Here is a 66,101-nt window from a genome sequence, read left to right on the forward strand (position 1 = left end):
GTTTTGGATGAAATGACCAAAGGGGTTGGCATGTGTGTTTTGGTAAATTTACCAAAGGGGTTAGCATGTGTGTTTTGGATGAAATGACCAAAGGGGTTAGTATGTGTGTTTTGGAGGAAATGACCAAAGGGGTTGGCATGTGTGTTTTGGTAAATTTACCCAAGGGGTTGGCATGTGTGTTTTGGATGGAAAACGACCGGAAAATGACCAAAGGGGTTAGCATGTGTGTTTTGGAGGAAATGACCAAAGGGGTTGGCATGTGTGTTTTGGATGAAATGACCAAAGGGGTTGGCATGTGTGTTTTGGTAAATTTACCAAAGGGGTTGGCATGTGTGTTTTGGAGGAAATGACCAAAGGGGTTAGTATGTGTGTTTTGGATGAAATGACAAAAGGGGTTGGCATGTGTGTTTTGGATGAAATGACCAAAGGGGTTGGCATGTGTGTTTTGGTAAATTTACCAAAGGGGTTAGCATGTGTGTTTTGGATGAAATGACCAAAGGGGTTAGCATGTGTGTTTTGGAGGAAATGACCAAAGGGGTTAGTATGTGTGTTTTGGATGAAATGACCAAAGGGGTTGGCATGTGTGTTTTGGTAAATTTACCAAATGGGTTAGCATGTGTGTTTTGGAGGAAATGACCAAAGGGGTTAGCATGTGTGTTTTGGATGAAATGACCAAAGGGGTTAGCATGTGTGATTTGGAGGAAATGACCAAAGGGGTCCCCCGAGGGGGCTTCTGTGAGCGGAGGCTCAGCCAGACTCCCACCACAGGCTGGGAGTTTGGACACGTGGGAGGTGTTCAGCCCCGGGGTGTGGAGAGAGCTTCTGTCAATAACTGTTTTTTTTTATACAATATCATGGACTGTGTTTTGGAGCCTTCTCAGGAAGTTGTGTGAGGGGTTTGTGTTGGGTTGTCCCGTTTGTGATTTATACAGCTCCCAGATTTTTAAGTGATTGGCCTTTGTATTACAGTACCATGTATTACAGTACCATAAATGTACTGATGTGTGGCAGAGGTAAACAGCTGGACCTTCAGCTAATTAAAGCATATAACACTGGTTTGTGGGTTTTATTTTGGTGGTATATATGATTGGATGTATTACGGACACAATATCACAAACGCTTGTGCGATTAAATTCCTTTATTTATAACAAATCCTGGGTTATGGTACAGTCTCTAGATAGTCAAATCATATTTGATTTCAGGTGGTGCGACAGTTTCCTCTGTTCTGTGACAGCAGATTGAGCAGGACTTCAGTAGACAGTGGAGGAGACTGGAGGAGAGGGAGCACTGGGTTACACCTCAGGTTGCACAGGAACACAAATACACACACATCTTACAACACGGCTTGCATCAGATGACCCTAACACATAGCAACATGATTTGTATATTCCTAGTTACACAAGGATGGCTACATGTTGCGTAATACCAATGTTGGTTATCATACTCATACAGGTTTACTGTGCAACCCTGCTCCTGGAGATCAACCTCTTATTAGGTTTATACCTACAGGAGGGTATCTCTCCAGTGTCTCCCTACAGGAGCATGATCTACAGCACAGGAGGTGTGGCTGTACTTACGTGCGCTACTGCTCAGGCTTGACATGTAGCTGCTCCCTCCGAACGAGCTGGCTCCACCTCCAAGTCCCCCTCCGAACGAGCTGGCTCCACCTCCAAGTCCCCCTCCGAACCCACCACCCCCTCCTAACCCTCCTCCGAACCCACCACCCCCTCCTAACCCACCGCCCCCTCCTCCAAACCCACCACCACTACCCAAGCTTCCTCCAAACCCACCACCACCCAAGCCTCCTAGCCCCCCTCCCAGACCACCGTAACCCCCGCCAAAACCTCCTCCCAATCCGTACCCTCCACCACCTCCTCCTCCACCCCCTCCTCCTCCAAGGGCTAGACCTCCACCGGTCGCTGTCTTGGACATGTGCACTGTCACGCCTCCACCTGACTTGATCCTGGAACACAGAAGCACAGAAAGGGAAATCACTTGTTGGACCTGGTTGTCAGGTGGGCTGTGATGCTGTCTACTGTCTGTCCTGTCATGCTGATCCCACCTGCCTGTCTGTCCTGTCATGCTGATCCCACGCTTCCCAGCCATGCACTGACACGCAGCAGTCTGACACGCACCCCTCACACTCATCTGGTACTCAAAATATTTGTGTCTCAACATCAGTTTGCATGTATAGGGGCAGGTATATGGGTCTCTGTGAAGTTGCTTGTAAAACTATAAAAATAAATTAGATTTGAGTTCATGTCTGTTATTACATTACTTTTACATTACATTACTGTTATCTTGTGTAAATGACCAAAGGGGAAATGACAAAAGGATGTGATAAGTGGGGTCTATCGGCCCAGCAAAGACAATTAAGCGCTGATTGGCACACCTGGGGGTGATTGGAGGAGCGTGTATATAAAGGGAGAAAAGGACTGTGTGTGGGCCAGAGAAAGAGGAGGTTGCATGCTGCTGAGCGGGTTGACCAGACCAGACGCTGATGCGAGCGGGAGCCAGGGGTGCGCCGAGTCGGGGTGACCAGAAGCAGACAACGATGTGTAGCATGTGTGTTTGGTAAATTTACCAAAGGGGTTGGCATGTGTGTTTTGGAGGAAATGACCAAAGGGGTTGGCATGTGTGTTTTGGTAAATTTACCAAAGGGGTTGGCATGTGTGTTTTGGATGGAAAACGACCGGAAAATGACCAAAGGGGTTAGCATGTGTGTTTTGGAGGAAATGACCAAAGGGGTTAGTATGTGTGTTTTGGATGAAATTACCAAAGGGGTTGGCATGTGTGTTTTGAATGAAATGACCAAAGGGGTTGGCATGTGTGTTTTGGTAAATTTACCAAAGGGGTTAGCATGTGTGTTTTGGATGAAATGACCAAAGGGGTTAGTATGTGTGTTTTGGAGGAAATGACCAAAGGGGTTAGCATGTGTGTTTTGGATGAAATGACCAAAGGGGTTAGTATGTGTGTTTTGGAGGAAATGACCAAAGGGGTTAGCATGTGTGTTTTGGATGAAATGACCAAAGGGGTTGGCATGTGTGTTTTGGATGAAATGACCAAAGGGGTTGGCATGTGTGTTTTGGTAAATTTACCAAAGGGGTTAGCATGTGTGTTTTGGATGAAATGACCAAAGGGGTTGGCATGTGTGTTTTGGATGGAAAACGACTGGAAAATGACCAAAGGGGTTAGCATGTGTGTTTTGGAGGAAATGACCAAAGGGGTTGGCGTGTGTGTTTTGGTAAATTTATCAAAGGGGTTAGTATGTGTGTTTTGGATGAAATGACCAAAGGGGTTGGCATGTGTGTTTTGGTAAATTTACCAAAGGGGTTGGCATGTGTGTTTTGGATGGAAAGCGACCGGAAAATGACCAAAGGGGTTAGCATGTGTGTTTTGGAGGAAATGACCAAAGGGGTTAGTATGTGTGTTTTGGATGAAATGACCAAAGGGGTTGGCATGTGTGTTTTGGATGAAATGACCAAAGGGGTTGGCATGTGTGTTTTGGTAAATTTACCAAAGGGGTTAGCATGTGTGTTTTGGATGAAATGACCAAAGGGGTTAGTATGTGTGTTTTGGAGGAAATGACCAAAGGGGTTGGCATGTGTGTTTTGGTAAATTTACCAAAGGGGTTAGCATGTGTGTTTTGGATGGAAAACGACCGGAAAATGACCAAAGGGGTTAGCATGTGTGTTTTGGATGAAATGACCAAAGGGGTTGGCATGTGTGTTTTGGTAAATTTACCAAAGGGGTTAGCATGTGTGTTTTGGATGAAATGACCAAAGGGGTTGGCATGTGTGTTTTGGATGGAAAACGACTGGAAAATGACCAAAGGGGTTAGCATGTGTGTTTTGGAGGAAATGACCAAAGGGGTTGGCATGTGTGTTTTGGTAAATTTATCAAAGGGGTTAGTATGTGTGTTTTGGATGAAATGACCAAAGGGGTTGGCATGTGTGTTTTGGTAAATTTACCAAAGGGGTTGGCATGTGTGTTTTGGATGGAAAGCGACCGGAAAATGACCAAAGGGGTTAGCATGTGTGTTTTGGAGGAAATGACCAAAGGGGTTAGTATGTGTGTTTTGGATGAAATGACCAAAGGGGTTGGCATGAGTGTTTTGGATGAAATGACCAAAGGGGTTGGCATGTGTGTTTTGGTAAATTTACCAAAGGGGTTAGCATGTGTGTTTTGGATGAAATGACCAAAGGGGTTAGTATGTGTGTTTTGGAGGAAATGACCAAAGGGGTTGGCATGTGTGTTTTGGTAAATTTACCAAAGGGGTTAGCATGTGTGTTTTGGATGGAAAACGACCGGAAAATGACCAAAGGGGTTAGCATGTGTGTTTTGGAGGAAATGACCAAAGGGGTTGGCATGTGTGTTTTGGTAAATTTACCAAAGGGGTTAGCATGTGTGTTTTGGAGGAAATGACCAAAGGGGTTGGCATGTGTGTTTTGGTAAATTTACCAAAGGGGTTAGCATGTGTGTTTTGGAGGAAATGACCAAAGGGGTCAGCATGTGTGTTTTGGATGGAAAACGTCCGAAAAAGGTTAGCATGTGCCGTTGTCCTGTTTTTTCCCTTACATTCCAAACCGTGACCAATGCCAGTCTCCCTTTTCTTAGTCTATTGCACAAACTAGCCCCCCCCCCCCCCCCCCCCCCCCGCATTAATCTATCACACAAACTAGGGTACAGGGGTGTGTGTGTGTGTGTTGGGGGTCTACTCTGTCACCAGCTGCAGGTTAACAGGTCACCACTCACCTTCTCTCTTCGCTGTCTAGAAGTTTCTTGTACGCTGTGATCTCCACATCCAGGGACATTTTACTGGCCAGCAGCTCCTGGTACTCTTGTCCGTAATGGGTGATTTGCTTTGTGGAAATACAGAAACGAACGTCCCAGTCATTCAGGAGACTTGATGTGTCCAGTGACTATACGTCAGAAGACATGAACAGATGTTAAAGAGCGTGTGACGCGTGGTGTGCTACCTTGCGGATGTCGTCCAGCTGGGACCTGAGGGTGAGAAGCTGCTCGTGGTAGGTCTCTGTGTGGGAGGAGGAGTGAGACTCGGCCTCCTCCACTTGGGACTCCATCTGGATGTTCTGCAATAAAGTCAGGAGGTGCTTACATTTACATTTAGTCATTTAGCAGACGCTCTTATCCAGAGCGACTTACAGTGAATACAGGTACATTCCCCCCGAGGCAAGTAGGGTGAAGTGCCTTGCCCAAGGACACAACGTCAGTTGGCATGACCGGGAATCGAACTGGCAACCTTCGGATTACTAGCCCGACTCCCTCACCGCTCAGCCAACTGACTCTGCTTACTAACTACACACCAGCTAGAACACTGCGATCATCAAATGCAGGCCTATTAGAGGTCACCAGAAGCAGTCATAAGAAGATTGGTGATTCGGCCTTTGTCAATTACGCCCCAAAACTATGGAACAAATTACCCATAAATATTAGGGAAGCAAACACTCTAGACATTTTTAAAAGACAGCTTAAAACCTACCTTTTTACCGAAGCATTTAAGTAATTTTATCTCAAAGGGGTTTTCCTACTTTTTAAAGTTGTTTTCTCTCTTGAACAGAGATCTTATTGGGATTTTTATTTTTGTTTGAATTATTTATCACTTGTATTATTGTTTTTATTGATTTTATGTAAAGCACCTTGAGCTACAATTCTTGTATGAAATGTGCTATATAAATAAAGTCTTACTTACTTACTGACGTCACCTTGGGCGAGCGGCGAACCAACGTGAAAATAAAGATTCCGATTTATCGCCGAAGGATTTTTGTTTCCTTTAGGAAATTGTCGTTTGGCTCGTTGAGCTCAATAATCGTACGTAAATATTTCATATCATTTTAACAGTTGTGAGAATCAGAGGGGTGAGGGGGGGTCCTTACCAGGGATTTGAGCCTGTCGATCTCTCTCTGAACTGAATCGATCTGGAGCTTGTAGACTCGCAGCTCCTCCTTGGACTGAGTGAGGCTCTGGGTGCTGGGCTGGGACGAAAGCGACATCATGGAAATCTGAGAGAGATTCGGAGATGGAGGGGAAGTTAGCCAGCGTAAATTAGCTCATTATGAAGTTGGTGTTTCTGAGAGAGCCTGAGAGAATTAACAGATCGATTACACATTTGTTTCTCTTCTCATTTATCTAATTTGGGTAAATGATTACGTGTTTGCCCCCCTTCATGGGAGTTTGGCTGCTGTACTTCAAGCAGCCACTAGGAGGCGACAGACACACAGGATTGTGTGGACCTGAAATGATCCTCAGAGAGGATGGATCATCCACTGTGGGTTCCATGACAAAGGGTGGACATTGTGACGTCTAATTTTGGCTCTGAATCAATATTTGCTAGAGGCAGGTATACCAGTATGAATGACTGTAGCGGTGAAGGCGATGCTAAGACCTAAACAGGTCTGGCTGCTGGACACTTAAGGGAGCGTTAATGGGATCCTTGACGACTGCATGTCGACAGTGGAAAAATCTATTTATCCCTGGGGATGAATAATCCATTCCTCCATCCATCAATCCATCCCTCCATTTATCCCTCCCTCCCTCCCCCCCCCCCTCCCTCCCTCCCTCCCTCTCCCTCCCTCTCCCACGTACGCTGTCCTGTACAGAGAGCAGGGCGTCCTGCTTGCTGCGCTGGGCCAGGGCCTCGTAGTGGGACTTGACGTCTGCGAGGGCTGAGGTCAGGTCCTGGGCCTGCGCCGTGTTGTCCACGGAGATGGAGAAGGCCGACTTCACACTGCCAGTCACAATGTTCCTCACCTCCTTCACTTTCTGACAGACCACAGCCAACAGGACGCGTGTTAACACAGGAAACACACTGTCATCTCAGCAAACCAGGAAAGCAATGATTTCTTTGGGGCTACTTTGAGACTTAAAATTAACTTGTGCTTTCTCAAGTCATTTCACTGTTTATACACAGTTATGGTAGCCTTATCATCATGCAAGGTATGTGCCCTTTCAATCCCACTCTGACTACTTACGGAAAATATTGATGCTGGTCACAGAGTAAACAAAACTACCACAGCTGTTTTAGAATGAGTCACAGACCTAGGGAACTGAATTGCTAATTGTGGTGAAAACTGTAAAATGTTTGCAGCTTTTCCACTGATCATCGTTGTGTGTGTGTGTGAGGTGACTGGTGCCTAGCGGTGAGAGCTGCCTGTCAGAATCTCCATAATTGATGGGGAGACATTTTAATGTAGCGCAGAAGGGAGGAGGAGGTGGGGGGGGGGTCTGAAGGGACGAACAGAGTGGAAAAAAATGTCCTGATCTGCAACTGCAGTGAAGACTACAAACCACACATACAGAAACATAACTGACACCACAAAACCTGACTGAAATACTCTACGTAATATTAGAACAGATGGTGACACAGTGTTGAGACTCACAGCATCGTACACCTGCTTGGAGAGAGAGATCTGGTCCTCCAGTCCGCCGATGCTGGTCTGCAGCTCGAAGATGCTCAGGTACAGGTGGTCCACCTCCTGGGAGCAGCCAGGTGAGAACAGCAGCCAGGTGAGAACAGCAGCCAGGTGAGAACAGCAGCCAGGTGAGAACAGCAGCCAGGTGAGAACAGCAGCCAGGTGAGAACAGCAGCCAGGTGAGAACAGCAGCCAGGTGAGAACAGCAGCCAAGTGAGAACAGCAGCCAGGTGAGAACAGCAGCCAGGTGAGAACAGCAGCCAAGTGAGAACAGCAGCCAGGTGAGAACAGCAGCCAGGTGAGAACAGCAGCCAGGTGAGAACAGCAGCCAGGTGAGAACAGCAGCCAGGTGAGAACAGCAGCCAGGTGAGAACAGCAGCCAGGTGAGAACAGCAGCCAGGTGAGAACAGCAGCCAGGTGAGAACAGCAGCCAGGTGAGAACAGCAGCCAGGTGAGAACAGCAGCCAGGTGAGAACAGCAGCCAGGTGAGAACAGCAGCCAGGTGAGAACAGCAGCCAGGTGAGAACAGCAGCCAGGTGAGAACAGCAGCCAGGTGAGAACAGCAGCCAAGTGAGAACAGCAGCCAGGTGAGAACAGCAGCCAGGTGAGAACAGCAGCCAGGTGAGAACAGCAGCCAGGTGAGAACAGCAGCCAGGTGAGAACAGCAGCCAGGTGAGCCTGCTGGCCCCCAGACAGGACTGTTCCCTAGTTAGGAGGTTAGACAAGCACACCCCCTCGAGAAAACTCTGCTGACTTTTACTCTAAACTCGACTGTAAAGACGTTGAGACGTCAATCAAAATAACAGGTCATGTTAACTATTTATTTTGTTTTCAACACAATGACAATTCAGTAATGCTGATTCTTATTTCCCCCCTCGACAGATGCATACCTCCTTCAGGGTGGTCCAGTCCATCTCCAGGGACTTGGTCTGTGCCGACTCCTCTTCATACCTGCCGGTGTCAAGTCATGTTACAGCAGCATTCATGTGTTCAGTACCAAAGGGGTTAGTATGTGTGTTTTGGATGAAATTACCAAATGTTAGTATGTGTGTTTTGGATGAAATTACCAAAGGGGTTAGTGTAATGTTCATGATTTATAACATGTGATGTTAGAATTGTTAGAATATCTCCACATGTGATGTCTCAGTTCGTCCAGAAGAGGGCGTTTTAGTTTGGTTTGTGGTGTTGAGACTGCAGAAGCAGCGGGAAAAAATAAATAAATATGGCGGTGTTAGCATGAGACGCAAACGATTGTAGCCGAGACATATACATTTACTAAAGTATATAAAAGCAATTTTACCGTGCCTGAGATTTATTGAAACATTACAGTTAGTATGTTTTTTGGATTAAATTACCAAAAGGGTTAGTATGTGTTTTGGATGAAATTACCAAAGGGGTTAGTATGTGTGTGTTGAATGAAATTACCAAAGGGGATAGCATGTGTGTTTTGGTAAATTTACCAAAAGGTTTAGTATGTGTGTTTTGGGAAATTTACCAAAGGGGTTAGTATGTGTGTTTTGGAAATTTACCAAAGGGGTTAGTATGTGTGTTTTGGATGAAATTACCAAAAGGGTTAGTATGTGTTTTGGATGAAATTACCAAAGGGGTTAGTATGTGTGTTTTTAATGAAATTACCAAAGGGGTAAGTATGTGTGTTTTGGTGGGAATCACCCCCCAACATGTATTCACTTTGTGTCGCAAAGTTACAGTGATATGCTTTGACCTTGTTTGGTATCTGTGGTATTATTGGATTATTATTAGTAGTAGAGCATTTGACTGCAGATCAAGGTTCAACACCCCCCCCCCCCCCTCCCGCGCCCCACCTGCTCTGGACGTCATCGATCACGCTCCTGTAGTGCTCGATCTCAGCGATGATAGACTCCTTGGTGGCCGACAGGCTGTCGATTTGGGTCTTGTAGGTGCCGATGGCGGAGGTGAGGAGGATGGAGGTGCTAGCCGGCCCACCTTGGTCTGGGTTAGTGAACATCGAGATCTTGGCCTTCAGAATGGCGTTCTGTTGCTCCAGTGACCGCGCCTGAAGGGGGGAGAGAAGAAGAAGAATCGATGAATAGGTTGGCCTAACAGACTTTTTTGGGAACGTAAACAATAACAGATCTGTTTAGAACGTAAGGCCCTTAACTACATTAGTCGCTAGCTACGCTACCATCGAGTTACCATGACGAGCGCATATTACCATCAATTAACTGGCTGCGAAAAGCAGCGACATTGAATTGTGTACCCTGCCCGACCAACTGGATCAGAATTTTATTTATTGTAGGCTATAATCCCTTGCCTGTTGCCCAAATTTATTTCAGTGGCCTAAACCAGGACACATCGCCACTGATGCTGTCAACATCAAAACAATCTTTCGCGCGTCTGAAACCGGAAACTTTCAAGGGCCCGATTTAACAAACGAAAATTCTAGAATGTTGATCAAAAAAGGTCTAGCGCATTGATCCGGTGAAGTGAAAGTGGATTTTTCAACCTTTAACGATGTTAAACCTGTGGGATTTGAATGAGGCTGGTTGTCTTTATTGGATATTGACTCACTCGTGAATCACACAGCTAGTCTGTTGGAACCTACAAACACGGTAGTGATTTGAGCAACAAGCCGCCGCAATAAATAAAAAGCTAAAGACAACGTTTCCTGGATATTGCGGTCTTCACTGGGGTTAGATTAATGGAGGGACGGGGACGGGGGTGCATAAATTATGCATGGATCAATCAGCATATTAAATACAGTACCTTTACAAGTTAGAGTTTCCTAGATCAGATCCAGATGAGACCGGAATCAGAGTGTGAGAACCATAGAAATAATCCACAACATAATGTGGATTCTTCTTGTGTGAGCAGATGTCCCTTTGTGTGAGAATTGTTTTTATGATAGCGCACGTACAAATATTGAAACGCTTGCTTGTTGAAGACTGCTATGTTAGGTATGGAATCTTGGCTTTACTTTGTGTGCGCACTATTAGTAAGTTCAACATGGAGAAAAGCGTCGGCTAAATGATTACTTAAAACTGTCACAGAGCTAGCCACGGTGGTGCGGAGGCGTACCTTGTCGATGAAGGTGGCGAACTTGTCGTTGAGGACCTGCAGCTCCTCCTTCTCCTTCAGTCGGGTGACCTGGACGGTGTCGAGCGAGGGCAGCGAGGGGTCCACACTGGGCACGGGGCTGACGCCAGCGTCCACCGTGGTGCTGGAGCCCAGGAAGGAGGGGTTGAAGCCGTAGCCGCCGATCTTGAAGACCCGGCCGCCGAGACGAGCCCTGAGAGGGGCGACCCCAGCCCTGAAGGCTCTGCTGCCCCCGCCCCCGCCACCTCCGCCCAGACCCCCACCTCCACCCATGCCCAGACCAAGACCCCCTCCTCCACCCATGCCCAGACCAAGACCCCCTCCTCCACCCATGCCCAGACCAAAACCCCCTCCTCCTCCCATGCCCAGACCAAAACCCCCTCCTCCTCCCATGCCCAGACCAAGGCCCCCTCCACCTCCGCCACCACCCAGCCCCAGTCCGAGGCCTCCTCCCAGCCCACCTCCTGCTCTCATCCCCAGCCCCGCGCCTCCTCCCAGGCCAAAGGACCTAGAGAGGGCAGCTCCTGCGCCACCTCCTCCTCCTCCACCCAGACTCCTCCCGGAGAAGAGCCGGTTGCCTCCGTACGTGGCTCCGAACCTCACTGCCCCTCCACTGATCTTCAGGTTAGTCTCCGCCATGTCAGCCTGCTGGTGCTCTCCTCACAGGCAGACCCACTGCAGGCCCGCGCTGGATTATATACCCTCACCCAGGTGTCCCTGGAGGGGAGGGAGGGGGGAGGGAGGGAGGAGAGAGCCTGCTCACTACCTGAGGGCTAACCACATTCTGCCCACATCCAGCAGGCGTTGCAGGGCACCAGCAGGACGGCGTCTGCCTGACAGGCTGACAGCTCCACACTCGGCCCACATGTCCTGGAGGGGTTTAGAATGTGTTTTTACAACCCTGTGCATTCCTTTAGAATGCTTGTGGGCTCAGATAAGAGTCGGTGCTGGAGGTGGGTGGGGTTGGGGTGGGGTTGGGTGGGGGCCTATATGGAAGTCTCTTCTTCCAAGGTTTACTTGACAAAGCTTTATTTTTTTGCTGAAGTTGATTGACAGGGGCTGGTTTTAATGTTATCTCATGGCGCCGTGCAATCGAACGCTCCTCTCAGAGATTGCGAAGCTTGGTTTGACAGATTAGCTCATCAATCATTCCCCGTTGCTTCGCCAGTGGCGGGCAGGTGAATATTATATTCTTACTGCTGCAATCCCTCTAGGCAGCAAGGCTTCGGACAGAAGCATATGGAAGGTACTGCCTTGCTGCAACGGAACACAAGCTCACAGGACGGCTCACGAGAACATCCTCTGATCTCTCCTGCCGGGCTCGTCTCCCTCCCATCCAGGCTTCTCCATACCTACACTGCACACCCCAGGGACTACAGTCTTAACACGTTAGCTTGTGTGACCTTTCCAGAGTCAATACTGAAGCTTTATTGGTGTGTGTCCCCCCACCCGCCCCCCCCCCCCCCCCCCCCCCCCGAGGTCCCTGGGGGGACAGCGGACTGTGTTCTGAGAGCCCCACTAGCAGTTAGCTGGACGCCAGCCAGCCGCAAGCGCCCAGTCCCCGTGGCTGTTTGAGGAGACAGTTAGGGACACTCTCCTGGCTCCTGGCCAACACTGAGAGACTTGCTAGGGAGCAAGAGGACAGTCTCCCAGCCGTGGAGTTCTGCCTGACTGGATGCCGTGGAGCCACAGCGAGAGGAGGGGGCGTGGCCTAGCCCCGTGGAGGAGGAGTCACCGTCCAGTCCTTTGATGTGATTTAACCTGGGCTGAGACTAGATTAGTCCTAATATCATCCAGGCTTTCGAGGGACATTCTAATCTTCTTAGAGTTATGTTACTGAAAGCACCAGGAAAACATGGACGACCAACATAAAAACTATAAATATACATATATCCTTATCTATATAAACACACAACTGAAATAATAAGGTATTATCACATTAAAGTAACCAAAACTGCCCACAGTGATTAAAAACAAGACTATTCTGTTAGATGCAAAATAGCACAAGATAGGCCTATTATTGACCAAATTCCATAGGATCAACTGAACAATAAATAATAAGAAAATACTTTTTTTTTTTTTTTCAATGATTCCTCGTTTATTACATTTCAGAGGATACATCATAAATATTTAAAATGCTTAGGGCTCAATTTGACCGTAACCCAGAAGGTCCCAATGGGAGATAACGACCTATAGAGGAAGTAACACGTGCTACCTTGCGGTCTTAACAGGCGTTAGGGAGAAGACAAGGGTGTACTTTCAACTACTACCAAAAATAAGCAATTTGAAGAAAAATATCGGAACTTCCAGTAATGAGTCAGTCCTCTATGCAGCAGCACTACCTTAAAAGACCACACAGTACGATTTAAACCTTGCTATAGGGTGCCAGCACTTTCACCACATTTTACATTAAATGTACTGCCACCCATTAGAAGCATGATAAAAGGCAAATGATTAATACATAAAGCAAAGCTGTAGTGTTTGGGGACGGGTGGTGTGAAGGGGATGTTCACAGGTTCTTTAAGGAATTATCATCAGAAGAAAAAAAGAAAACTTTCGTAAATATAAAGTCATTGGTTGGTTACTGGAAGGCTACTAGTTTACATAGGCCGTGGAAATACTTAAAGACGAGTTGCAATAAACATCAACACAAAGTATTGTGTAAGAGGCACATTAATAAGCGGGAGGAAAATGGATCTACATTTCAGCACCTCGGAGAGCATGCACCGCTGTCCAACCCTCGCGCCAGGTCTAGAAATGTCAACCTTTCGTTCATTTACATCATAACAAATTGTCAGTTGCTGAAGTCATTCCACGACGGTATACTAATAGACTGACGTACTCTACTTTTATACAACATTTACAGATTTGACACGGATCGATTCCCTCGAAATGTTCGTGAACGTTTCAGCAGGTTGTCTGTTCCTGGAGGTCACGGGGTCTTCAGTGTGCCATATTGCTTTTCTTAATTCCAAGTGGATGACAGAGAGCTTCTTTCAGTCAGTTTCCCCTGAAATAAAACGTGAATATTTGGTGTATCTACAGTTCCGTTTCCCGGTTCCAACTGCAGACTTATCAAGACGAGGTGACAGCTTCCAGTGGTCCGTCTCCTTTGATTTGTGGGATATCTATTTTTGCTGCGTTCTTTGCTGTTGGCGGGTTTCCAGACTCTTCAATGAGACAACTGGTATTTTGATCACATTTCTGGATGACCGGGAAGAGCGGCCGGTGCACCTTATCTCTAGCCGCGGGCCGGACAATGATACACGGTCTCGTTGTCTCCCGCTTACCCATGGAGGACACTGGGCTGCGGCTGTCGCGCTCGTATTCCTCTTGGGCACGTTGAATCTTCCTCTTCCTCATCCTCCTCTTGTGGAAGTGGAATGTAGCCAGAGAGACAAATATGATCCCTACAATCATGGTCACGAGCACGATGAGCGCAAACGTCGAGGAAAAAGGTGGGAAGAATCGCTCCATCTGGTCCATGCAGGTGCCGTTAGTTTGGGAAGCCCCGCTGTAGGAGCACAGCGGTACGGAGAACCCGTCACCCTCGGAGGTCTCGGCCGTCATTTTGATTTGACTTGTTTTCTCTTCGGGTGAATCTGTGTCCTTTTCCAAGAAATTCAGTGAGAAGGGGGGAAAGGTTCCAAACACCTCGGTTGTCCCATTAGTTTGCCTATAAGAAAAATGTTGACAGACCTCGATGTGATTAGCAAAATGCTACATTTAGATATTCCAATTGTGTGAGAATACTAGGCTATGTCCTTGCCCGTAGGGTATAACCAACCATTCAAGGCACGCCCGATTGAATGATTTAAATAATTGAATTCGCTATTAGGAGCGGGTAATTGCGCGTCGTTTAGAGAGATAACAACAAACTCATGACTCTAATGAACACATACATTGACCACGTCTAGCTGTACAGCAGAAATACTTATTAACGTTTGTTAGTTGTATAGGTTTTATAAATACATAGCCTATTTGCTACCGGCAAATTATCGAGAATAAACGCAACGGACTTTTGGAGACTCGATGAGTAGGCTATGTGAACAATACGTGCATCCAAACAAAGGGTTTACAGGGAGGCAAAGACAGAGGAACAGTCCTAATGTTGAATGTCAATGGATTCATTTGGGCAAGAAATAACATGCATCTATTTCGTATCCAATGTTCAAACTTACCTGCTGAAATTGTCAGCGCAAGTCGCTTCTGTAGAAGGTCCGGCCGGACTAGAGAGAGACAGGACCGAGGAGAATTCTCCTGGATTGCAATGACGTATTACACACTGCGAAAGCTTTCCCCTGTCCAAACACAGACACACACACACACACACTATAGAAGCAGCAAGTCTGTGTGTCCAACACTCACCACCTTTTCCTGCTTTCACACGAATAACAAAACAAATATATATATTTATAAAGAAAATATACGCAAATATAACACTAATGACAGTGGCCCATACTAGAAGTGAAACGGAGGTCTTTTATAGCTATAGAATATATAGCTATATGCACATCGTTTCCCACGTAAAAAAGCCAAGTAACTGCGCGCGCACATCGCCCCAGCACGCGGAGGAAAGGAGCTGTTCCAGCACCGGTGCTGAATACAAACCGTCTGTTCCACTACGTGCGTTTGAGTGCAGGCTTGCTGCCGTGCATACACAAGCAATGAGATCCATTTAAAGGAAAGGATTCAGTTAAGTGGCCCTTTCTAAATGCGCCTGGATCTCAAAAGAACGCAGTTAGTTCAAACGTAAAATGAAACGTTTCGGTCTGATGATGTGATGAATGCGTGGACAGCTTTGTGAGTGTCTTTTACTGAACCATGAAAGCTATATGTTTTTTGTTTTGGGCGCAGTAATTATAGTAAACAGGTTTGATGTTTAATGGCAACCTAAAACAAAAACACCATAACAAGCCCTTCTACCCATGCCCAAAGCAGAGACGACCGACTTCACCGGCTGCAGTCAGGTCTGGGAACGTGGCTGTAACCCCTAAACGATGTTCCGGCTCTCAGCTCCGCCAGTGGAACATGCAATGCAAGAGTGTCGAGGGTAAGAGGGCCTCATCAAAAATGAATCATTTTCTCCTCCGCTCAGAAGCTCTTCAGACGGAACAGGTTGAATTCTCCCTTTCACCTGAGATGAGTAATCCAGGCGAGAGCGAGCACACGTTCTGCTCAGTTCAACATCATGTACTTTAGTTTGTATATGAGCCGTTAGTCCGGCGCCTTGTAGTCTCCCCGGCGCGAGGAGGGCCGCCTCAGATACTACACGTTAAGAGTTCCCGTGTTAAATCAGTCAGAAGGACTCGTTGGAGCAGGAGAAATATGTTCGCTAAAAAGTCGCTTCTAGCAACTTCTAAAGTGTTACCATCACAAACTTGAATAAACTACAAAAGTTTTTTGTTTGATCACTTCTCTGTGTGTGTGTCTTCTAAAGGTCAGCTTCCCCATACATATATGAGCTTCCCACCCACAGCAGATACGTCATCGACTGGGGTCCTCAAATGACCCCCGCAGGCTGAACACAGAGCCTTACAGAAAGATGTTTATATCACAGACCAATACACATGGATCTGTTCCACTTGAGGCTTGAATCCTTCTTCTCAACTCAGCAGATGAAAACAAACCCCAACATGATCACAGCTAGTCTACTCCAGGCCCCAGTCAAGTCATCCTGTTATTAATCAGAGGACAGACGCACCTCTGTCCAGTCGATAGAAGTGCCAGTTGACTCGTTAACAGCCGATGGCTCCACCCTGGAGGAGATGAGACAGGGACTGCAGCCACTCCAGACCAGAACAACATCGACCCAGAAAACAAACCAAGAAGCAATGTCCTCTTATTGTTGTCTAACGACCTGGGAAAGAACAATAACTACATCTACCATCACAGTTTATTTTTTTGTCCTTCTCCATTCTCTCCTCTAATACAGACACAGACATGAACCATCCTCACTCAGATCGACTCATCAGTCCCGGTGCATTATGGGAAGCAGAAGTCCTGGGGGTGGTGTTCTACAGAGCCATGGGGAACATTACCGGTTCTTACAATGAGACCCCATCAGAACGCCATCATCACGCTGAGAGAACCTTCAGGAAGACGGACTGGCCCTGGTGACGAGGACGTTATGAGGGGGATGAAGCTGGCAGCTCTGCCAGAACGCTACACTCCCAGGAGACCAGGGGAAATACAGATACTCATTTCTACAACAAAGAGACATATATTTCATTGTAGGGAGAGGGAGGGATGCATATATTTACATTTAGTCATTTAGCAGACGCTCTTATCCAGAGCGACTTACAGTAAGTACAGGGACATTCCCCCGAGGCAAGTAGGGTGAAGTGCCTTGCTCATGGACACAACGTCAGTTGGCATGACCAGGAATCGAACTGGCAACCTTCGGATTACTAGCCCGATTCCCTCACCACTCAGCCACCTGACCCCCTATATATATATATATATATATATATATATATATATATATATATATACTTTATTGATCCAGAGGGAAAGAGTATTGTAAGGAAAATATATATTTCAACATAGTTACGTTACAACTATGGCATAAGAAAACAAACTAGAATAGCCCAAGTATTCCTGAGGTTGTTCATGTTTGTGAATTCACATCTGAAACTCCTCCGGTCTCCCTGGCCTGTCTAAGGTGCTTCGTGAACCAACAGCTAGGCCTGATAGATGACTGGAGGTCATCTAGAAATCCACAGAACAAAGGAAGTAACTTAATCTCTTACCCAACCGGGTCCTTCACGCATAAACAACCCTCACCAGCCACATTCATCACAGCCTGAGAAGGGAACTATATCTGTTTGCGAACTTTGATAAGGTCATCGTTAAAGTGCTTTCTACTCCCCTCTCTCTCCCCTCCTCTCCTTTCCCTCCTCTATAATTATGTAGATTTAGTTGGAGGACAGACAGAGGACACTCTAATCCAGCGTTTCCCAGAATCCCTCCCTCACACCAGACCAGGAGGAAGGAGGTGTCCTTTCCAAGTTTGTCTTCGGCTCGGAGATGAAGCTCTGTGCTTTAGCACAGGGCACCAAGAGGACACAACTCAAAATCATTATGCAAAGCATCCCAACCACATATTACCGTCTTCCATAACAGCAATCTCTGGAGAGAACTTAACTGAAATGAGGTTGGGTGGAAATGTAGTCATTATTATTATGTTTTAATATTTTGTTTGCTATTTTCCAAAGGGTGCCAGAATCGTTCTTCACATCATCGCACGACTAGACATTTCCATACATCTCTGAACGGCCCTGCGACTGAAATGATACGATTACAATGACAAAAAATCCATTTCGTCAGCAGGGCAACAATAGTGCTTCCACACCTTCTATTTAGAGAGTGCATTACCGTAAAATGGCTGTGTGGATGACGGCACTGATGCTGTCGGCTTAACAGAGACGCCACAGACTGCATATGTGCTGCAGGGCGAGGAGAGAGAGAACGAGGAAGGTAATGTAGTGATTTAGGGTTTGTTTCTAGGTTAGTTTAAGGATGAGAAACTTAAAATAGCTTTTGGGTTGCTTCAATCCCAACATAACAGATCACAAATGTAGTCGGAATAATTTACTTATTCCAATGCAGGTTCCAATTCGATGTCGTTGTAGATAAACCGGGAAAAAATAAGTATGATACAAATACAAAGTACTCCAGGGAAGAGGGTAATACACTTCCAAGTTACATTTTCTTAAGTGAGTTGGGATGCAGGGAGACCGGATAATGGAGAGCAGCTTTCCCTGTCACCCTGCTGGCATCACAGCTCCTTTAAATTAAGTTACGCCCATCAGAGGCACGGCCTCCGCCTGTGTAATCTCACAACATGAAGTGTCCGAGGATCAGGAGGGCTGGAGGCTGCTGTTCCCCTGGCCTCCAGCCAGCCCCGGCCTTCCACCAGCCAGGCCTCAGACGACTTCAAACCCACTTCCTCCCCGGTGAGATACACACAGAGGAGAGCAACACAGATGCCAATAAGCCTAATGGAACTTCTGGATACATCCTGTCACCAACTGGGGCCCTCCTCCCTTGAGGCAGGGAGAGGAAGAGAGAGAGATGACAACATGAAAGAAATCCTTCTGAGGTTAAAGTCTCCTTGTTTAGTTTGTGTTTGTTGATACACATCGTTTAGGAAATGGAGCACTCTTCTAGTTTGAGTGAGATGACAGCCAGATTTGAAAATGGCAAGCAAAAACAAATACACACACAAACACAGGAAGGAGATGTAGTTGTATCCAGATGGTGCCTGGGAGTATTACATTGACATTCCTGGCATCAAGGATGCAGTTTCTCTTTTTCAACCATCAGACAGAAGAGAAAGTTGTTTGAAGCGGTCCGAGGCTGGACTGGCCCGGAGCCAGAGGAGAGGGTCCGACGAAGACAGAAATCTCGTCAAACAGAGAGGGCAAGTGAGAGAAAGAGAGAGCGGGCGAGGAAGCAGTGCTAGTGGGGAAACTGTGATGGACAAGGGAGAGAGAGAGGAAGAAAGAGAGGGAGGGAGAGAGAGAGGAAGAAAGAGAGCAAGGAAGAGGGAAGGAGAGAGGGAAAGAGAGAGAGAGGGAAAGAGAGAGAAACAGAGAGCGTGAGGAAAATAGAGAGAATGCCCCTGATTCTGCAAGCAGGAATAAACCACATAAACAAAAAAACTGACAGAAGACAGATTTTGGGAGCAGAGAAAAGAAGAGCTGTTCATCCTGCCAGTCTCTCTCTGGTCTCTCCCGTGAGGAGCAGAGACCACCCCCCCCCCCCCCAACCCCTCTAGAGGCACAGCAGGGGGGCAGAGAATCAAGATGTTCACTTCCTGTCTAGAGCTCGCCAGAAGTCATTTACAATCTCTGAAATGAAAAAGCTTCAAATGAGTTGAGGGCTTTGCAGAAGTGCAGATCCTGCAGAGAAAGAGAGGAGGTCGTTTAACTCGGAGCCATTATATAACAGTAAGCGTGACTTGGAACAAGGTGGGGAATAGAGCCAATGCTGATAGATAGGGAAGAAATGTGCCTTCCAGTCTTCAAATAAAAGGGTCGTTACTAGCAGAGCAGAGCACAGAACCAGAAACAACCGTGGTTGCAAACTATTAACAACTTTGAGACTAATTCAAGGAACCCTGGGGTGCGAATGCACACAGACGACCCGGCCACTGCAACACTGTTTCAGCATGAAAAATACTTGTTTACTTTGAGACAATCATAGTAAAAACCACTCACTTGCAACTATGATAATAACAGTTTATTTGAAATATGATAGGGTTCTCTTCACGGGGGATGAAACATCTTGGATCAACACAAGACGACATGACTTTGGGGGAAAACACTAAAAACTAACTGAAGCTGGTATTAACTGTCTCCTAGCTCCGGTTGCCCAGGAGATGTAAGACCAGCTCCTCGTCCTCAGCCAATGAGAGACCAGTGTCCAGAGGCTGGACAGCTGATCTGCTGCTCTGATCCTTGGCTCTCTTCCTGCTTCCTGTCGGCGGCTCCTCCTCTTCCTCTGCGCTGGAGTCGCTGCGGAGGCGTTTCCGGGTGGCGGTAGCAGGGCTTGAGACAAGACAAGAGGAGGAGGAGGAGGGAGGAGGAGGAGGAGGGAGGAGGGGGAGGAGGAGGGAAGAGGAGGAGGAGGAGGGAGGAGGGAGGAGGAGGAGGAGGGAGGAGGAGGGAAGAGGAGGAGGAGGAGGGAGGAGGGAGGAGGGAAGAGGAGGGACGAGGGAAGAGGAGGAGGAGGGAAGAGGAGGAGGGAGGAGGGAAGAGGAGGGAGGAGGGAAGAGGGAAGAGGAGGAGGAGGGAGGAGGGAAGAGGAGGAGGGAAGAGGAGGAGGGTTAACTAGTTCCTGAAGCTGTCGGGAGTTAAGGCCCGTTCACAGCAAGGACGAGAGAACTATGACTGTAACGATTTTTGCGTCCACACCAACCTCGACCTCGCAATGTTCAACTCGGCGTAAAGAGAACATATTTCAACCCAAAACAACAAACAAGGCATTAAGCGCCCCCAAGCCCTCATAAGAACATACATCGATCTGAACCTCACAGACAGTGTGGACGTGGACCATGTAGGTACCAGACGGATGCGCTAAAATATTTGTATTTTAACAGCAGATATACATGTCCAAGACAAATTTCCTTCGGGACAATAAAGTCCATCTCATCTTATACGGTCAAATGTCTAACGGCAGAAATGGATTGCTTCCAGACGGTTTCATACCTGCTTTGTTGTTCCTCTTCAGAATCAGAGGGAACCTTGTCAGGATCAGGCAGCGTACTGGGGTCAAACTCCTCTCCACCTGACAGGTACGCCACCACTTCCTCCTCTTCCTCCTCCTCCTCCTCTTCCTCCTCATCCCCAGACTTCTGGAGAGAGAAACAAACAGGAGCAGAAACAACCATGATAAGATGTTGGGATCTGTCAGACAGGAGTGAGGTCATGTCCACGTTTAACTGTATCAGATGAGTGGTTATTACTGGGGAAGATAACCCCTTGGGTTGCAGGCTAACTGCTGCGGCTTCACAGAGGAAGTGTTGAGCTGCCAAACGTCTTGCACCCGTTTTGGCAACACGGTCACTAACTGAATCACAACAGAAGGGGTTGAAACTGCCGGCAAGTAACGTATGGCTTCTGATGTTCCCCGTCCCAAATACTGGATGATATCTTTCAAAGAAAAACATCTAGCGAGCTTGCCAAGCTACAGTGAATTAAACCCTCAAATGAATAGAGATGAAATACCATCGCCCCTGGGCTGGGAGCACTGCAGCTCCGGTCTAAACAAAAGGCACGCAAGATTTATTTGCAAAGAAAGCGAGCAGGAAAACCCCCAAAAATAAGGAAATATGTGATGAAGCGAATTTCCAAGCAAGTCTGGAGTGTGGACCGGGTGAAAACTGCAGAGAGGAAGTGAAAACAGCAGTCTGACAGGTATATAGAGACTACAGGTATATAGAGACTACAGGTATAGAGAGACTACAGGTACAGAGAAACTACAGGTATAGAGAGACTAAAGGTATGGTTGACACACTGTTTTAAATGCCTAAACCTCACACTGCAAAAAAAAAAAACTATACCCTCCAACTCTGTGTTCTGGTCTTAAATCCACAAAGGAGAAGAGAGAATGAGTGGAGGAGGGCTGAGAGAGAGAGCGAGAGAGAGCGAGAAAGCGAGAGAGAAGAGAAATAATTGATCTACTTAAAATGGATGAAACTGCCCAGTGGAACGCTGGTGTAAATGAGCTTTGGAACCTGAGCCGGCGAGCGGTCATCTCCGGCAGGATCTGGGACAGAGGCAGGATCTGGGACAGAGGCAGATCTGGGAAAGAGGCAGGATCTGGGACAGAGACAGGATCTGGGACAGAGGCAGGATCTGGGACAGAGGCAGGATCTGGGACAGAGGCAGATCTGGGAAAGAGGCAGGATCTGGGACAGAGGCAGGATCTGGGACAGAGGCAGGATCTGGGACAGAGGCAGGATCTGGGACAGAAGCAGGATCTGGGACAGAGGTAGGGGATATTTCAGGGGATATTTCTCTGTGGACGTCTTTAATGAGCCGCCTTCCCCTGTTTGTTCCACATCTCTGGGTCCCTCGTATCAAACCTACATGCTAAACTACTTGTTTGCCCTAGTCCAGCCTGGACAGGCAACAAGGATTCAGGAAGGCTGTGGGTAGATTAAAAGGAACATTGCAGGTTTTACTGACAGGTGAAAAAAAACACTTAAACGTGACCAGAAAACCGCCTGTTGAGGGTTGAACTGCAAGTTGCTCGGTTTCAAAGAATTGTAAAGAGACGATAATTCCAGATGAAAAAGTGTTTTGTGTTTTTCTAGGAAGAAACAGCTCCTTCTATTTAATATTTCTAAACGAAAGAGAAGTTCGATGACCCAGATAGCCTGTTCAATACCAAGTGCTTTATTCCAGGGGGATTTGTAGAAATTAAAGCTGGATGTTGCTGAGGAAAGGGCAAGATACACATTAAATCCCAACCGGACATTCGGATTCTCTAAAAGAAAGTAGGTAGACCAATATAGACACAGTCTAGCACTTCTGTTAATTCCAGTGAGATCCATCAGAAATAGAATTAAAGAACAAACTAAAAGCCTAGTTTTATAAGTTTAAAAACATTTACAAGTTTATAACTGATAGTTGTGACCAACATTTCCAACCCCCAGGGAGGGTGGAGAGACTCTGATATAGAAGCTCAGAACAGACACTCACCCACATGCCTTACTGCAAGGGAGGGCATTTCAGTGTTCAGGAGAGTGAGTGTGTGTGTGAGCGAGCATGTGTGTGAGTATGTGTGTGAGCGAGCATATGTGTGTGAGTATGTGTGTGAGCGAGCATATGTGTGTGTGTGTGTGTGTGTGTGTTATAAACCAATCCTGTCTGGACACCCTGCTTTTGTGCAATTCATTTGAAATTCTGCTGACAGAGACTTGCGGTAAGACGGGCTCTGTCCTCGTGAGCAGAATAAAGACAGCGGGGCTGAACCTCCACAGACAGCAGGGCTGAACCTCCACAGACAGCAGGGCTGAACCTCCACAGACAGCAGGGCTGAACCTCCACAGACAGCAGGGCTGAACCTCCACAGACAGCAGGGCTGAACCTCCACAGACAGCAGGGCTGAACCTCCACAGACAGCAGGGCTGAACCTCCACAGACAGCAGGGCTGAACCTCCACAGACAGCAGGGCTGAACCTCCACAGACAGCAGGGCTGAACCTCCACAGACAGCAGGGCTGAACCTCCACAGACAGCAGGCTGAACCTCCACAGACAGCAGGGCTGAACCTCCACAGACAGCAGGCTGAACCTCCACAGACAGCAGGGCTGAACCTCCACAGACAGCAGGCTGAACCTCCACAGACAGCAGGCTGAACCTCCACAGACTGCACAGAGACTTAAAGAAATCTGAACCAAGAGATGAAGACTGGGGACTGGGGAGGGGAAGTCGATGATACCGCTTCAAAACACAACCATGGCAAGTTCCCAACCATGACTACAGAGGACAGTTAGCAGAGCATGTACACCAATTACACCATAAAACAAAATCCACTGTTGTGTAAACACACATCTTCTCACTGATATCCCAGACATTGTTTTACATAGATGGGTCTCATATTGAGATTAAAGTATGGTGTCCTTCCAGGGCTAAAATAGTTTTAGCTTGCGGTCTGTGATTGGTCAGTAGGCAGTAACTGACAGGGTTTAGGAGATGTAAGCTGAGACACAAGCCTCACTAAACAGCTGTGTTTCCGTAGAAACAGAAAACCATCTAGCAAACTAGAGACACGTACGAAAGAAAAACTAACAATACTTTTAATAATCTTACCGGAAAAAAACCTGCAGATCAAGACATGGCAGGTATCAATTCCTCCCTGACCTGCATTACCGACCTGCATTAGTCTGTTAACCGAGCGCATACCTACAGACCTGAGCTCGTCATCTAAATCATGGGCCAAATTATATACCAACAGGCCTTCTCCCTGCACTAGTCAGCTAACCTAATACCTACCCCCCCCCCCCCCCCCCCCCTCCAGTCCATCACTATAGATTAAGATGTCCCAAACTTCCTCACACACACCCGTTCAGTAGCGGAGACACACACACACACACATAACCCTGATGTAAACGAAGGCTGGCGCCGGTCTAGAATGACTCCAGCCAGCACTATACAACCAATGAATATTTAAAATAACTCCTTTAATCACTTAGCATTTAGGAGAGCCGAAGACATGTGTGACGCTTTAAACCACCCAGCATGAATATTTCACCACGCATAGTTCTTCATCCTGGGTCTTTCATTTCCGCCTATTCATATTTCATATGACAGTGAACTGTTTTAACATGTACACCATTACAGAAATAGGGCTGGGTACTCACTAACATTGCATCAAGGTAATCCGAGTATACCAATTAAAACTGGTGCACTTGAACTATGGCAAATTAAGTTCAGATCCTTCGATTAGTTAACATGTTAGCTGAATTTTTGGGGGGAGTGGACTGAATATCCTGGAGGGACTGTTATCGGCTCTGGAGCAGAGTCGTAAAGTCCTGCTCTGTCACGTTGAGGCTTCGCCGTGGCGGCCATGAAAGGGAGAGAGGATTTTGTTAAATGAGCTGAGCGCCTGCATATTCTGGGGAAGGAATTCTGACATTACAATACAGCTCTCTCAAGTACGTTTATCAAATCTCTTCAGGCCTTAAAGTGATGAACTGTCATTTTAGTGCTTCATCTTCTAGCAGTCTGACTGGCGAGTTCACTGGCCCAGACAAGATGAGGACGATATTTATTACGGAGCCGTTAGAATTTTCGAACTGCGCAAATGAGTTACAATAAAGCCTCATTTAATATGGATTAAAGGGTGTTTAATGTTTTGAGGAAAAGTGTTTGGTGACTTTTTGGGGTTTACAGTAAAAGTGCTTGACTTGGCCTTCGCACTTCTGATCCCAGATCTTCTGCCGTAGTACTATATACAAGCACTAATCGTACATCGCTTTGGATAAAAGCGTCGGCCAAATGAATAAAGTGCGACGTAAAACGTACGAGCACCGAAGGAGAACCAGCCCTGTTTGTGGATGCTGGAGACAGGCTGGCGTGTCTTCGGGAGATATGGCCATCTCCTGCAGCCGCGGCAAGGCATCGATCCCGTGATTAATCGCTCCGTCGCCGCCCCTGCATTAGCATACGTTAGCTCTGGAGCGGGTGGCGACAGAACGGCCATGACAGCTGCCATCTTGAAACTGTGGACGGGTACTTCTGGAATGGATGACAGACTAGTCTCTCCATCACTTCAACCCCCCTCCCTGCCAGTGGTGTGACTGTCTGAGACGACTTCTCCAGAGGGACCACATAGAAACACAAGGGATTGGGAATTGGAGCGCTGCCCAAAAAAAAAAAAAAAAAAATCAGCAAACCTGACTTTTAAAGGGCGAGGAAGGTGTTCTGTCCGACTGGTGACAAGCAGAGCTAGGGTGCTCTTCTGGCAGGTAATTACACTAATACAGTTCTAATACAGTTCTACCGAGGCAGGAGTGAGCCTAGTGAAATGCCATCTGCCCAACTGCAAGGGCTTTGTTGAATCCCTCTTGGTCTGGGGAGATCTCTATTTAGAGGAGTGGGTTGAGCAGTATTCCACCTGCTCCCACTGGTTTTATAATCAGCTTCACTCAAATGTCACCCAGCTAAGTAAGCTAGCTGGCCTCCACAGGCCTGGTGAGCAAACACACTGGTCTGTGCTGGAATGATAAGAAGCCATTGTCTCGTACAGCAGTCGCTAATTCTCTAGTTTGGGCATTATGTTGGAAAATGAAAGCGCATGAGATCCGCCTGGTTTAAACCAAACTTCATTCCACATGGAAGGAATGTTTTTATATTTAAATGTTGTGAACATGAAACATTTCTGCTTGAAGAAATCCAACCCAAGAATACCAGAGATTAGGAGGCAAGGTTAGACCAGAAATGCAACAGTTACATGCAGGGAAGACTGCATTAAACAATGGTGTATAATAAAAGTACTAAAATAATCTGTTGCGAAATGCCAAACAGAGAGAAAACGGGAAAGGTCGACCTTCACAACTTGGTACAGTTCAATAATTCAACAACCGACAACCTCCCTTCAAAACCAAGACTACTTTAGGTCTTCAAACAGAGACACAACTTTTGACATGAGGGAAAAACAAAATCTCTAAGGAAAAAGCTCAACACAAGCACAAGCTTCTGTTAATCCATGACAAGCTGAGCTGAATGCAAAGCTGGCGGGGGCTAGTTCAGGCCTGGTGCTCTCTCACAGATTGGGTGGCAGCGGTAGTGTGCAGGTGGCGGTGATCCTGAACACATGATTAATGATGCATCCACCCTCTAGTCTGAACATATTCCTGGGGCTCAGCGGCACAGGCTTGCGAGAGCCAGGATGTCAGTCAGGAGCCAAAAGCTGTCTTCCCACTCCAGAACAGGCCGTTTCTAAACCGTTCCCACAGCGGGCGGATTTGTGACAACGTACTTTTGTTCTCTCACCCCTCAATCCAACAACAGCTGTTTTTGTTGTTGCTGTTGCAACAAGTAAACAGTCGAATGCTGAATGAACTTTGGAAACCAATTTCAAGAGTGGGAATAAGTCCAAAACTGTGTTATATCCAACAGCAGAATATGACCCTGAAGACTTTCACATAGTCCTGAGTCCCAAACCAATCTTCAAACCAATAAACACTTTCTGCCAAAGGAGTCCTGATCATCTTTAACATGGCGGAATGTGGCCTCTGGCTTTATCGAGGCCACGCTGGCTGGGCCGGGGAGCGTGTTAGCCCTGATAAACGAGCGTGTGGAGGGGTTCTGAAGGCCGGGGGGAGAGGGGAGCTTCTCTAATTGCGTCTGTAGGCTGGGGGAGGACATCAGGGGGACAGGGTCAATACCGCCCGCCAGTTCTCAGAGGGAGCAGGGACACAGAGCATCTGTTCTGGTTAGATTCCCCGGGGGAGACGGCCAGGGAAGGATGAAGAACACACGTGCGTTTGTTTACCAGGCGCTTTCAGCCACAGCGACGTCCGGAGGGGGGTGGGGTTTTGAACCTGCAGCCTCTGGATGTGCAGTCAAATGCTCTAACCGCTGAGCTGTAGCAACAATGAGGCTGCTCACGGGGGGGGAAAGCTAGTGGGATCCACCGGGGTGGGGGGGGGACAAGATGGTCGAGAACGTCAGTCAAAAATGACCCAGCGATAAGCCCCCCCATCGAGAGAGCTAGAGGCTGGGTTGTGAGGGGAGGGATGAAACTGCCAGCCACTCTTATCTCTCTTATCCCCTGTGGACTCAACTCCAGCACTGCTGAGCAGAGAGGAGAGGAGGGAGGGAGAGAGAGATGTGATCCATCAGGAGGTGGTCAGAGCAGCTCAGCTGCCGGATGCCGGATCAGACCAGTGACACGCTGACGACTGCAGAGAAGCAGTCGTCATGTAACATCTCTGGGCGTGTGAGCTCAATGCACTGGCAGCGCTTAGCAGCTCAGTATGACTCATCACAGAGCATAGGGAGATAACCTTGAGACGTGCCACTGTTCAAATCCCCCCGGGGGGCCAACACTGCTCTGTAACCATCTACAGTCGGGTCAGGAATTACTGGCACCTCTGGTGAAGATGAGTCAAAAAGGGTTATCAAAAAAAGTATACTTTTTTCCACACTCAGGTTAACAACAACAACAACAATAAAGCTCTAATATGAAAACAAAAATGCTTCCGTTACATTTAGTTTAAAATCATTTCTACAGGTTTTGCTAAAAAATTATAATTTCAGGGTGACAGAATGTTCTCCTAATAAATTTACTGTAAGTGAAGTTTAGATCCTTCTCATTTTTCCAGTGTGACATTAAGCTAAATAACCAAAAGTTTACATTTTTATAACCCTTTGTACTCATTGTTACCAGGGTACCAATGACTCCAGAGTTGACTGCATGTGCTGACTCTGAACACAGTGTTCCACTTCAGAGCAGAGACAGGCATACAGAACATGCAGTTCGTACTTCCTCTTCTACCAAGAAATGGAGCAGAGTCTCACTACTTTAAAATTCAGCTTCACGTGGCGCTAGAAATGGCCTTCAACAGCATCAACCTGACAAGCATTACTTTAATGGCGCCGGTTTAATCTAGCACGAGTGAAGAGGGGCGACTGCATGGGGGAGGAAAGGGCTTAGCCTGAGATGGATGGATGCTTCTAGAACGAGCCACACCTTGAGGAGGGAAATAAGTAAATGTGAGAAAGACAGACGTACCTCTGTGCTCTTCTTCATGGCTTCTCTCCTGGCAGCCTTCTCCTTTATCTTCTTCTCCTGCAGAGAAAAGAGAGGAAACACTTCAGGAGGTTTATCTACGAGGACGTGTCGAGGACGCGTGTTTGTGTTTTAAACTGACACCTGGAAACCTAGACAGGATGTGAGGCGTCATCAGATCTCAGTCTGAAAGAGTTGGGGGTGAGCGGTGCGTTCCACCTGGTGTGTTAATCAGCTTCACTGTCTCCCAGCTCAGTACACTGGCCTCTACAGGCCTGGAGAGGAAACACACAGGGTTGTGCTGGGACGATAAGGACAGGATGAGGGAGGAGAGGAAGGAATATAGGAAGTAGGAAGTGAGGATAAGGGAGTAGGAAGTGAGGATAAGGAAGTAGGAAGTGAGGATAAGGGAGTAGGAAGTGAGGATAAGGGAGTAGGAAGTGAGGATAAGGGAGTAGGAAGTGAGGATAAGGGAGTAGGAAGTGAGGATAAGGGAGTAGGAACACTGCCAATACAGGAGGGGGGGTGGTGGGGGTGGTGTTGGGGGTGAGGGTGAGGACGGAGTATTGAAAGGTGGCAAGGTTTCTGGCAGGAAAACGGAACCAGATCAAAACGAAACGCTGACCTTGCAGAAGCAAGCACGAATTTCAGCTGACCTCCGCTGCAGTCGTTTGGCCCTGACTGCACATTCAGGAGAGGACAGCCTGACCGCAGCAAACGACCTAATGACACAACAGACCTTCTTTGCTCGACGTGTGTGTGTGTGTGTGTGTGGAGGCAGAAGGGCTAATGACATGCAGTGCTAGACTGCATTAGAAAATGTCAGCAGCTGACTCATCAGTTCCTAATGTCTTCTCCAAATGTCGTCCAGTGAAGACCACTGTTTGCATAAAGAAAATAGGCAGAAAAACATCCCAGCTTCCCGACAGGTCGCCTTCCTGTTCGCCTTCCTGGTTGTCTGTGAGGGGCTCAAGGTGGGATCTCAGCGCACTCGCTCAGCACGCCTCACGCCGCCTCGTTACATCCCCTCGGAGGATGACAGGACCAGAGGGGTCTGATGCCCTGACTTCTGGCTTTCTAAAGGGCTTTTACACACCACAGGGGCTGTGACTAAAACCTAAGTATGGTTACGTACTTAAGTCTAACCTTCAAACAGAAAGAGAGAAAGAGAGAGAGGGGGGGGGAAGACACAGACAGAGAGGAGAGAGACAGAACATGGAAGTGTGTTTGGAGGAGGAGAGGGGGAGAGGCAGTAATCTACAGGCAGAGACAGCTGTGAGGAGAGAGAGCTGTGAGGAGAGAGAGCTGTGAGGAGAGAGAGCTGTGAGGAGAGAGAGCTGTGAGGAGAGAGAGCTGTGAGGAGACAGAGAGCTGTGAGGAGAGAGAGCTGTGAGGAGAGAGAGCTGTGAGGAGAGAGAGCTGTGAGGAGAGAGAGCTGTGAGGAGAGAGAGCTGTGAGGAGAGAGAGCTGTGAGGAGAGAGAGCTGTGAGGAGAGAGCGAGCTGTGAGGAGAGAGAGCTGTGAGGAGAGAGAGCTGTGAGGAGAGAGAGCTGTGAGGAGAGAGCGAGCTGTGAGGAGAGAGAGCTGTGAGGAGAGAGAACTGTGAGGAGAGAGAGCTGTGAGGAGAGAGAGCTGTGAGGAGAGAGCGAGCTGTGAGGAGAGAGAGCTGTGAGGAGAGAGAGCTGTGAGGAGAGAGCGAGCTGTGAAGAGAGAGAGCTGTGAAGAGAGAGAGCATCTAGAAACTCTAGATGCTCTCTAATCACTCTGGCAAGAATGTGAAAACATGCCCTACGAGCCAAATCATACATCATATCTGGCTGTGTGTGTCTCTTCCAGTCGGAGGCAGGCGGCAGGCGTGGAGGGTGTTGGTGGGGGTACTTGCCCTGCCAGCCAGGCAGGAGTGATTCATGTGCTGGTAGGAGCTGCTAATTGATTCCTGGGCAGTGTTCTCCAAAGAGGCCGGCGACTCGGCGCCAAACAGAAAATAGATTTTTAAGCGTCTGTTTTCCCCTCCTTCCCGCATCCGAGTGTCATCGCGACGGCGCTGCTTGGCAACGGTTGTCGAGTGCGACCGGTGAACCGGACAAGCCGTTAAACGCAACGTCCCAGAGTACAAGACACGTGTGGGGGGGCAGGGGGGCCCGCGGCACCACCTGACCTGGGGACCCCTCCGCACGGCGAGCGGGGTGGGCGGATGGGGGCTCTGCTGACGCAGGAGATGCAGTCGCCATCTTTGACTCACCCGCTGACGGTAAAAGGGAGAAACTGTGTCTATAAATCCCGTTGCTGAAGAACAGTGACTACAGTTATAAGTAACGGTTATTCTGGTTCAAGATTTAGTATACATGTACATATCTATCTATATTGTAATACTTTTATATATACTATATAGATATGAAGATGTATATGTTAAGTTCAGCTCAGTGGTTAGAGCATTTGCACTGCAGAGCAAGAGGTTGCAGGTTCAAATCCTCTGTGCGTGTAACCTGCTCTCGTCTACACTGCAGTGGATGCCCCTCGCCCTGCGCTCTCTGTCCTACCTCATCAATATTCAGCTGAACAACACCTGCCCGCCAAAGGCCAATCGTTACAGTCTTCAATTAAATTATACCATAATGACGCCATTAAATCAAAACAGGATGGCAACTAACACGAGAGAAAACAGAATCCATTCGTCAATATTTCTCCACTGGCTAGGAGAGAACTTTCTCTTTAAATAAGGCGAGCCCAGGAAAACCTTCTTTCTGCAGCTATTCCGGGATGTTCCGAGAGAGAAAAAAATAAGAAATCTACTGCAATTTCTCTCTGAAAAATATGACCCGGGCGATCGGCATCTCCCACAGGCTGCCTGCAGGCGTTCAAGCAGCAGGCCAGACCCAGCTATGTCAGGGATTTTCATTTGGATTCCTAACTGTGATTTATTGAGTATTATGGCAGTATTTTGTGTGTGTGCGTGTGTGTGTGTGTAAGCATCTTCCAGATGCTTGGTGCCCAGGTTAACCTGGGGTGTTATAGAAGGAGACGTCCTCTCTGGGTGAATGTAGCGTGTTGCTGGCAGGGGCGGGTTAGGATGCTGGTCTAAGCAGTGAAGCTGTTTGGTTTAACAATCTGCAGTTGTTTCTGATCCGTTCTGCGCGTTCTAGAGCGTTCCTGTGACAGAGGGAGGAGGAGGAGGAGGGCTAGGAGTGTAATGGTTCTGGTCATGATGGGGTCCATAGGGGGGGGGGGGGGGGGGGGTAGGAACAGCTGCTTAGTCATTTGCCTTTTTTCAGGGAGAGGTTATTTAATCTAGGAGGCGGGGTCCGTGGGGAAGCTTGTCGAATGCTAGGCAGTCTCCTGGTCCGGTCTCCTGGTCCGGTCTCCTGGTCCGGTCTCCTGGTCCGGTCTCCTGGTCCGGTCTCCTGGTCCGGTCTCCTGGTCCGGTCTCCTGGTCCGGTCTCCTAGTCCGGTCTCCTAGTCCGGTCTCCTAGTTTGGTCTCCTAGTCTGGTCTCCTAGTCTGGTCTCCTAGTCTGGTCTCCTAGTCTGGTCTCCTAGTTTGGTCTCCTGGTCTCTGCTCCCGTCAGCAACAGCAGCTGCTTGCAGTCATTCCAGAGACCCAGCTGGTCTCTACCTCGCCTCAATCACTCTCAGCTAATGACTGGAGGGGGTGTGTGTGTGCGCCTAAGTGTGTAAAAGCGTGTGTAAACGAGTGTGTTGTTCGTGGCGGGGTGAGTATGTGAGAGAGAACGACAGCTGGGATATTTTTCATCCCTGAATATTCTACCTGCGACTGACAGTGATCTGGTTTAGCTTGGGAACTCTGCTGTTGGTTTCTAGAACAGCATCCAGTCAGAACCGGTTTTTAAAGATATATATAAATGGGTCATTTTCATGCTTTATAGGACAGGACAGTTCAAGGTAGACAGGAAAAAGGAAGGAGAGAGAGAGAGAGAGAGGTAGACATGCAGCCAAGGATTCTGGCCGGATTCGAACCCAGGCCTCTTTGATAAAGCTCACACAGACCCGGTTCACTTTAAAACCTTTGAATCCACGTTTCCACTGCCTCTTACCCGCTTCTTCTCCTTGACCTTGCGGCTGTACTCCTGCTTGTCGAAGGCCTGGTCCTCCAGACGTAGACGCTCCCTGGCCTTCTCCACGTTGATCCCAGACTGCTCCTCATCGCCCTCCACCGGCACTGCCGTCCTCTGGAGAGGAGGCCACTGCTGCACCACCTGGGGGGAGGGGGTGGTGGGGGAGGGTGGAGGGGTGGTGGGGGAGGGTGGAGGGGGTGGGGGAGGGAGGTGGGAGGTGGTGGGGTGGGAGGTGGTGGGGGTGGTGGGTGGAGGGGTCAACATGCGGTCATTACCAACAGGGATATTTCACTTTTCAGCTCAACACACCACACAAATACAAGTTCCAGGCTTGTATGTCCACTAAAAGGTGTGTTTAGTTTGAGTTGAAGAGTTGAAAGGCTGTTAGATAAACTTCCTAGAGGGGGAAAAGCCACTGATGATAAGTGTCCAAACCTGTCCGTCGTCCGTGAAGATGGTTTTGGTGTTCAGCTGGAAGTTTCTCTTCAAGGCCTTCTTGGCGTCTTTGAATTTGGTCTCCTTCTCTGTTTTCGTGTTGAGATTGGTGTCACTCTCCTAGCGCACGTAGACAAGTAGGCAGACAGAGGAGGGAAAATCTCAGAACACGATGACAAGTAGGCAGACAGAGGAGGGAAAATCTCAGAACACGATGACAGAATCAATCAACCTTGAGAGGGATCTTTCCCCTGAAACAATTCTCAATCTCTGAGCTTTTAACTGAAAAGGCTCAAATCTGGCCCCCGTCCATTTGCTGCAGCAGATTGAAGAACCGTGACAAATTTCATTTCCTGTTTCCCATTGTTTCAGGTAGCGACTCTTCTATGAACCACTTCCATTCTCAAATTAAACTGTCAATTCCCATTATCCTACAGTGTCTGGCGGTGAGTGTCCCAGTAAACACCAGGTTTCTCTTCACACCTTTTTCAAAACATCAGATTTTTTAAACATTCGCAAAGGCAAGCCAAGGACTACACATAACATGAAATAATTTGACCTTTCACCTCATAATTTCAACAACAAAGGATAACTCAGAATATGTGTTTGCTGTTGGCTGCCACGAACATCAACTACAACACCAGATTTAACATTCACAACGCAGCGCCAATTCTTTGTTCTTAAAGAGCTGTTTGCCTAACATGAACTCAGTTTCCTCGCCGTGGCCAAGAGTAAATGTACTTTTCTTGGCACGTAACAGCCAAGCCCTCTCCCGTTAAGAGTAATATAGAGAGCCCTCCTGCCTCAGGTGTTAATAAAACAAACCTCTGGAATATGAGCTGAGATTAACACGCGACGCAGCCTGCTGACTTGGCTCTCGGCGCCAGGCAGAAATACTGCATGGCAGATTATAATGACAGCGCTGCTTGCTCCAGAACGACCAGGGGCTGCGAGTCGATGCTTCGGTCTCTGGCTCGTTTTCAACACAGAATTTACGCCTGCGTGCTCGCTTAACCATATATTGACAAATCTGGGGTCAATTGGAAAGGTTATGCATTTCATGGTTCGATAAATAATGCGATTTCTGACGTGGGAGCGCTGATGAACATCGTCAATTAGGTTTAACCGATAAGAGCGTATGAACAGAGGGTCCTTCAGAACGTTGGTCCCGGAAAACGTCCTCTGGACAGTTTCCACAAATCCTAAAAACAAACAACTTGTGAATTATCAAATGAAAACGGGCCGGTAGGGTAGGGACGCTCGGTCACAGATAAAGACGCTGCATCTCAGCCCTCTCACACAGGATATAGTCATTGTTCTCATCATCTCCATTCGTCTCATGAGTGATTTACCCAAAAATCCATCCCAAATTCCCTTTGTATTCGTGCGTTATTGTTCTGCAGACAAGACTGTATTCAACTATCCAGCAGTAGCGTCATCAATTTTAAGAATTCGATTCAAAGCCGTTTGGAATAGATTAAGGGATGAAATGAATGGTTCTGCCCAACAAAGGGATTGCGGGAAGACAAGCGATGCGAGGAGGAGGCCCTGATGTCTGAGGTGTTCTGTGACCGCGGAAATCCAATCTCTGCGTTCTGGGGTGTTGTCAAGGTCACTAAAAAACGGAGCAAATCGTCATTAGCGAAAGACATCCACAGGATCTTTCAGTTTCAACTCTGAAATCAAACCTGAAGTCATTAGCTATTCTCACACCATGCCTCCATTTTCTCACATCCCATCTTCCTGAAGCAGAAAAACCCCAGGGAAGGTTCACCTCTAGACCTCATTTTCTTAAATCTCCTCGTTTAATAAGTGCTTCACACGGGAGAAACGGAGAGCGCAGAGGATTGTGAATGAAGCGTTGACATTTCTTTGAGTGTGAGGTTATTGCACTGCATTTTTAATGGAGAAATTATGCGCCCCTTGAAAAAATGTGTCTCAGAAAAAAAAGATTTGAAAAGAAATTCAATATCGGCATCTTGCAAAAAAAAAAAAAAATCCCCTCTCAGACTCTAAGATCTTTGCATTTCATTTCATCGTTTATGAAAAAGGGGAGAGACGTTTAATCCCGTTTAGGAGCGCGTCTTTCACCAACTTCCAGCATGAACTCTGGGAGGAGAAATGTCTCAAGTGGTGAGGCGGGGCTGGGGAGAGGCTGGGGCTGGGGAGAGGCTGGGGAGAGGCCAGGCTGGGCTGGGGAGAGGCCGGGCTGGGGAGAGGCCGGGCTGGGCTGGGGAGAGGCCGGGCTGGGGAGAGGCCGGGCTGGGCTGGGGAGAGGCCGGGCAGAGGCTGGGCTGGGGAGAGGCCGGGCAGGGGCTGGGGAGAGGCCGGGCTGGGCTGGGGAGAGGCCGGGCTGGGGAGAGGCCGGGCTGGGCTGGGGAGAGGCCGGGCCGGGCTGGGGAGAGGCCGGGCTGGGCTGGGGAGAGGGTTAGGTGATAGAAAGGGCATCTTGATGGAGCTACGAGACACGCTGCAGTGAAGCACATCTTTTAAAAAAGAAATATTTGGGAACGGTTAATTCAAACGCACAACTTCATACATGCGTGCGCACATGTACACACACACACTCTTCGCCGCACTTGAGCTAACACCAGAGATTGATTCAAGACATAAAGCATAATGATATATGGGTGCTTGGAAGACATTCTCATAGTGCCATGAGAGTAAAAGTTTAGCCTGGCTCATGGATAGGCCTGATTTATGGCTTGTTCTCTGTTTGGACAGCTCAGCTCCACGAGCATCCCTCTCCCCGTCGCCCTGACAGGCATGGCTCACGGCCAATTAATCGACTGGAGTGGAGATCAGACACTCACCAATCTATGGAGGAATCAATCAATCAATCAATGGACTGAACCGAACCAAACACCATCATTAAGGAGGGGAGGGAGGAGGGAGGGAGGGGAGAGGTCATTCAGGTCACACACACAGCCCTGCTCACTCAGGTCACACACACAGCCCTGCTCACTCAGGTCACACACACAGCCCTGCTCACTCAGGCCACACACTGCCCTGCTCACTCAGGTCACACACACAGCCCTGCTCACTCAGGCCACACACAGCCCTGCTCACTCAGGTCACACACATCCCTGCTCACTCAGGTCACACACACAGCCCTGCTCACTCAGGTCACACACAGCCCTGCTCACTCAGGTCACACACACAGCCCTGCTCACTCAGGTCACACACAGCCCTGCTCACTCAGGTCACACACACAGCCCTGCTCACTCAGGTCACACACAGCCCTGCTCACCTGCAGAGAACCAGGGACTTGTAAAACATTTAATAAGTCTCCTAAACCCTGGAAGGGAACATGGGGCAGCAGCAGAGAGGGTTAAAGGGTGACGAGAGCAATTAGCATAATGGAAGTTTCCGTGGCAGAGCGTTCTGTGAGAAGCTGTGTTGTGATCCGCCTGTCTCGGGAGCTGAGAGGACGACAGGCCTGCTCTCACTAGATTGCTTCGATCAATCTCACCGCACAAAAGCTGCTTTTCCAAAAGGACAAATCTCTGGTCTGGGAGTGGCGGGGCATGTGGGACTGTTGCCAATCAAATTACAGTCAGGGTGAGAGAAAGAGTTGTCTCCACCATATCGCGTCGACTCTGCGCCAGGACAAACTGCAGGGGGGGGGGGGGGGGGGGGGGGTAGGGCTCGGTGTTCACTGATCGATCCCTTTAAGAAACACAGAACCAATAACTCAACACCTGACCTAGAGGGAGAACAGACGGTATTCGAACTACGATAGCCAATGATATCAAGCGGAAGGTTTTGAATAAGACGTGGTGAACTTAGAGAAGTCCTCTATCTAAATAAATTACTTTCATGTTCAGCAGAATTGAGGGGGGAGGAGGGGGAGGGGTGATGGGGTGTTTGGGGAGGAGGGGTGATGGGGGAGGGGGGGTGATGGGGGAGGAGGGGTGATGGGGGAGGAGGGGTGATGGGGGACTTGTGTCTGAGGGAACTGATCTGAACAGTCCAGCCGCAGGGACGCAAGTTTGCTGGGTGAAGGAGGTGAAGCAGCCCTCTCTCTCCTCTCCAGTAAAACAAGGTAACTCTCCACATCACCACCCCTGACCTCTCTCTCTTCTCTGTCCTCCTCTCCAGTAAAACAAGGTAACACTCTCCACATCACCACCCTTGATGCAGCTGGAAGCACCACAACTCATTCTCATCTCCCACTGGCTGTGGGGGCCTGATCCATCCGCACCAACACCTCCAAAAGCAGAAAAAAAAAACGGTAAACGTACGCAACAAAAGCCACCGTTCCCATAAAACCATAGTAACGGAGAGACTAGCAGTGTTCCCTGGAGAGAGTCGTGTCTGAATCATGCCTCGTATCCTCCCACTCCTCCACCAGAGACGCGTCGGTGTACGCTTCTGCCGAGACACACTTCCTCCAGACACCGTGAGCACATCACCAAGGAGGAGGAGGAGGAGGAGGAGAGAGGAGGTAGGATAAGGACAGAGGAGGAGAGAGGAAGGGCCTTGTGCAGCAGGCCATTGAAGCAAAGCGCCTCCTGACCTCTTTACAAACTCTCCACCCTCTCTTCTCCTCTCCACCCTCTCTTCTCCTCTCCACCCTCTCCTCTCCTCTCCACCCTCTCTTCTCCACCCTCTCCTCTCCTCTCCACCCTCTCCTCTCCTCTCCTCTCCACCCTCTCTTCTCCTCTCCACCCTCTCCTCTCCTCTCCACCCTCTCCTCTCCTCTCCACCCTCTCCTCTCCTCTCCACCCTCTCTTCTCCTCTCCACCCTCTCCTCTCCTCTCCACCCTCTCCTCTCCTCTCCACCCTCTCTTCTCCTCTCCACCCTCTCTTCTCCTCTCCACCCTCTCTTCTCCTCTCCACCCTCTCTTCTCCTCTCCACCCTCTCCTCTCCTCTCCACCCTCTCTTCTCCTCTCCACCCTCTCTTCTCCTCTCCACCCTCTCTTCTCCTCTCCACCCTCTCTTCTCCTCTCCACCCTCTCCTCTCCACCCTCTCCTCTCCACCCTCTCCTCTCCACCCTCTCCTCTCCACCCTCTCCTCTCCACCCTCAGGCTTGTCTCTCCACAGGATGACCAGGGTGGTTTATTTCCTGCTTCACATGGGAGCTAGCCCAATTTGTTTTCCCTGAGGTGCTCCAACGCTAAATATAACCAGGAAGGGGTTCGAGGAGACCTATTTCTCTTTCTTTACTTGCAGTCGTCTGACTCCCCCCCCCCCCGTCCACAAACGTGGGCACGGGTTCAATCACTGACACACACACAATTGTGCTCCTGATAGATTTCTCCCCTTCTGACCGACATAGAAAGCAGACACTGGAGACCGGAGGTTTGAAAACTGGGTTTTAAAGTTTCAACAGCAGGCAGGTCCGTGTTCAGACACTGCCAGGCCTCTTAGGAAGATTTGTCTTAGCGATTGTAGTAATAATAATCTAAGAGAAGACCTTGGCGCCAGCTCACGCCTGAACCAGATGGCCCCAGGTGTGCAGCCTGAACCAGATGGCCCCAGGTGTGCAGCCTGAACCAGATGGCCCCAGGTGTGCAGCCTGAACCAGATGGCCCCAGGTGTGCAGCCTGAACGGGGGTCTTACCTCATCACTCTGGTCTTCCTCCTCCAAACTGAAGACATCCTTCCTCTTCACCATCAGCAGGTCCAAGTCTCTCAAATCTTCATCTTCTTCTTCTTCCTCGGCACCAAAGAGCCCCTTAGGTCTTTTCTCCTCATCATCATCCTCCTCCTCCTCGCTGTCTGAGGTTCTGCAGTCTGGAACACCAGGACCGTCTCCTAAGAGCTTGGCCCTGAAGCTCTTCAGGTCTTCCTCCTCCTCCCCCTCCGCCCCGGCCTGCCTGGTGCGCCTCTGTTTCTGGGCTGTGGTGAGGAAGCGGACCCTGGGGGCCATGGCCAGGCCCAGGGACCTGTTCAGGAACACCCGAGACCTCAGTCAGGACACATCACACTTCAGCAACACGTGATTATCTCTGCCCGCCTCCGACTCTCTCTCCCCCCCTCCCCCCCGCCTCCCCCGTGTACTCACACAGCGTACTCCTGGAGTGGGAGCTGGAACACATCAAACACGTCCTTGTTCTTCATGAGGTAGACGGAGCGAAGGTAGGACACAAAACACTGAGGAGAGAGTCAACACTAGAACTGTTAGATATGGAGAGAGGGAAGGAGAGAGAGAGAGAGAGAGAGAGAGAGAGAGAGAGAGAGAGAGAGAGAGAGAGAGAGAGAGAGAGAGAAGAGAGGAGAGAGAGGGCAGAAGAGAGAGAGAATGGCAGAGGGAAGGAGAGAGAGATCACAGACGTGTGTGATGAGGGGGAGAATAAAAACATTGTCTTGTAGGAACAAAACATCTACATTTATATCCTCCAGCTTTTCTCCCTCCCGTAAAAATGGAGATCTGGTCAAATGAAGTAATAACCCCTGCTATGACACGTTTTCGTTCCGTGTTTCAGGCCAGGAACAAAAAGGTTGAAGTTGAGAAGCCCATCGTTTCAAAAGAATAGATATTTGTAACAGCCAATATAGGGGATTCCTCTCATGAATCATTCAGCAGGTGCTACTTGTCACACCCTGGCTACTGATCACACTTCTACATTTAGTTATTTCAATTCTTTCATATTTCTGAGTTGAGACACAAACCCTCTGGGCTCTCTCCTTCTGCTCCTTCTCCTGGGCGAGGAACGCCTCCAGCTTCTGTTGCACATTCTGAAGCTTCTCCGGGTTCACCCTGAGGACAGAAGAAGAAGAACTTGACATCCTGAAACCAGAGAAGAAGAACGAGAACAAGGAGGAAGGCATCCAGCTTCTGCTGGACGCTCTGAAGCTTCTCTGGGTTCACCCTGAGGACAGAAGAAGAACAGCCTGAAACCAGAGAAGAAAAACGAGAACAAGAACAATGTCTTCATTTAGCAGACGCTTTGACCCAGAGAGACGTATGGGGGGGGTGTCTTTGAACCTGCGATGTCTGGATGTGCAGCTGCATTTACATGTAGTCATTTATCAGACGCTCTTATCCAGAGCGACTTACAGTAAGTACAGGGACATTCCCCCGAGGCAAGTAGGGTGAAGTGCCTTGCCCAAGGACACAACGTCAGTTTGCATGACCGGGAATCGAACTGGCAACCTTCGGATTACTAGCCCGACTCCCTCACCGCTCAGCCACCTGACTCATGATCTAAACCTCTGAGCCGTCCCCCCGGAATGAAAGGCAGGCCTTCATCTCAAAAGGCCATTTATTTCAAATGTTTCTTATTTTTTAGGCTAAAGATGCATAACATAACCATAAAAAGCTACAATAAGTGGATATTATCTTGTTAATTGCTGGAGATCATGGGAGACAGCAGGTTTTTCACCTCTGAGTCAATGTGAGATGCATGAAGGATCCTACAATCCGAGATTTTGATCTTAATCGCAGTTGAATGTTTCTTGATATTGAAATGGTCTGTGTCAGACCCCCTGACAACATGATCTTGCTTTCTTTCTTTGGTTCGCTATAAATCCGAGGTCAAAGCTCGACAAATCAGGAGAGAGGACCAGACCCAGGAGGCTCCCTGTACCACACACACACACACGCACACACACAGAGGGGATCCATCCATCCTGAACGTCCCCTGGCCTCATCACCATTCTCCTCACGCCGTACTCCTCTGCCAGGTGGACCGACACACACACATCCCAGCCTGCTGCTGAAACCTGGTAGGCCAAGCCAGTCTCTCTCTCTCTCTCTCTCTCTCTCTCTCTCTCTCACAGTGAATGAATATTAGAAGTACTTAAGTTAACCTCCACAGCCAATAAATAGACAGGGAGGCTGAGTGACACTTGAGGACCTAACCGTGCTGTTGTGAGGACGTAACCTTGGTAACCGTGCTGTTGTGAGGACGTAACCTTGGTAACCGTGCTGTTGTGAGGACGTAACCTTGGTAACCGTGCTGTTGTGAGGACGTAACCTTGGTAACCGTGCTGTTGTGAGGACGTAACCTTGGTAACCGTGCTGTTGTGAGGACGTCCTCCTCTCTCCTCCACAGCTGACAGACCAACCGTCCTCACAGTCGCTGGTTGTCTAGACGACGGTGGGGACAGAGCGCGCGTGAGGCATGCTTGAGAAGGCGATGAGCCTCTGCGTGTGTGTGTGTGTGGAGGAGTGGCGTGTACGTGTGGGGGTAGCTTTATGTTAACGGGTGCGCCCGTTACTGCAATATGGTCATCTGCAGAGTACTGAGTCTGACCTTGGTGCGTGAGGGTGTGTGTGTGTGTGTGTGTGTGTGTGGATCATCCAGAGACCTGTGCTTATCAGTATTTAGCCAAAGGGGCTCCTGACTGGAGGCTGGTCCCCACTGTGACACAATGTTCCAGCTGCCCTGCTTACCACCGTGCTGAGAGGCTGCCCCCAGCCAATATTATAACCCAGAATATATTTACCATTTAAAATGTCTTCACATGTAATTCTGTAGTCACATTGTGTGTTTACGCCTTGGTAAACAGTCAGGTGCAACATACAATTTGTCAGTGTGTAAACAAACCCAATTACAGGTCCAATCAGGTAAACGAGTTGATCTGGCGTAGCGAAGTCACCCAGGTGTGTGTCAGAAGGTGATGTGAGGATGTTTCTCTGGGTGTTGTCATGGTGATGCGTGATGGAGCCGTCGGACAGTGATGCCACCCACACTGCACTTCCTGTGGCAGTGGCATTATGGGTAGCGCAGTCTTACTAGTCCCCAACCCTCTACCTGTCAGATTGAACTAACGATTTGACACTGCAGCTACTGAGGTGACCACGGGGCCATTAATAGCGACTGAGGCATTATGGGTAGTGTAGTCCTGTGTGGTGCAGAGGTACTGACTGTATTTTGTTGATGGGAACCTTCTTCTCCTGCAGCTGGGCCAGCATGGCCTTCTCCTCCGAGGGCAACAACATCAGCAGAGCCTCACCTCCCTCCTTGTACCTGCCAGGAGACACGGGGGCAGGTTGGAAGGAGGCGACCAATCAGGGAGAAGAGGGGAGGAGGAGGGAGGAGGGGAGGAGAGGGGAGGGGGGGAGGAGGGGTGGAGAGGAGAGGAGGAGGATGAGGGGAGGAGGGGTGGGAGGGGAGGAGAGGACAAGCAAAGTACAAGATGGAGGGAGACAGGCAGATGGAGGGAAAGCAGGAGAACTACTAAAAATAAAGAAACTGATGTAAAAGATGACAAGAAGATGCAGAGAGAGGGAGGAGGAGGAGGGGAGGTAACTAAATCAGCCTGTAGCTAGTTCTGTAACCAAGACAGATGGAGACCAGATACAGATGAGAGGAATGGAGAGAGAGACACAGACAAGTGAGGCAGGCAGGAGAGCGAGAGAGAGGAGGGCAGGGTAGAGAGATACAACAGAGAGAGGCAGAGACAGATTGATCGCCTGATGTGGAGATGGACAGGAAGAGTCACAATGGAAGAGAAGGAGAAAGAGAGGATCATCGCTCCATTCCTCTTCCTCACACCCAAGAGGAGAGGAGGGGAGAGGAGAGGAGGAGAGAGGAGGGGAGAGGAGGAGAGAGGAGGGGAGATGAGGGGAGAGAAGGAGAGAGGAGGGGAGGAGGGGAGAGGAGGAGAAGGGCAGAGTGAGGCCCACAGGAGACAGGAATGTGTTAGGAGCTGTCTGACACCAGCAGCTGCTGCTCTTTCAGCAACCAACACCTGACACACACACACACACACACACACACTCTCTCTCTCTCTCTGCCTCACACAAAGATACATTTTGGAACACCAGCCAGAATGAGTACTTGGCTTTAGAGTCGCTCCCAGTCCCCCTCTTCCCTCCCTCTCATCTAGGAGCTCTAGCTCATGGATGCCAGCTCCCTCAGAGAGCAGCATATTGGCCAGGCTTCACACTAATACAAATGGAAGATAATATGCTTTGGGAAAGAGAGAGAGTCTGCTGTGCAATCCTGTTGGAGAGAAGGGGAGAGAGAGAGAGAGAGAGAGAGAGAGAGAGAGAGAGAGAGAGAGAGAGAGAGAGAGAGGAGGGGAGAGAGAGAGGGAGGTCGAGAGGGAGGACGAGTGAATGGGAGGGAGAGGGAAAGTGTGCTGTACAATCTTATTAGAGGTAAAGAGGAGGGGAGGGAGGAGAGAGAGGGGGAAGTGAGAGAGAGTGTGGTGCAATCCTGTTAGAGAGGCGTGACACATGATGTCAGGGAACTTAAGAGATGGGGAGGAGGGGGGGGAGTCAGGGAGAGGAGGGGGGAGTCAGGGAGAGGAGGGGGGAGTCAGGGAGAGGAGGGGGGAGTCAGGGAGAGGAGGGGGGAGTCAGGGAGAGGAGGGGGGGGGTCAGGGAGAGGAGGGGGGGGGTCAGGGTAAGCTGGCCCTGCTGAGGTGGTTTCTCACACTAACACACTGAACACTGACAGCTCGACACAGCTACTGGCAGAACACTGCAATTTGTTGGTACATTTGACTGAGGCTCTCCAGTTCAACTCTCTCCTGTTACCCACTCTCTTCTCTCTCTAACCAGCTCTCTCTCCCTCCCCCTCTCTCCCTCCACACAAGCACACAAACCCTCTCTCACACCCACTCTCAAACAGTACGACTCTCTCCATCTCTCTCTCTCTCTCTCTCTCCTCTGAGCTGCTTCACTCCCGAGGGATACTCCGTATAACAATGCCTGATTATAAGAACACACACACACACGTACGTCAGCACTGCAGCTGAGCAAACAGTCAATCGTGGAGCAGATACCGCCCCCCTCTAGTGCTCCTTGAGCCAGCAAACAGCCCAGGGCGAACAGCCCAGGGTGTCCCCCCTCCTCTCCTCCTCCCTCTCCTCCCCACGTACAACACTAACCCTCGAGCTCGTCTACATCACCCCCAGCCTCCGCTTTAGAGTTTTCTGGATGTGATGGTATTTAACTGTATGTTCCCTTTTCCTTAAGCAGATAAAGCTGGCGTTAATAAGGAGCTCATCTGAGAAGCTCTCCTCTTCTGAGAATACGGCTTCTGTCTCCAGGAGAGGAGGCAGTGTGGGGCTCCAGGACAGCGCTGCACTGCCCTCTAGTGGACGACCATGCAACAGCAGCATGACAGACGCAACAACAATCTCAGAGAGGGGAGAGAGAGAGAGAGGGTGGGGGAGAGAGAGAGGGAGGGAGAGAGGGTGGGGGAGAGAGAGAGGGAGGGAGAGAGTGGGGAAGAGAGAGGGTGGGGGAGAGAGAGAGGAATGGAGAGAGAGAGGGAGGGAGAGAGGGTGGGGGAGAGAGGGAGGGTGGGTGAGAGAGGGAGGGAGAGGGGGAGAGAGAGAGGGGGAGAGAGAGAGGGAGGGGGAGAGAGAGAGAGAGAGGGAGGGAGAGAGGGTGGGGGAGAGAGAGAGGGGGTGGGGGAGAGGGAGAGAGGGAGGGAGAGAGGGGGAGAGGGAGGGAGAGAGGGGGAGAGAGAGAGAGAGGGTGGGGGAGAGAGAGAGGGAGGGAGAGCTCACCTGGCCGTCCGGCCCACTCTGTGGATGTAGGTGTTGGCGTCTTCGGGACAGTCGTACTGAAGGACCCAATTCACCGCAGGGAAGTCTGTCAACAAACAGCCACACAGTCAGAGCTGGTATCCTGCTCCTGCTCACAGGCTCTTAACAAGCAGCAGGTCAGGGTCCTACCCAGGCCCCTGGCGGCGATGTCTGTGGCGAACAGGACGGCGTTCTTCTTCCTGATGAAGTCATTGTAGACCTCCACCCTCTTCATCTGCTGCTGTTTCCCGTGCAGGGCCAGGATGGGCAGGCCCGGACGCAGCCGACAGAATACCCGGAACAGGTACTGGACCTGGGGGAGAGAGAGAGAGGTTCAACCTCAATGGGCTCTAGCTTTCGTCCCTGCTGGTTTGGTACATGGTGTGGAACATCATGACGTCGTCAGGAAGGGGGCTGTCTGGGAGAGGAAAACCAGCGCACCTCTTTACAGCAGGAGAAGAAGATGATGATCTTCTTGTGCAGGTGGCTCCTGATGAAGGAGAACAGCACGTTGACCTTCTGGTGCAGCTGACACACCACATAGTTCTGCTCCAGGGTGGCCGGGGTGCTGGGGGGCACAGGACACAGGTCACAGGTCACAGGTCACACACACTCAGAAGACTGAAACATGTCAGGTACTACAGTTGTTATGGAACACCCTTAGTAGGAAACAGCCTACACAATGTTACAATCCATCTGTCCATTCAAAAAACTGATTTTGTTCAGATGAAAAGAACTCAACGGCGCAGTACTTGTGTGTGTGATTCAGCAAAAACATTAACAAAGTCGATTACTAAAGCAAAAACTAAAAAAAGGTTCAGAAATGCTGATATTATATTATCTAAGTGTATTTTGGGCAATTTGAGCCAGTGTCTTGCAGCTCTTTCTCTCGGCCCTGAATCAGCCATGTCAACAGCTCTCTAACACCAAACACAACTTCAAGAAACAGGAGTAGCTGACTCATTGAGAAAAAGATCAAAATATTAAACTTAAACAAAACACACTCATCTCTGTCTCCCCTCTCTACCTGTCTCCCTTCTTAGCCCCCCCTCTCTCCTCTCCCCTCTCTCTCTTCCCTCCCTTCTCTCCCTCTCTCTCTCTCCTCCCTCTTCTTCAGTGCCACAGTGTATCTATGCTCACGTTGTTGTTGACAAACGAGCAGAGTTGGGAATCAAGGATGAAGCTATGAAAGCAGCATCAACACAAAAACACCTGTATCAGCAGATGCATTTAAAAGGGATGATTCATCTAAATACATTTGCTTTATCAACCTTTATTAGGTCGTTTGTGCACGCACGTCTTACTGTGCTACCTCAGAATTTTGCTATGTTCATCTGTTCAAAAATGACAGATGATTAATAATGTTAAAGCGTGTTCCAGGTGAATAGCTGTTGACGAGGAACACCCAGCTCCTCAGCTTGGGCAGCTGTCCTCCAGAGTAGAAGCTGATCGTCAGTAAACAGGACAAACCCACATGTCTAATGAGCGTGGCAGGCTGGGACCTAACCTCTCTGGTCTCCAAAACGTTCATTTATGGATGTGATTAAGTGAAGTCAGCACATTGAATCAGCATCAAATAAAGGTGGAATTACCCACAGCTAAAGAAAGTTAGCCAGTGGAAATCTCCCATCTGGGAATATCCCAGCATGCACTGCATGGCTGAATAACATCTGGATATATCCCAGCATGCACTGCTTTGCGTAATCTTCCTTCGTGAAGCATTCATTTACACTGACGTTTTTATCCAAAGCGACGGACAGAGGTGCGACCCATTGATCGTAACACAAACGCTCTAACCACTAAGCTGTCATCATGATCCACACGCTCCTCCCCGGGTTCCCTCACCTGAACTTGGCCTTCTCGTGGACCCAGACGTACTGGGGGTCCCGGAGGCTGAGCCGAGCCAGCTCTCTGACGGACGTGGTCTGGGTGGCGGAGAACAGCAGAGTCTGTCGGGTCGCGGGGAGGTTCTCCACGATGGCGTTCATGGTGTCAGCAAAGCCCATGTCCAGGATACGATCTGCCTCGTCGAGGACTGGAGGAGGGAGGGAAGGAAGTGTGTTAGGTTTATGTGTGGAACCAAGTTCATTCTAACTATAAAGGCAGACCTTGCACCTTTGGCCCTGCCAGGGGAGAGCACCAGGTACCTAGCATGTGGAGGTCAGAGGAGGGGAGGGTACCTAGCATGTGGTCAGAGGAGGGGAGGGTACCTAGCATGTGGTCAGAGGAGGGGAGGGTACCTAGCATGTGGTCAGAGGAGGGGAGGGTACCTAGCATGTGGAGGTCAGAGGAGGGGAGGGTACCTAGCATGTGGAGGTCAGAGGAGGGGAGGGTACCTAGCATGTGGAGGTCAGAGGTCAGGAAAGCGGCCGTCTCGTCCATGTGCTGCAGCAGACGGCCGGGAGTACAGATGATGATGTTGGTGCGATGGATCCTCTCCGACTCCTGCTTCAGGTCCTGAAACCACCGCAGACATGATACCCTCAGACGAATCACCTGTGTGTGTGTGTGTGGTTCTTCTTATGTGGAAATTTGTTTACTCGTGTTACAGTGAAAAGAAATCCAGCGGGTTACACCTAGGACGTTCAGGTGACTGACCTCCTGTCCTTCACAGCTCACACAAAAATATCTTCATTTACGGCCACGGCACATTTTCTACAGAGTGTGTTGCGGCGCTCGTAAAAGTACCTTTCCACCGATGACGAGCCCGGCGGAGAACTCGTGGTTCTTCCCCACCTTGCGGAGCACCTCAAACGTCTGGTAGGCCAGCTCTCTGGTGGGGGAGATGATCAGGGCCCCCAGCCCATCCACGGCCGTCCACTGGTGACGGTACAAACACTCCAGCACCTGAACAGTCAACGTCAGCACACTTAGCGAGCGCTCGGATGTTTTTAAACATATTAATGATGTGGAATTCACTGCACTATGAACTTTTACTTGAGATGTAGTTGTTGCACTATAGTTGAGATCTTTTTTTGTTCACTGTGCCTGGTAGATTTAGACTGCTCCTACACTAGGGACTCAGTATAACCAACTAAAATATGACCCAAGAGACTTATGAAACACTATGGCGCAAGACTGCCTCAAACAACCCTACACAAAGGTCCAAAATGGCTCTACATTTAGTCATTTTTTTTCCGCAGATGCTCTTATCCAGAGCGACTTACAGTAAGTACAGGGACATAATTCATCAGGCTCTAATTCATCAGATGATTTTTAAGTAACTTCACACAGCTTTAGGGTCGTTTTAATGCTTAAACGGGTTTCACTCACTGGAATGATGAACGCCAATGTCTTCCCAGAACCCGTTTTTGCAGCACCCAGGACATCCTTTCCTTGCAGGGCAAAACCAATGGTCTGCCGCTGTATTTCTGTGGGCTGTCGGTACTGAGCTTCCATCAGACCTGGGGGATAAACAACTCTGAATGTTGATAACTATGTCAGCCGAACAGTAACCTACTATAAGATTGCGATGACGGTGCACATCAAATGACACGGAACATCAGCTATTGGTGAGACATGATAGGATGATAGGACGTTACCTCTGAGTGTGTTCTTGGAGATGGGGAAGTCTGAAAACTTTATCGCATCTTTGGCATTTATCTAGATGACAAAAACAAAGATGTCACTAGTATTATTAACAGTTCAATGACGCTGGTGGGATATTGTGAAAACAGGAGCAGTCAAAAGCAGTTCAGTCCAGGTCTATGTTAAGTCAGCTAGCTATCAAGCTCTGCATAATAAACCATGACTGGTTACCTCGTTATATTTCTTCACTAGTCTCTGGATATTGTCTCTTTCCACCTGCCATTCCGGCTTCCTTTTCTGTTTCTTCTCCTGTTTGACTCGTGTTTTCGTCTTGTTGTATTTTTTCTTCCAGAGCTCGAAGTTTTTTACAGGATCACTGGTGTCGTTTTTCTTTGACGGGTTTTTCTTCTTAGAAGATGCAACGGGGCGTTTGCCTTTCTCCATAATTAAAATAAACTATTCTTTACGGATAAAAGCCACACAAATGATTAATGCTATCACGAATGTTTGATATTTCAGCTGAACAGCATGGATAGCCGAGTGACTTCGACATGCATCTGGTCGCTCAAATTTGACGTCATAGAATACCGGAAACAGACCTTTGCGCTGGGAGATGTAGTTTGATGTCCATGTGAATGTAGTCCCTTTGGAAAATATTGATAATTTACGAAACGACTAAATACATATAAAAAAATATTTTAATGGTTCAAAGATTAAAATGTACTATGTATTTACGATTTAATGTTACATTATTTTCGACCACATTTTTCATAGGGGACATTATATTTTTCTGAATGTAGAGGAATTACTGATTAATAAACAATCATTAGACAAACTTATGTCATTCATAACTACAGTTTATATGCAAAATAGTTACATCATATATAATAGCAAATGAATACAACTGAAATGTACTTCACAACTTAAGAAAAGTAAGCGTGAACAAAGCTTTCAATGAGCATGTTTTAATGTGCAGACAGGGAAAAGTTCGGCAGCATTCATGTAGCTCTTGTTTGTCCAAACAGAAGCGAAAGAGTCTTAGAGTACGAATCTATTTGATTTTGGCGAGAGCCAGCGCTCTCCTCTCCGTGTTCTGGAACAAAGCTCTGACCAAGCTCTTCATCTCCGAGCTGGAGAACTCCACCGCCAGCGGCCCCTTGCCCTCCGCCCACCTGGACGCCACATCAAACATCCACCAGGGAGAGAAGAGGAAAAAAATCATTAAAGATCCAACGACTGACAGAAGTAGTAGTAGAGAGAAGGCATGGAGAGGCACCCTCCGTCCTGGGCCACATTCACACACATCAGTGTTTCCCCTACTATTATATTAGGGGCACCCCCTGCCCCCCCCGGAAGGTCAAGTTAATTTTGTATTTTTTTTTAATATAACGCCAGATCTCAAAATAAGTCATTTAAGGTTACCTTTCCTATAAAACAGGTCTATAGCTTGCTCTTTTATTAAACAAACTAAATGGCCTTATGTTACATTTATATTAAGTCATTTAGCAGACTTACAGTAAGTACAGGGGCATTCTCCCCGAGGCAAGTAGGGTGAAGTGCCTTGCCCAAGGACACAACTTCATTTGCACGGCCAGGAATCGAACCGGCAACCTTCTGATTAAAAGCTTGATTCCCTAACCACCAGTAATAAATCATGTGACATGATTTATTACTGGTGGGCTGGTTGTCAGACAGGCCGCAGGGTGAGAGCAGTGCTGGTACCTGTCCACGATGTCCTGCAGACTGGCTCTCAGAATCATCACCAGCTCCCTGAAGGTCATCCACTTCTTCACGTACACAGGAACCTGCTCCTGGTACTTCCTGTTCCTGTTGTCCTCAGCCAGCGGCGTGAACACCAGAGGCCCTTCTTCCATGATGGTCTGACAGAGCGTGTGCAGGTTCTCTCCGTCCTCAGTGGAGATATCCTGACACACCAGACCAAACACAAGAATAACAAATCCTCCTTTTCGTAGACCTTGGGATTTTGCGTCGGCCAAAACGAATACAAAAGACTTTTGCAAGAAAACGAAAATGAACTTTACCTCCAACATCATGATCTTGGCCATGACCTCAGATATGGCCGTGTTTAGGAGTGTTCCCATAGCTTTGCAGTAGATGTCTACGGGCAGAACGTCCTTCCAGACGGTCCCCAACCTCTTCAGCTGGTGAATCACCTGCAGGCAGGAGACAGAGACGAATACGTGTGTTATATGTAGGGGAAAAAATATGTGCGTCTTTGCAGTCTTGTCGGTGGGTGTTATCCATCCAGGATTCATTTGGACCTGGAGCTGTAAACATGTGACCAGACCCCTGCTGGGAGCTGTAAACATGTGAACAGACCCCCTGCTGGGAGCTGTGAACATGTGACCAGACCCCCTGCTGGGAGCTGTGAACATGTGACCAGACCCCCTGCTTGGAGCAGTAAACATGTGACCAGACCCCCTGCTGGGAGCTGTGAACATGTGACCAGACCCCCTGCTGGGAGCTGTGAACATGTGACCAGACCCCCTGCTGGGAGCTGTGAACATGTGACCAGACCCCCTGCTTGGAGCTGTGAACATGTGACCAGACCCCCTGCTGGGAGCTGTGAACATGTGACCAGACCCCCTGCTGGGAGCTGTGAACATGTGACCAGACCCCCTGCTGGGAGCTGTGAACATGTGACCAGACCCCCTGCTGGGAGCTGTGAACATGTGACCAGACCCCCTGCTGGGACACTTACCTGCCGGGCAGCCTTGTTGGCTGCTGTGTAGTTGTCAGTGTCATCCAGGTTGGCCAGGTTACGGGCAGTGGACAGGCGCTCCAGCATCTCTGCTCGCTGGACGTTCATCTGGGCCAGGAAGCACTGGGCACCTGGGTAGACATGGAGACACTGATCCTCAGTGGTACGTTCTGTATGCATCTCTGCATTGGAACACAGCTGGAGAGTTAGCGAGGAGAAACACATTTTTAGGAGTATCGAACTCTCTCCCTTTCACTCTCCTCTCCCTCCCCACCTATCCACCACCCCTGCCCCTCCCCTCCCTTACCCAGTTTCCTGAAGCCAGGCACCAGGTCTACGAAGGTGGCGGCTCCTTCGCTGAGCGGTTCGGGCAGGTGAGGTCTGAACTGGTGCCCCAGGGTGAGCAGGTGGTGGGCGATGTACATGCAGTTGTTATGCTGGATGGCTGCCAGGTGGGGGAACTTCAGCAAGTTCTCCCTGGGGGGAGGAGAATGAAAAATGAGTTCCTGAGATGGCCTCAAGGAAACTTGGGTTTTCATTAAAAAGGGCAAATAAGATGTTATAAGATGTACATAAATGATCAAGACAGGGATTTAGTAAAAGTATTCCCTTATTCTAATGGCTTCAGCCTGACTTGAACTGTGCTGAAAGAAAGTTTATTAACGATGTAAAATACTTTATAGCCTTGAAGCAAACGACTCACTTATGATATGTAGGTACAACGTCGTAGAACAGCTGGAATATATTCCTCACGGTGAAGAACAGTTGTGTAGCACTGGAAAAGAGATGGGGGAGGAGAGAGTGGATGTTAACTTTTGGGTCCACATATCTAGGACTTTATATCTATCTATAAGCATTCTATCCACTCTACACGCATTCTATCCACTCTGTAAGCATTCTATCCACTCTGTAAGCATTCTATCCACTCTGTAAGCATTCTATCCACTCTGTAAGCATTCTATCCACTCTGTAAGCATTCTATCCACTCTGTAAGCATTCTATCCACTCTGTAAGCATTCTAAGTGTGCTTCTCTGGCGGTGTGTGGAGGAGACCCACCAGCGGCTGGAGCTGTCCACAGCCTCTGACAGCGTGCGCAGGGCCAGCTCCATCAGCTGCTGCACCCACTCGCTGATCCGACACTCGGGCAGACGCAGGCTCCCCGCCCCCAGCTGCTGCACGTTCTCCAGCTGGGCGGGCTCGCGCTGGGGGCCCCTCCTGGAGCCCTCCTGGGGCCCCCGGCCCCCCGCCTGCTCCGGCAGCTTGGGGATGGACAGCCTGGTGTCTGGGCTGATCTAGGCGGAGGACAAACACCCTTCTGGTGAGACTTGGTGTGATGACAAGCTCTGTTTTCCTGGGGTGGACGGTCATTGGGAGATGTTATCATTTTGAAAGTTCTAACAATAAAAGGTAGCCTAACTTCAAACAGCCCCGACCCTCCCGTACTTTGACGGTGTTGTGCATCTCTGAGGTCATCAGTGTGCGCGCCGCCACAATGACGTCTTTGCACTTCTTCCTGGCAAAGTGGGAGTTGACGTCGCGGGCGTAGCGCAGCAGCTCTGTGGAGTCAGCGCTCAGGAACTGCATGTCTCTCAGACTCCTCTCAAACTCCTCAGTCTCCTGGATCACCTGGACACACACAGCACAGCTGCTCCCAACCCAGGTCCCTGATGTGTGGTACTCATGCAGCAGACCAAGGTCCCTGATGTGTGGTACTCATGCAGCAGACCCAGGTCCCTGATGTGTGGTACTCATGCAGCAGACCAAGGTCCCTGATGTGTGGTACTCATGCAGCAGACCAAGGTCCCTGATGTGTGGTACTCATGCAGCAGACCCAGGTCCCTGATGTGTGGTACTCATGCAGCAGACCAAGGTCCCTGATGTGTGGTACTCATGCAGCAGACCCAGGTCCCTGATGTGTGGTACTCATGCAGCAGATATTTGCGGATCACTTTGTTGATTCCCTACCTCGCTGTATTTCTCCAGCTGCGTGCTGTTGGCAGGTATGGAGAACAACAGGCACTCGTGTATAATGCAGTGAGATATCTCCGCCCAGATCAGGTCCCCCAGCAGGGCAGAAACCTTCTTCTCTCCCACAGAAACATCTGGGAGCAGAGCAGGGAGACCAAGCTGTCAACACAGACTGTCCACAGCACAGCTTCACCTCAGGACGTGAGCTTGATACAAGCTGCACATCTACGTCAAGCCATGAGATTCCCAGGCTGACGCATTTCACAACAGTGTGAGAGGTAGGTGTGTACCTAGCAAGTGTGTGTGTGAGAGGTGTGTGTGTGATAGGCAGGTGTTTACCCAGCAGGTGTGTGTGCAGGGTCCTTAGCACCAGCAGGGTCTTGCTGTAGACCTGGGAGGGGCTGGGGTGCGGCGCGGAGCTCTCCTGACTCTGCAGCACCACGCAGGTGTTCCTCCCCGGCTGCTCCTGCACCTCCACACCCAGGCACGGGTACGAAATCAGAGGCTTCAGCAGGTACTTCAACAGCACCTGGCCTGGGGGAGGGAGAGAGGGAAGGAGAGGAGAGAGAGAGAGGGGATCAATAAAGTACCTACTCCTGCTACTACAAAAGTTTCTGCTAAATGTATAAAATGTGAAGTGAAGGTGTTTGAGAGGTCTTACTGAAGAGCTTGACTTTGTGCTGCAGCTGTCCCTGGATGTCCAGAGCCTGCAGCACGCAGCACACCAGGGGGGAGGGGCCAGACACCATGGGGGAGGGGCCTGGCTCTGCGTCGTCACACCCCCCAGGGCTCAGCTGCAGCTCCGTCTTCAGGAACGACGTCACATCCGTCAGCTCTGAGGACGAGGGGACACAACGCCTAGTCACTTCAGATCTTGATTTCTATTTCAACACAACGCAGGGAAATAGTGTAGGACATTGGCAATTTAGTTATTTATATATAATTCAAAAAGCCCCAAACAGCTTGAACAAATAGAAAATAAGAATATTTTCTTTCAGAAGACACTTTTATCCAAAGAGATGTACACGGAGGGATGTGAACCCACAACCTCTTGATTTGCAGTCCGACTCTCTAACCACTGAGCTGTACCCACTCGTTTCATTGTGGTTGGGGATGGGAATAGCTCAGTGGTTAGAGCTCTTAACCACAGATCCATCGAGGGGTCGCAGGTTCGAATCCCCCTATACGTGGTTTAGGATCAAATCCCTGACGATACCTTTGGAGGGGGGCAGCTTCCAGACCACCAGGCTCTTCCACTCCTCCCCCAGGTGGTAGATGAGGGTCTCTCTCTGGACGGTGAGCTCAGCGCTCAGGGAGCGTAGCAGGGGCAGCTGGGAACACTTCCAGGCCTTCAGCGCCTCGGCACTGGCCCGCTCCTGGAAGGCAGCATGGACAGGGGAGGGGGGGGGGGGGGGGTTTGAACCTGCGAGCTCTTGAGCCAGCGCTCAAACGCTCTGCCACTGAGCTGAACATCTCACCTTTTCTAACTGTTGGGCTGCGAGGATGTACTTCTTCTCCTGCAGAGCCTTGTGAAACTCCTCCATCGCGTTGTGAAACTGACAAAGAAAAAACGAGTTACTGTTCTGTGCAAATTTCACCGTGTCAGGTGGGTCTGGGGGAGGGACCGGTTTACCTCTTCAAGGTGTCTGAGCATGGCGATTACTGATGTGTTTCTCTCCAGCTGCTGTTTCAACTTTGCATACTCTGTCACAGCCTCGTGGAGGTTCTCCTGTACCTGCACACACACACGTGAAATGGAGATCTGGAACTTGCTCAACAACATGCCTCTCAGTTCTCTATATAAGCATACAGAACTGATAGCCTGTCCTTAAGATCTGTTTCTAGCCTAAGGACTTACCTCGGTCTCAATGCAGTTCTGGAGCGTGCTAATCTCCCTGGAGACCTCCTCCACCTGTCCCACTAAAGCTTCGGCCCCTTGCATGCTGGGAAGGAACTCGTTGTATCTCTTGTTGATCATGTCGCATACCTCTTCCTGGGTACAGACGAACACAGAGCACATCAGGGAGCTAATCCTCACCAGGCTATGCAATCCAACGTTACCGTGTCACACACTGGTTCAAAAGGTATTGTCAATCACCAGGCATAGCTTTAATATGGTTAGCGGTAAGACAGTAGGTCATATGTCCATATGGGTAGCTCACTGTAGTAAAGCAAACATCTTGATATTCAAGCTTCATTAGTTAGCTAGGTGTCTAGCTCAGCAACGTCAAGGGGATCTCTGCTGTATAAATAAATATAAATAAACAGAATTCATGCATAAACTAAAGTTTGACACGTCAATTGAAGTGTAGCATGTTACCGTCGTTGGCTTGCAACTGATCTCGACTTGCTAACGTTACATAATCAGAGCTGGGTTGACAGAAGTTGTGCTATTTTTCAAATCGAACCGGCTAGCTAGCTAGCTAGCTAGCTCAGGGTCGTGTTTAGTAATCAAGACAACGCTCTTCTAGATTCGTGGCAAGTTCATACGTGATGCTTAAGTAACAGAGTTGGTTGTCGACACTCTACTATAGTCTGATCGCTAGCAAGCAAAACCATAAGGTCAGAGATTGGCTGCTTGTTTTAGATATCAAGACATATCTTAACTACATGGCTAGAACTGTTGTACGTGGCTTTAGCTAACTAGTGCTTGAAAACTCCCGGCCAAATCCTAGCCTGTGAGTTGGGAGCTAACGTTAGCCTAGCTCGGTCCACCGAGGGTTGACAGCTTAGCTAGCACAAGCTACCCAAGGCTTACCTTTGTTTCCTCCACTTTCCGTGACAGCTTGCTTATTTTGTTGGTGAGGTCTTCTTTTTCTAGTTTTCCAGAGCTTGCTAGCACTTCTGTAACAAAAGACGCCATTCTTGCTACAGCAGTTAGCTGGATAGCAAGTTAACTTCAGACCGTGTAGACCAGATGTTGTCGCAGTCAGGCGGAACTTTTGCAGCCCGCTCTCTCTCGTAATCCTCGCCGTAGTTTTGGTTTAGTCATCCCGGACGACCCCGCGGTGAGCCGGTACGCCGTTTTAACCGTGCTCAGGTAAAATAAGAGGTTCAGGAAGTATTGTTTTCAATTACTACGTGTATGGTAGAACCCTGTGATTTTCATACCATCCTTTATATATATTTTTTCTATAGAGAATCAGAAGTACGAAATAATGATCGGCTGAAAAACCTACTCCATGCACTTCGATTTCCACAAAGAGAACCGAAGATACAAAACGAGATGTGAAAATGACGATTTCCTGTACAGCCACAAGCGTTCCGATTACCCCCCAAAATTCAAAAGATCGTAACCTAATAATAGAAAACATTCAGATTTTTTTGATGCACGATATCTTTAGTTATGAACATACATCATTCTTGTTACAGACTGGGGGAAAAAAACCAAAATTACCATTTAGGGTAGGATACAACTATTTGTATTAAACAAAGTTTCCTTTTTTTTTGGTACACACAACGTAAAAATGATATTAAGCTAAATAATGTAAAATGGTGTTGGGATGAAAATGTAATCGTATAAAATGATTTTATTGAGTAATTGGACACCACGTATTATGAAAATGCTAAATGATGGAATAGCCTTGAATTGAGACGCATTCCTATAGCATTCAAGACATGATTTGAAGTAACTCTTCAAATAATATTTGAAATAACTCTTCAAAGTCTTTAAAGCGCGATCTGTTTATTTGATGTCCAGTATTCAGAGCTACAATACTACTTCATCCTCGCTCCTCTGTCTCGCACTGAGGGCAGACGTTTGCACTTCAAAGGTTTTGTCAAACGAACTGTAGTCCACGCGGAACGCCCCCTTCTCGAGAGACATGCAGGACTCGAATCGGTGACCCCATAATATCTCATCCTCCGTGTAAGAAGTCCTGGCTTGGCACGTCATACCTGCAACCCAATTAAAGCAACATCACCAGTTGAATGCATTGCAAAGAGAGATGAGGATTAAACGCAGGGCCGGCCCAAGCCTTTAGGGGGCCTTAAGCAGAATTGATTTGGGGGCCCCTCCGAATTTGTATAATTACTATTAACATTTTTATTTTAATTTTATTAAGCTGTTATTTCATGTGCTCTTGGGGGCCTTCTAAGCAGTCGCTTAGTTCGCTTCTGCCTTGGGCCGGCTCTGATTAAACGTATCTTAATATGGCTATCCTGGGAAAAGAAATCTGGTTCAGTTTAAAATGTTTTCGGAAGACTTAAAAAACAAACCTGACGCTTCTACAATCCCTTCGAGGATGATGATGATCTCGAACCTTTGTCTCTTCAGAGACTCTGCGCCTGTTTCCCAGAACGGACTGTTGTCGCTGATAACGTGGGTGATGGTCTGGGGCTCCACCAACAGCAGCCTGTCTCCCCCCGTGTCGTACCCCAGGTTGATTTCCGACTGCTCCAGGGGAATAAACTCGCCCTCTTTCGTCTGCCGGGACTTAATCAGCTTTGCTCTGATTTTGGCGTCCACCATGTGGCTCGCCCTCAGGTCTCCGATGCGGAACAGGAGACACAGCTTCTCGTCTCGCTCGGATATGACGCAGTGCTTGCTGAAGATCAGGGTCTGGGCTCTCTTCTGGGGCCGGGAGATCTTGACGAACATGCAGCCCACCATGAGAGCGTCGATGATGGATCCCAGGATGGACTGCGCCATGAGGAGAACCACTCCCTCCATGCAGTTGGCCGTCACCATCCTGGACCCATAGCCGATGGTCCTCTGGCTCTCCACGGACAGGAGCAGGGCGGAGAGGAAGCTGTCCACGTTCTGGAAACAAGGCAGCCACTGCGGGTCGTTGACGTGGTTCACGTCGTCCCTCAGCCACGCGTCCAGGAAGTAGATCTCGGCGAAGGCCACCCACGTGACGATGTAACACATGGTGAAGACGAAGAGGAACCAGCGGTACTTCAGGTCCACCAGGGTGGTGAAGAGGTCGGACAGGAAACGGCTCTTGTGCTCGATGGGGCCCAGGTTCACCCGGCATTTCCCGTCCTTGGTGACGTAGCGCTGTCGCTGCTGCCGGCTCGCCGTGCCGTACGACGGGCGCTCGTCCCCGAGAAGTTTGCAGCGCTGCCGCAGAGCCTTGTCTCCGGTGGCAACCACGTCCTCAGGGCCGTGGTTGCCGTGGTCGCGCCCGGCCACAGAGGGACTGCTGCAGCTCCACTTGGAGCTGAAGCGCTTGATGTGGCGGCCGCGGTTGGAGCGATGGGGTTTGGGAATCTCTTCCGCCGCCTGTTCGAGCGGTTCGGTCTGGATGGCGAGCTGGCAGGCGTCCGGCTCCTGGGGGGGGTCCTCCGGGTCCTGCAGGGGGGCGGGGGCGTCCTGGGAGGGGGGCGTGGAGGGGGACTGCTGGAGGGATAAAGCTGGAATGTTGTCATAGTTGCTGGTGTTTGGGGCAGTGGGACTGGGGGAGACCCCCTGCTGGCTGGGGCAGACCCCCTGCTGAGACAGGAACATGGGGAAGTTGTAGTAGTTGTGGTTGCTTGTGTTTGGGATGATCGAGGCTCTTCTGGAGTTGTGCATTAGCAGGGCGTTTTTTGTCTGGACCTAAATCAAGACAAAGACGACATAAAAAGGATCTTTCACCTTTACGGACCTCTACAGGTCTATCTAATCTACTGTACCTTCTTTGGGTATGGGGTGTAGCGGGTGGAGTCCGGGGGCGGTCTAGGGAGGTAGGCCAGTAAATGTTTCGCCGTCAAAGTCTGTGCCGGGGGAATAGAGTTCCTCCGAGCATCGATCCTCTGTAGACTCCTGTTGTCTCCGTCTTGTTCCTCCAGTAGTGCCTCTCTGCTGCTCATGGTGACAGACACCATCACTTCCTGTTTCAGCAAGAGAATCAGACTGAGTCGTAAGTACTGGGTTTACGATTCCACTGCAGATGGAACATGTTGGAATTAGATTAACAGGCGTAAGGGATTGATACAAAGACAAGCATGTCACGTCGGGATTAGAGTCGTATATCACACAAGGACATGTTGTTTGGTTGAGTGGTACGGAAGCAGATCAGTGATCATGTTTTGAAAGAATTCAGTTTGCCACATCCGGGATAGCAAGGTATTGCTTGCCTCAGACCTCTCTCCGAAGACCACAGGCTGTGATTGTATGACTGATCTGCATGGCTGCATGTAAGACTGCCTGCAGGTACACCTGGATGAGAGGGGCTTGATGAGAGAGGTCAGTAAACATCTGAAGTCTTGGTACTCTCCGGTCCTCTCATGTGTCTTGGTTGAGAGATGACCAGAATACCAGACTAGGCCGTGGATGTGTGATGTAACAGGGTCACACTCACCAGATGGTCCTTCTGCACTAGCAACTATCATTCCTCACAAACAGCCCTACCCTCCCATCCCCTTCAGAGCGAGATCCTTGAAATAATCTCAGTCTGACTCTGGAGGGATATCATCGCCCTCATGTCATGCGGAAACTAATTACATTTTGGAGATTATGACTGATCCTCTAAATTAATCTGGGAAAAACCAAAGAACATGGAGATGGATTTGAGGAGATTACAGACTTACTTGCAAGGGTTTAGATAATAACCTTTCCCAGATGTGGTCAAACAAACTGCGTACAGTTCCATGTGTACCGTAGTACGAGTGGCGGTCTGTGACTGTATAAAAACACCAGTAGTGGCATGCAGACAGTTGGACACACACCAATATTGGATCTGATACCACAGAGAAGCAGATGCCTCAGGGGTCAAAAAGAAAACCACACTAAAGTTTTCCACTCTCAACATATTTCTGTGCTGAGGAAATGAATAACAGAGTCGATGCATGAGCCCTGACAGTAAGCGGTGCAGGTGGAATTCAACAAACGTGCCGTTAAGTTCAACTTTTCCCTTTAGTGTTGAGATTTACTTAGAGAAGGGCAGCAGCAGACACATGTAGAGTATTGATTGATCCGAACCTCACTGAAGCTAGGGGTCATGCAGACAAATGTCAAATTAACCAATTTATATAAAACAATTTATATTCTGCAATACTGAATACAAATGTAAGGAGGTTCTGGATTTTACAAGTGTCACTTAATCTAAAGCCCTCATGAAAACAGTATCTTGTAGGAATTTTTGATAACATAATTTTCATTTTAAATGGCTTTGATTCCACTTAATTATTCACGTAAATCTTATGCAATAAAATAGTTTCATCAATTGTTAAGTACAATTCTTAGATCATTTTAAGAAAAATACAATTTCCAAAACATTTGGTCTATCAACCGTAAACCACCAAATTTAAAATGTCAGATATCAAAAAGCATTTTCACTGTAACTCAGATTTTCCTTCTACAACTGAATTGAATAAATACTAGCAGAGAAACGATAATAAACTGAATTGCCAGAGCCACAGCACACACAAAAGAAAGAAACACCGGCCAGACAATTGGAACCTTTTCTGAAGGGCTCTGAAGGGCTGTTGGATTGATGACAAGAGAGATCACACACTGACACCAGAATAAGAGGGGTGAAGCAGCAACTTAACCCTACCTTCAGAGATGTCAGGTGTGGTCAGCAGCAGATCGTCATCCACGCGAGAGTTAGCAGCTGCTGAAGGGGAGAAAGCAGAGGTGGTTTATTCAGGCCGGGTGTTTCAGCGCCTCTACGATGATGACAAGGAAAACTGGCAGGGTGCCAAGTATCCAACTGAGAACTGAAGGGCAGCCTGTTGGCCTCCCCCCCTCCATCCCCCCTCCATCCCTCCCCCCCTCCCTCCTCCCTCCCCCCCTCCCTCCTCCCTCCCTCCCTCCCTCCATCCCCCATCCCTCCTCCCTCCCTCCCTCCCTCCCTCCATCCCCCCCTCCCTCCTCCCCTCCCTCCCTCCATCCCCCCCTCCCTCCCCCCTCCATCCCTCCACCCCCCCCCTCCCTCCATCCCCCCTTCCCTCCTCCCTCCATCCCCTCCCTCCCCCCCTCCCCCCTCCATCCCCCCTTCCCTCCTCCCTCCATCCCCTCCCTCCTCCCTCCCTCCCTCCATCCCCCCCTCCCCCCTACATCCCTCCCCCCCTCCATCCCTCCCCCCCCGGTCTGAACACATCAACATGGTAGGCTAGTAATCTGCCAGCAGGGTCAGGAGAGGAGAGCAGCTATGAGGACTCAAGCAGCAACATCCACAGGGAGCCCGAGTAAACAAACACCACCACCAACAACACCACCACCAGCACCACAACATCACCACCACCAACACATCACCACCACCAACACCACAACATCACCACCACCAACACCACAACATCACCACCACCAACACCACAACATCACCACCACCACCACCACAACATCACCACCACCACAAACACATCACCACCACCACCACCACAACATCACCACCACCAACACCACAACATCACCACCACCAACACCACAACATCACCACCACCAATACATCACCACCACCACCACCACAACCACAACATCACCACCACCAACACCACAACATCACCACCACCAACACATCACCACCACCAACACCACAACATCACCACCACCAACACATCACCACCACCACCACCACAACATCACCACCACCACAAACACATCACCACCACCACCACAACATCACCACCACCAACCCCACAACATCACCACCACCAACACATCACCACCACCAACACCACAACATCACCACCACCAACACATCACCACCACCACCACCACAACATCACCACCACCACAAACACATCACCACCACCACCACAACATCACCACCACCAACCCCACAACATCACCACCACCAACACATCACCACCACCAACACCAACACATCACCACCACCAACACATCACCACCACCAACACCACAACATCACACCACACCACCACCAGTGTACCGTGTGATATTGAGGTAATATTTAGTTGAAGTTTGAGGTTGTGCGCTTGTTTGAGGTTGTGTGCTTGTTTGAGGTTGTGTGCTTGTTTGAGGTTGTGTGCTTGTTTGAGGTTGTGTGCTTGTTTGAGGTTGTGTGTGTGTGGGTGCATGGCAGGGAGAAGGTATCGGACACCTTGGTTTTACATCCACTACAAAGCTTTGTAGACACACTAATTATTTTCCGACTAATCTTTATTGAAATGTTAGAATTTTGTAGCTGGAAATGAGAAAACTGAAAAAGGCAAATGACAGCAAAGCAAGAAATGAAGAAAGGCAGAGAAGGAAAGTTTAAAAGTTTATTGAGCTTCAACACAGATTGCAAGAAGTGGAAACACAGTAGGAGTGAAACGTACAAATCATTGAAAGAAACACAAACAGGGAGGTTTAGCGAAGCTTTGTTTCCAAGTCTCCAAGACCCTGTCTTCCACTGCAATCCTACAAGACTATAAAAATACTATTTATTTCACTTGTGCAGCTTGAAGTATAACCTGTCTGAGTTTTTACACGCTGCATTTAAAAACCTTTACGCACATTCAGGAAACACTGCCTGCTTTTCAGCTTTTCCTCAAGACAATCAGCATCAGTGTAGCAACGATTTCGTCTTTAAAAAAAGAATATATAGCGAAAGCACGTTTTAAAAGTCATATATATATATAAAACTAACTTCACTATGAGTTGAAGTGTGTGGCACATATCTGGTGTCAGGCCTGGGTGTGGCGTTTCAGCTCCTGTTTGACCTTTGACCTTGCTGACCTCACGGGGCAGAGGGCAGCCTTACTTGACGCTCACGATGGCGCCGTTGTGGATGGACTCCATGACGGCGGCCAGCCGGCTGCAGAGGTCGTTAGGGGCGCTGGACCGGACTGTGGGAGGGTCCTTCAACACCACCGTCTCTGCAGAAGAGTCCAGAACTCTGGGGAGAAACTCTCCCAGCTTCTCCTGCAGGGAGTCTGGGGGAGGGGGAGGGAGGGAGGGAAGGAAGGAGGGAAGGAGGGAGGGATTTTTACTTTCTGTCTAGAACACACACACACACAGCCAGGCGACCCTCACACACACACACACACAGCCAGGTGACCCTCACACACAGCCAGGTGACCCTCACACACACACACACAGCCAGGCGACCCTCACACACACACACACAGCCAGGCGACCCTCACACACACACACACAGCCAGGCGACCCTCACACACAGCCAGGCGACCCTCACACACAGCCAGGCGACCCTCACACACAGCCAGGCGACCCTCACACCCTCACACACAGCCAGGCGACCCTCACACACAGCCAGGCGACCCTCACACCCTCACACACAGCCAGGCGACCCTCACACACAGCCAGGCGACCCTCACACACAGCCAGGCGACCCTCACACCCTCACACACAGCCAGGCGACCCTCACACACAGCCAGGCGACCCTCACACACAGCCAGGCGACCCTCACACACAGCCAGGCGACCCTCACACACAGCCAGGCGACCCTCACACCCTCACACACAGCCAGGCGACCCTCACACACAGCCAGGCGACCCTCACACACAGCCAGGCGACCCTCACACACAGCCAGGCGACCCTCACACACAGCCAGGCGACCCTCACACACACACACACACACAGCCAGGCGACCCTCACACACACACACACACACACACACAGCCAGGCGACCCTCACACACAGCCAGGCGACCCTCACCGTCCAGGTCCTGGCCCAGGTAGGAACACCACTGGTTGCGTATGGTCTCCATGGTGACCAGGTCGTCCTGCTCCAGCGCGTCCCGGCTCATCAGGTGCATGCAGGGAATCACTGCCTCGTTTATGATGGCCACGCCCTCCTCCACACCCTCCGCCTCCGCGGCCTTGAACAACACCGCTGCACTGTCATTCACCTCCTGGGGGGAGAGGAGAGTAACAATGTCAGTCTTGATGAAGATGGAGCTAGAACAACTGGTTTGTCATCGGTGACAAGAGAACAGCTGACTTTGAGGCACTTCCTCCGGTAGAGAGCGATGAGGGTCTGGTCCACGCCCCTCCTCTCTCCTCTCCCCAGCAGGGCGGCGTTGCTCTGGTGGGCGTGGCACAGGTAGCTCAGCGCCTCCCGTGGCCTGGGGAACCATGACGACCAGGTGAGAGCAGATCAACACACAGAGGCCTTCACGCACACACACACACACACTCACATGCTTATGGACAGAGGTACACATTCACACTCACACATTCACACACACACATTCACACTCACACATTCACACTCACACATTCACACACACACATTCACACTCACACATTCACACTCACACATTCACACACACACATTCACACTCACACATTCACACTCACACATTCACACACACACATTCACACTCACACATTCACACACACACATTCACACTCACACATTCACACTCACACACATTCACACACACACATTCACACACACACATTCACACTCACACATTCACACTCACACATTCACACACACACATTCACACTCACACATTCACACTCACACATTCACACTCACACATTCACACACACACATTCACACTCACACATTCACACTCACACATTCACACATTCACACACACACAGACTCACACAGACCCTCGCTTGATTTATTATGCAAGAAGGTCACCCCCCCCCACACACACACACACGCAGTCAGACACCACATTGTTCACGCACGTACACACACACACATTCCCATTCAGTGTAAACACACACGGACGAGCAAGGCTGGTCACGTAGGGCACAGACGGGTCGTCATGACAACACCTACTTCCCATGCTGGTAGTGTTCCAGTCCGGTCAGCAGGTAAGCACACACAGTCCTGAAGAGGCTGTAGTCATCATGCCACTGCTGTGACAGAGAGAGAGACAGGCAGACAGTCAGACAGGCAGACAGTGAGACAGGCAGACAGTGAGACAGGCAGACACACAGACAGGCAGACAGTGAGACAGGCAGACACACAGACAGGCAGACACACAGACAATGAGACAGGCAGACAGTGAGACAGGCAGGCAGTGAGACAGGCAGACAGTGAGACAGGCAGACACACAGATAGGCAGACAGTGAGACAGGCAGACACACAGACAGGCAGACACACAGACAGTGAGACAGGCAGACAGTGAGACAGGCAGACAAACAGACAGGCAGACTGTGAGACAGGGAGACAGACAGGCAGACAGACAGGCAGACAGTGAGACAGGCAGACAGTGAGACAGACAGGCAGAGAGTGCACAGGGTCAGCCAAGCCTAACATTATTATAACCCTTATTACTAGTGTTAACATCAGGTGTTCAGGGCCTGTCTGTGTACTGTACAGTAGCTGATGTGTAGACAGGTTCTGTGCTAATTACACATTCAGATCGGAACACTAGTGTGATAAGTACAGATTACGTGGCGCAAATGACACTTTAATGTAACTTTAATGATGAGGGAAAATATGAGGGCCTGGATGCATTCTGGGGTTAGGAGGGTGGGGTTTGGAGGGAAGGAAGGGTGGAGGTGGGCAGAGAGGAGGTGGAGGGTGGAGGTGGAGGGTGGAGGTGGGCAGAGAGGAGGGAGGAGGGTGGAGGGTGGAGGTGGCAGAGATGAGGGAGGAGGTGGAGGGTGGAGGTGGGCAGAGAGGAGGGTGGAGGTGGCAGAGAGGAGGTGGAGGAGGAGGTGGGCAGAGAGGAGGGAGGAGGTGGAGGGTGGAGGTGGGCAGAGATGAGGTGGAGGGGTGGAGGGGCAGAGAGGAGGTGGAGGGTGGAGGTGGGCAGAGAGGAGGGAGGAGGTGGAGGGTGGAGGTGGGCAGAGATGAGGGAGGAGGTGGAGGGTGGAGGTGGGCAGAGAGGAGGGAGGAGGTGGAGGGGGGAGGTGGGCAGAGATGAGGGAGGAGGTGGAGGGTGGAGGTGGGCAGAGAGGAGGGTGGAGGTGGGCAGAGAGGAGGTGGAGGGTGGAGGTGGGCAGAGAGGAGGGAGGAGGTGGAGGGTGGAAGTGGGCAGAGCGTACCATGTACTCATCCATGTCCATGTCCTCAGGCTTGATGAGGCGCAGCTTGGAGCGTGCCTCCCTCATGATGCTGATTGCCCTGGAGACAGGAGACAGGACAGGAGACACGAGAGGAAACAGGAGACACGAGAGGAGACAGGAGACACGAGAGGAGACAGGAGACAGGAGACAGGAGAGGAGACAGGAGACAGGAGAGGAGACAGGAGACAGGAGAGTAGACAGGAGACAGGAGACAGGAGAGTAGACAGGAGACAGGAGACAGGAGAGGAGACAGGAGAGGAGACAGGAGACAGAAGACACGACAGGAGACAGGAGACAGGAGAGGAGACAGGAGACACGACAGGAGATAGGAGACAGGAGAGAATTATCATAAAGAATGAAGGTTATCGTAAGTGTGTTTTTCAGGACAGATGCATTGTGGGGGACAGGTGTGTGTAGTTTTGTGCCGACCTGTCGTCGAAGCTGAGGTTGCGGTCGGTGAACTGCTCCAGCAGGGTGCGTTCCACCACCCGGTTGGGGGCCTGGTTCTGGAACAGGTAGACCAGGATGTGCTGCAGGCGCGGGTCCTCCTGGGGCGAAGCCTCCGTCTGGGACAGCTCCAGCAGGCGGGAGTACTCCTCGTGGAAGGCCTGGGGGAGGGGGGGAGGTTAGGGAGACATGTGGACACGTCTCTCTAAAGGGGGTGTGTGCTGCTTTGAGCCCCACCTTGATGAGCCCAGCCTCGGGGCCGTCCTGGTCGAAGCCTGCCGGGCCTTGGCGATGGCCATGATGACTCCTTGCATGGCTGGGGTCAGCATCATCTGCACACATCACAACACTGGCTTACACA

The 66,101-nt window shown here is 49.5% G+C and overlaps 6 protein-coding genes across 6 annotated transcripts in view; all 6 read right to left on the bottom strand.

Annotated features, from left to right (window-relative positions):
- The window catches only part of si:dkey-183i3.5 (uncharacterized protein LOC566445 homolog), a 13,256-nt gene extending 2,109 nt beyond the window's left edge, over nt 1-11,147 (bottom strand). The window contains exons 1-11 of the mRNA XM_067228575.1: nt 10,910-11,147; nt 10,491-10,801; nt 9,257-9,468; nt 8,324-8,384; nt 7,401-7,496; nt 6,607-6,783; nt 5,898-6,023; nt 4,980-5,093; nt 4,756-4,862; nt 1,845-1,963; nt 1,695-1,748 (exon numbers count right to left, since the gene is read on the bottom strand). Of these exons, the coding sequence (XP_067084676.1) occupies nt 1,695-1,748; nt 1,845-1,963; nt 4,756-4,862; nt 4,980-5,093; nt 5,898-6,023; nt 6,607-6,783; nt 7,401-7,496; nt 8,324-8,384; nt 9,257-9,468; nt 10,491-10,801; nt 10,910-11,147 (1,615 nt within the window). The remainder of the gene's footprint in view (nt 1-1,694; nt 1,749-1,844; nt 1,964-4,755; nt 4,863-4,979; nt 5,094-5,897; nt 6,024-6,606; nt 6,784-7,400; nt 7,497-8,323; nt 8,385-9,256; nt 9,469-10,490; nt 10,802-10,909) is intronic.
- Nucleotides 11,148-13,370: 2,223 nt separating this feature from the next.
- si:dkey-183i3.9 (uncharacterized protein C11orf87 homolog) lies at nt 13,371-14,709 on the bottom strand. The gene is made up of 2 exons (XM_067229275.1): nt 14,690-14,709; nt 13,371-14,184 (listed from the first exon to the last, which is right to left on the bottom strand). Exon 2 carries the CDS (start codon nt 14,076-14,078, stop codon nt 13,584-13,586), a length of 495 nt encoding a protein of 164 aa, XP_067085376.1. The 5' UTR covers nt 14,079-14,184; nt 14,690-14,709; the 3' UTR covers nt 13,371-13,583.
- A 5,030-nt stretch (nt 14,710-19,739) lies between these two features.
- Nucleotides 19,740-48,258, bottom strand: ddx10 (DEAD (Asp-Glu-Ala-Asp) box polypeptide 10). Its single transcript, XM_067228993.1, has 18 exons — nt 47,961-48,258; nt 47,744-47,804; nt 47,475-47,605; nt 46,890-47,048; nt 46,538-46,658; nt 46,047-46,236; nt 44,643-44,769; nt 44,352-44,514; nt 44,184-44,268; nt 41,585-41,686; nt 39,384-39,471; nt 38,776-38,864; nt 38,332-38,656; nt 32,764-32,883; nt 32,308-32,469; nt 28,262-28,318; nt 20,723-20,868; nt 19,740-20,062 (listed from the first exon to the last, which is right to left on the bottom strand). The coding sequence occupies exons 1-18, from the start codon at nt 48,171-48,173 to the stop codon at nt 19,873-19,875; spliced, it is 2,529 nt and encodes an 842-aa protein (XP_067085094.1). The 5' UTR covers nt 48,174-48,258; the 3' UTR covers nt 19,740-19,872.
- Nucleotides 48,259-48,409: 151 nt separating this feature from the next.
- Nucleotides 48,410-55,358, bottom strand: zw10 (zw10 kinetochore protein). The gene is made up of 16 exons (XM_067228968.1): nt 55,179-55,358; nt 54,279-54,413; nt 54,054-54,155; nt 53,899-53,976; nt 53,637-53,796; nt 53,082-53,255; nt 52,760-52,954; nt 52,418-52,554; nt 51,896-52,078; nt 51,509-51,744; nt 51,155-51,226; nt 50,759-50,928; nt 50,452-50,582; nt 49,772-49,903; nt 49,452-49,654; nt 48,410-48,901 (listed from the first exon to the last, which is right to left on the bottom strand). Exons 1-16 carry the CDS (start codon nt 55,281-55,283, stop codon nt 48,781-48,783), a joined length of 2,334 nt encoding a protein of 777 aa, XP_067085069.1. The 5' UTR covers nt 55,284-55,358; the 3' UTR covers nt 48,410-48,780.
- A 570-nt stretch (nt 55,359-55,928) lies between these two features.
- On the bottom strand, nt 55,929-59,962 carry LOC136933558 (G protein-activated inward rectifier potassium channel 3-like). Its single transcript, XM_067228996.1, has 4 exons — nt 59,905-59,962; nt 58,040-58,237; nt 56,639-57,962; nt 55,929-56,317 (listed from the first exon to the last, which is right to left on the bottom strand). The coding sequence occupies exons 2-4, from the start codon at nt 58,229-58,231 to the stop codon at nt 56,130-56,132; spliced, it is 1,704 nt and encodes a 567-aa protein (XP_067085097.1). The 5' UTR covers nt 58,232-58,237; nt 59,905-59,962; the 3' UTR covers nt 55,929-56,129.
- A 1,600-nt stretch (nt 59,963-61,562) lies between these two features.
- The window catches only part of usp28 (ubiquitin specific peptidase 28), a 16,282-nt gene continuing 11,743 nt past the window's right edge, over nt 61,563-66,101 (bottom strand). The window contains 8 exon segments of the mRNA XM_067228577.1: nt 61,563-62,230; nt 62,973-63,168; nt 63,258-63,381; nt 64,056-64,135; nt 65,273-65,351; nt 65,723-65,901; nt 65,978-66,015; nt 66,018-66,072. Of these exon segments, the coding sequence (XP_067084678.1) occupies nt 62,055-62,230; nt 62,973-63,168; nt 63,258-63,381; nt 64,056-64,135; nt 65,273-65,351; nt 65,723-65,901; nt 65,978-66,015; nt 66,018-66,072 (927 nt within the window). The 3' untranslated portion in view covers nt 61,563-62,054.

The sequence above is a fragment of the Osmerus mordax genome, chromosome 25 (genome assembly GCF_038355195.1).
Source record: "Osmerus mordax isolate fOsmMor3 chromosome 25, fOsmMor3.pri, whole genome shotgun sequence".
NCBI lineage: Eukaryota > Metazoa > Chordata > Actinopteri > Osmeriformes > Osmeridae > Osmerus > Osmerus mordax.

Coding starts and splice junctions, on each gene's coding strand:
- si:dkey-183i3.9 (XM_067229275.1), bottom strand. CDS start 14,078: ATGACGGCCGAGACCTCCGAGGGTGACGGGTTCTCCGTACCGCTGTGC.
- ddx10 (XM_067228993.1), bottom strand. CDS start 48,173: ATGGAGAAAGGCAAACGCCCCGTTGCATCTTCTAAGAAGAAAAACCCG. Junction 44,269..44,351: donor CATCGCCGCCAGGGGCCTGG/GTAGGACCCTGA, acceptor GTTTGTTGACAG/ACTTCCCTGCGGTGAATTGG. Junction 38,657..38,775: donor CCACTCCAGGAGTACGCTGT/GTGAGTACACGG, acceptor GTTCCTGAACAG/GTCCCTGGGCCTGGCCATGG.
- zw10 (XM_067228968.1), bottom strand. CDS start 55,283: ATGGCGTCTTTTGTTACAGAAGTGCTAGCAAGCTCTGGAAAACTAGAA. Junction 52,955..53,081: donor GCACAAAGTCAAGCTCTTCA/GTAAGACCTCTC, acceptor TCCCTCCCCCAG/GCCAGGTGCTGTTGAAGTAC. Junction 48,902..49,451: donor CTGCAGGACATCGTGGACAG/GTACCAGCACTG, acceptor TGTGGCGTCCAG/GTGGGCGGAGGGCAAGGGGC.
- LOC136933558 (XM_067228996.1), bottom strand. CDS start 58,231: ATGGTGTCTGTCACCATGAGCAGCAGAGAGGCACTACTGGAGGAACAA. Junction 57,963..58,039: donor ACACCCCATACCCAAAGAAG/GTACAGTAGATT, acceptor GTCTTGATTTAG/GTCCAGACAAAAAACGCCCT. Junction 56,318..56,638: donor AGGGATTGTAGAAGCGTCAG/GTTTGTTTTTTA, acceptor ATTGGGTTGCAG/GTATGACGTGCCAAGCCAGG.